The 72,089-nt window shown below is 35.1% G+C and overlaps 4 protein-coding genes across 4 annotated transcripts; all 4 read left to right on the forward strand.

Annotated features, from left to right (window-relative positions):
- The first annotated feature begins 8,055 nt into the window (after window positions 1-8,055).
- On the forward strand, window positions 8,056-10,016 carry LOC121248367 (transcription factor bHLH118-like). Its single transcript, XM_041146827.1, has 3 exons — window positions 8,056-8,497; window positions 8,678-9,019; window positions 9,149-10,016. Exons 1-3 carry the CDS (start codon window positions 8,303-8,305, stop codon window positions 9,230-9,232), a joined length of 621 nt encoding a protein of 206 aa, XP_041002761.1. The 5' UTR covers window positions 8,056-8,302; the 3' UTR covers window positions 9,233-10,016.
- Window positions 10,017-17,984: 7,968 nt separating this feature from the next.
- Window positions 17,985-19,047, forward strand: LOC121248362 (transcription factor bHLH36-like). The gene is made up of 2 exons (XM_041146820.1): window positions 17,985-18,323; window positions 18,458-19,047. Exons 1-2 carry the CDS (start codon window positions 18,111-18,113, stop codon window positions 18,956-18,958), a joined length of 714 nt encoding a protein of 237 aa, XP_041002754.1. The 5' UTR covers window positions 17,985-18,110; the 3' UTR covers window positions 18,959-19,047.
- A 5,386-nt stretch (window positions 19,048-24,433) lies between these two features.
- LOC121249216 (PTI1-like tyrosine-protein kinase At3g15890) lies at window positions 24,434-26,089 on the forward strand. Its single transcript, XM_041147936.1, has 4 exons — window positions 24,434-24,486; window positions 24,608-24,755; window positions 24,942-25,204; window positions 25,441-26,089. Exons 1-4 carry the CDS (start codon window positions 24,434-24,436, stop codon window positions 26,087-26,089), a joined length of 1,113 nt encoding a protein of 370 aa, XP_041003870.1.
- A 35,986-nt stretch (window positions 26,090-62,075) lies between these two features.
- LOC121248243 lies at window positions 62,076-65,982 on the forward strand. The gene is made up of 4 exons (XM_041146645.1): window positions 62,076-63,322; window positions 63,528-63,920; window positions 64,004-64,051; window positions 64,238-65,982. The coding sequence occupies exons 1-4, from the start codon at window positions 62,260-62,262 to the stop codon at window positions 65,662-65,664; spliced, it is 2,931 nt and encodes a 976-aa protein (XP_041002579.1). The 5' UTR covers window positions 62,076-62,259; the 3' UTR covers window positions 65,665-65,982.
- Window positions 65,983-72,089: the final 6,107 nt, after the last annotated feature.

The following is a 72,089-nucleotide window of genomic DNA, read 5'->3' on the forward strand; positions in this document are numbered from 1 at the left end:
GATCAGTAGGGATGTCACTTTTGATGAAAAATCCATGCTTAGTCCGAGAAAGGAGAATTCTGAGTCTACATGACAAGAACAGGATGTTAGAAAGCAGGTGGAGTTTCAGGTGGAAGCACCACAAGGGCTGCCCAGTGGCGCCTAAGATCATGCCATTGTAGATGAGCATGATTCTGATTCGAATAGCGGCGCACAAGGTGAGCAAGACTACAGTATAGCGACTGGTAGACAGAGGAGGCAGATTAGACCACCTCAGAGATATGCTCATGCAGATATGGTGATGTATGCTCTTACTACAGCAGAGAATATTGTTGGTCAGGAGCCCTCCAGTTATTCAGAAGCTGTCAAGAGCGCAGAATCTGCACAGTGGTGCGCAGCTATGACTGAAGAGATTGAGTCTCTTCACAAAAACCAAACATGGGATTTGGTTCTGTTGCCAAAGAAGGTGAAGACTGTTGGCTGCAAATGGGTTTTCAAAAGAAAAGAGGGAATCCAGGGTGATACAGATGCAAGATACAAGGCACGCTTAGTTACTAAGGGCTTCAGTCAGAGAGAAGGCATCGACTTCACTGAAGTCTTCTCTCCAGTGGTGAAACACAGTTCGATCAGATTACTACTTGCTTTAGTAGCATTGTATGACTTAGAGCTACAACAACTTGATGTTAAAACAGCGTTCCTACATGGTGAACTTGAAGAGACCATTTACATGCATCAGCCAGAGGGATTCATTGTTGAAAACAAGGAAGATCATGTGTGCAGATTGAAGAAGTCTTTATATGGTTTGAAGCAGTCGCCAAGGCAATGGTATAAGCGGTTTGATTCCTTCATCATTGATCATGGTTATTTGAGAAGTAACTATGATAGTTGTGTTTATCATAAGGAATTATTTGATAAGTCTTTCATTTATTTGCTATTATATGTTGATGATATGCTTATTGCTGCTAGAAGCATATCTGACATAGGTTTGTTAAAGACCCAACTCAGAAATGAGTTTGAAATGAAAGACTTAGGTACTGCAAAGAAGATTTTGGGAATGGAAATCTTCAGAGATAGGAAAGCTGGAAAGTTGTACTTGTCCCAGAGAAAGTACATTGAGAAAGTGCTTCAGAGATTTGGGATGTTTGATTCCAAACCAGTAGGTACACCACTTGCTACGCACTTTAAGCTTTCAGCTTGCCTATCTCCTCAGACAGATGAAGAGGAACAGTTCATGGCTAGTGTTCCTTATTCAAGTGCAGTTGGCAGCATCATGTATGCAATGATTTGCACCCGCCCAGACATTTGACAGGCCGTGAGCGTAGTTAGCAGGTATATAGTTAATCCGGGTAAGACTCATTGGCAGGCTGTGAAATGGATACTCAGGTATCTGAGAGGAACCCTGAACTTTGGGTTAATATTTGATAGAGATGTCGATCTCAGTTCCAAAGTTACTAGTTTTGTTGATTCTGATTATGCTGGAGACTTAGATAAGAGAAGATCATTAACAGGTTATGTTTTCACTCTGTGTGGGTCAGCTATTAGTTGGAAAGCAACACTGCAATCCACTGTTGCTTTATCAACTACCGAGGCAGAGTACATGGCAGCAGCAGAGGCTGTTAAGGAGGCCATTTGGTTGAAAGGCTTGGTCAATGATTTGGGTTCACAACAAGATGGGATCTCAGTATTCTGTGACAGTCAGAGTGCAATACATTTGACCAAAAATCAAATGTATCATGAGAGAACGAAGCACATTGATGTCAGGTACCATTTTCTAAGAGAGATTGTTATAGAGGGTGCTATACAGATTCTGAAGATTGCTACTACAAAAAATCCAGCAGATATGATGACTAAGCCAGTTGCAGTATACGAATTCAAACTTTGTTTAGACTTGATTGGTGTTCGCATTTTGTTATTCCCATAAGGGATTTGGTGGTGGGGATTGGTTTTGTGATCGGAAGTTTTTTTGTGTTTTGGCAGAGTTCAAGCCAAGGTGGAGATTTGTTAAGAGATGGCTTGAATTCAGATTGAACAGTACATGTGTTGTAGGTTCGCTCGAGCGGAGGTTTACTCAGCTTGAGCGAAGTCAGACAGAGAGCTTCGCTAGACATTCGCTCGACACTCAGCTCGAGCGAATTCAGACGGAGAGCTTCGCTCAAGTATCGCTCGACATTCAGCTCGAGCAATATCCAAGTCAGAGAGCTTCGCTCGACCCTCGCTCGACACCCAGCTCGAGCGAGTTCAGGCAGAGAGCTTCGCTTGACTCTCGCACAACTGTTGGCTTGAGCGAAGTGCAGAATATCTACGTTCGCTCGACGTTCGCTCGAGCCAATGTTCACAAAAGTGAATTCTCACTTTTCCTATAAATATCAAACGGCGCCTCTTCTTTGCCTTAAGACTTCATAATACATTTTGTCTTGTTTTAAGTGTTTTCTTGAGAGAGAAGTCTAGAGTGAGTTTGAGAAATAACTTCCTTATGAAGTTTGTTGTATTCATCTGTACTCTATCTCTGTTGATAGTGAAATCTTCGATACCGACCCCACCAGTGGACGTAGGCTCATTTTGAGTCGAACCACTTAATTCTTAGTGTTCTTTCTGTGTGATTGTCATCAATTTCTTTCGTTTAGTTCCGCTACTATACTTCGAGTTAGTCTTAGCTACAGTTATTCCCAACAATCATAAACCGATCCGTGAAAGTTTACACATTGACCAGGCCTTCCCTTTCCCAACCTTTACTTCAAAAAAAAAAAAAAAAAAAAAAAGCCACTCTCTGATTCCTTTTTCACCCAATTAAGACACCCTCTAGCTTCTCTAGCTCCCATTGTGTACAAATCATTTTTTCCTATGGTTTTTGTCTTATTTTTTCTTCACTAGGATGGAAAATATTTCTTGCTCTGTAACTTTCCGACCACCTACTCGCAGGACACAGGTGCATGCCAACCACTCCGCAAGCTTTCTATCTTCAAGTTTAGTGGAGCAGTGCCTCCATTCAATAGGAATGCGAGTCTTATGCGCCAAGCTGCGGGCAGGTTTGAGATGGGATGAGACATAAAATTCATCTCATCTCATTTTATCATTATATATTTTTTAAATTTATGTATAAAATATAATAAAAATTTCAATTTTTTTTAAATTTTAATTCAATTTTTTTAAATCTCAACACACTAATAATATTAAAATATAATATTTTAAATTTTCAAACAAAATACAAAATTCTAATCTCACTCTCCAAACCTGCCTGAATCTCAGATGTGTACTATTCTATTCTTATTCTTCAAAAAATCACTTGTGTTGTTCCAATAAAATCTTTGGTCCCCATTCTCCCAAATCAACCCCATCCAGCCCCTTTATTATTGGTGGGCTGTACTCTAGTGGTGCTCGGCAGGCACCCACAACCCACTCGCTCGGCCCCAACATCAAGAGGGCCGTCCATCCGCCCTCTATCGGGCTACCCTGCCCATCAGATGCAGGGGTGAGGGATGGGCTGGGGGGCCAGGCTCACCCCTCCGTACCTTGCACCCCGGCCCATCCCTATAGCCCAACCCAAAATATTTATAATTAGAGTGGTACTACTCTGCCGTTTGCAAGCGTTCACTCTATGTGCCGCTTAGTGTAAATTGCACTTTTTTTTTTTTTTTGCTTTTTATTTCAAATATTTTTTTAAACATGTTTAAACATTTTTAAAAAATAAAAAAATACAAATTTACTAAGAGTCACTTCCTTTATTATTAAGAAAAAAAATTAAATGCATGAGCGGTTAAAATGAGAGAGTAAACTGAGGAGGCATAGTAGCACTATTCTTATAATTATATATAAATATATATATAAATCGTTAATAAAATAACATCATTTTAGCTTAGCTTTTGTTTTTATTTTTTAAATTAAATGACGCAAACGAAGTCGTTTTGGGGTAAACCTAACCCCCCCTCCTCCTAAAGTCTTTCTTTCTTTCTCCTTTCTCTTTCTTTTCTGATTCTCTCATCTCCCCATCTCTCTCCCTCTCTCTCTCTCTCTCTCTCCACAGCGTCCTTTTTTCTCATCCTCCTCTACTTTTTCTTCTCCTCCTTTTTGAAGCACGAATGACATTTGTGGTCGTGGTTCTTTGTAGAGTTTAAACTCAAATCTGTTAAGTTTATTAGTTTAGGATTTTTTTTGTTGTTTTCCAATTTGTTGTGCATTTGTATTTTGTTGTAGATTTTCGGTTGTTTTGAAATTTTTTGGTGTTTTTCGATTGTCTATTCCTCTTGGGTAGGCAATGGACGAAGGCCTCGCCTAGTGGATGCGGGGCCAGATTCTGAGGGCAAACCCCCTCTCCATGTCAGGGGCGGGTAGCACCCCTACGGGCGGGGCCCGAGTGCGGATCCCTACCCGCCCACCCGCATATATATATATTATAATATATTCTATGTCATTTAAAAAAAATGAATATATATATACATATACATATATATATATATATCACGTCGTTTAGAAAGTTAAAAAAAACTCCTTAAATGATGTCGCTCTCGATATGTGTCTTTGTTCAGAGTCTCTTCTACCTTCAGCCACCGTTGTGTCGTTGGTGTCGCTCAGTTTCCACTCTTAGCTCTTATGGAAGAAACTCCATCATTCTAATCTCTCTAGTCTCTTCGATCTGCTAACTTCTCCGTCATTCTTTGTTGTTTTTGGCAGCTCACATCTCCGTTAGCACAATAAATCGCTCACGACACGAGTGGATGAACGATCCGTAGGCTAATCTACCCCTCAATATCCGAACGGGACCGAGGCCCGACAACCAAACTCACCCCCCATACGGGGGCTACCCACCTGCTAGGAATGGGTAGCACCCCAGTGCTCATGAGCCAATACAGTCGTGCATCTTGTCTGTGAAGCCCCGACTCCCACATATAAAAATAAGAGAATCGTGACGTTAAGATGATGACAACACGGGTCACGCATCCCAACAAAATGTGCTCAAGTGTGTGCAACATGCAAAAGCGCACAATAAAAATTACAGCGGATAATATAAATAAGTCATCTAAGTATCATAAATTTAAATACAAATATTCAAAACAAATTACCTTCAAAGAGTTATACAGTCATCCCAAATATATTACAAAGGCAACACATAAATTGATAAAAAAAAATGAAACTTGATAAACATGAGCAATTCCAGATCACTCCACTAGTGGAGCCAAGCTAAGGCTCGTCATCCTCATCTGCATCAAAATATGTGATACCATAAAATGGTACCACAGGTAAGTATAAACCAAACAACTCTCGGGATAAAAACATATTAATGCAACCAACAAGCATTCATACGACAAAATCCACCTAGCTATAAAATACCATTTTTTTCCAAAAATGATTATTTCCAACACACGCCAAAATCTCATTTTGGCCCAAAAACATAGTCTATCATTTTCTCAGAAAATGATTCACACAAAATAAACCATTTATAGGACACTGTAGGCGGGAATCGCAGGCGGGACTCTACCACCGTCTCTGCTTACCACCATCCCTACCGCGTGCACCGTAAGCCGGAATCACAGGGGGGACACAACCACCATCCCTGCTTACCACCATCCCTACCGTGTGCACCGTAGGCGGGAATCACAGGTGGGACTCTACCACCATCTCTACAGTTCTTTTCCACACAATGAATACTTATCACACAAAATGAATACATATCACACACCATGAATACTTATCAGAGCACTGTAGGCGGGAATCACAGGAGGGACTCTACCACCGTCCCTACTTACCACCATCCCTGCTTACCACCATCCCTACCGCGTGCACCGTAGGCGGGAATCACAGGCGGGACTTTACCACCATCCCTGCTTACCACCATCCCTATCGCGTGCACCGTAGGCGGGAATCACAGGCAGAACTCTACCACCATCCCTGCTTACCACCATCCCTACATTCTCTTATCCTTTTTCTCAAACCAGTCAATCTAGCTTTTCAAATACACTCAAATCATTTTACATGAAAATTCAATTTTCAAATAAACACATGAACATGTATGCAATCATATGAAAACCCAGTTTTCATTTACAAATATGAACATGCGTGCAAATATGCTATATACATGAAACAATACCACAACAACCAACAATTCACAATACCAACCAAACATACAACTCCATCCATAATCTATCCAACCCCTGAACTCCTCAGACTCAGTCCGGCATGTCCAACTAGATCACAATAATATGTGTTAGTGTAAAAATACATTTAAATCACGAAAGTTCTTTGAAAAAATACTTACAGTGCTATATAATAATTTCTGAAAGATCATGAAGCTGCAAGAAATGGCGGCTTAGCAGCGTAACAGTGTAAAATATACTGTGGCCGTGGGTCTCAAAAACTCACTCTTTAACGGAGACAAACTAAGACCCGAAATTGATAGGGTAGGGCCTAGAGAGGTCGGTGAAGCCAATGGTGGTGGTGGTTTGCCTTGGGTGGCGGCGCAAATGGTGGTTTTAGGCCAAAAATATCTAAATCGGAAATGGAGTTGGATGTGCTTCACCGGTGACGGATCGAAGCTCAGGTTGGGTCCATGGGTTGCTAGGAGGTCAAGGATGAAGTGGTGAAGAGATGGTGGCCGGAGGTTGCGCGGCGGCGGTGCGGGAGCTCAAAGGGTGCCGCGGCTTTGCATCGTGTGAGGGAGGTAATGGCGGCGAGGGAGGAGTTGGGAATGGAGGGGAATGGCCGCCGGTGGGTGGAGGAGGAGGAGGAAGGGGCGGTGAGGTGCATGGTGGTGCACGGCGGCGCAGAATGTCTACAACCCGTATGGGTTTGACACAGCCAGCGGGGAGAGAGAGAGAGCGTGGGTAAGGGAAACCAGGCTGGGGGAGATCGCCGGAGTGTGGGGAAGGAGGTGGGACGGGCGGTGTCGTCGGACGGAGGCGCACTGCGGCGGACTGGGCGAGCAACGGAAAGCACGGGGAGAGAGAGGGAAGACGTCGTGCGGGAAGGGGAAGAGCAGAAGAAGAAAAGAAAGAAAGGAAAGAAAAAGAGAAAGAGAAAAAGAAAAGTGGGGAAAAGAAATGAGGTCCAGTCCTCACATCTTGAGTCACAAAAATGATCCAACGAAAATGATTTCAAAACAGTAGCTCAATTAAAATAATTTAAACGTAATGATACAATGCAAATAAAATAATTAAATTCCACAATTAATTAATTTAAAATAAAGAATAATTTAAGTGCATCACAATAATAAATATTAAGAAAACATATCAAATTTAATTTTTGTAAATTTTAAAAATCATAAATTAAACCCACTAAAAATTCACCAATTTTAAAATAAAAAAATAAAATTTTAAATTATTAAAAATAATCTTTTAATAAAAATATATTAAAATACAGGGTGTTACATTGTCTATATGCCACCAAAGTTCCGATCAATCTGACCGAATTGATCTTTTATTATGTTTCCGCTTTTCTTAAGAACTTGTAGGATCAAGAATTGAATTTCTGAATCGAACACGCCATGGTAGTTGACTGCAGACACCGATGTGCCTTCCAACAATATATAGTTACTCAAAATCTGTTCTTGACATAGGCTATAGCCAAGCAATTAATTGGTCTAGAAATTAGGTTTCATTCCAAAATTTTTATTTCTTTTTCTTTACGTATATATTGACTGAAATGATCAGGTTTTTGTTGGAATCTTTGGTCCCTCCTCAAGTTCTAATGTCTATCCAAAATTGCATAGAAAGAAATTGATGAAAATTGAATGAGCACGGGTTCCGTGCAAGATACGTCTATATATTGTACTTCGACAGAGTCGTTGATCCACACTAACTAGGCGACAATAATGATCACCACATGATCGTTTGATGGTCTTAGGGACGACCCACAAAAAAGTAGCCACAATAGGTACAGTGTCCGCACGTGTGAATAAAATGCAGGGAATTGATTTTTTTAATTACTCTTATCCCTGTGGTATAGAAGCCTTAATTTAATACTATATTTATGCTAATTCCTATTAAAAAAGACATGGTAGGGTTGGTTACATTTGTATAAAGGTACAGTGCCCACAAGCGACTTTTGAAATAACATTATATGGCTAATTAGCAGGTCACTTCTAAATTCTATATGAATAGCTTTCAAAGAATCTTGGAATATTAGGGCCATGGAAAAGATCTTGAAGATCTTACACCTTAACTTGCATATCTACTTCTTTTGCCTCCATTGCCACCTCTGAGAGTTGAGAGCTTTGTATTTCTTTTTGTAAAATGTTTTCTTTACACGAAGTGATGAGCTGTTGTTTCAGATTTCCTCTAATGACCGCCAACAACTCGCAGTTCGACAAGATCTGATCCTACCTGACGCTTCAATGGACGACAGTAATATTGACAACGATAAAGAAAGGGGCCGGCGCTGGAAACCATCAGGTACTTCGGGTAACTGGGAGAAAACTGAAGACAGCGACAAGAAGACGATGCATCGGGAAATGGAACGGAAAAGAAGGAAAGACATGTCCGAACTTCAAGGGTCTCTGAGATCTTTTCTCCCTCTTGAATACATCAAGGTGAAGAACCTAGCTAATTATTCCCATTACTCATTACATTTTTATGGCTCTATATGCCTGTGTGCAGACTGCAGAGGTGGGTAGATGGATTAATTTAGGGTAAGGGTCAATGATCTTCCCGGCCGGATTTGAACTATACTGACTTTAATTTAGGGTTATACATAATTTGTGGCGTTTCAGGGAAAGCGTTCGATGTCCGATCACATGAACGAGGCTGTGAATTATATCAAACACCTTCAGAATAATATTAAAGAACTGGTTGACAAGAGGGATGAGCTAAAGAAGCCGTCCAATTCTATTGCCCTTGAACCTGAGAATGAAACCTTAACTTCCTATCAGAGAACTTGTGTTATGATCCGACCTTGTTTGGGTGGGGTTGAGATTATGGTCAGTAGTAGCTTGACAGATCAAGGATTGCCTTTATCAAGAGTGCTACAAGTACTGCTTGAGGAAGGGATTGCTGCTGATAGATGTATTTGTACCAAAGTTAATGAAAGGTTAATCTTCACTGTCCGAACTGAGGTACTATCACTTAATCCCCACATAACTAGGTTGGTCCTTTAGGGTTTTATTTTATAGTTTCGAAGTTTTATAATTTTAGTGAGAACATTAATAATGTTTAATTGTTTACCTCTATATCTTACCTCGCAGGGTGGTGATATGACACGTGTAGATCTACAAGGGCTGCAACATAAACTAACTGAGGCAATTCCTTTACCAAAGAAAATTCCCTAGTAATTATTTGTTGTTCATGTTAAATTTTTTATCATGTGATGTTCCCCATCATGGGCGTGAGAAAGTACTTCTTGGAATGTGAAAACGGTTGCTTTCCTTTATAACATCTTCGAAAACATTAGTGCCTTATGATCATATCTTCGATTGATGAGTAGTTATCTACAGAAAAAATAGCTATCTCTCATCACATGATGTGCAAGAGAAAATTCCCCTGGTTTACATTGGCTGCATGATATATAAGCTTGATATCTTGGCTAGCTCATAGCTAGGCTCCAAGAATAAGTTGATAATGGTTCCATTGGATGTAAAGAACAGCAAGATTATCCGTGTTTTGTTCAGTTACTTACTCGCCTGGCCTCTACAATCTTGTGCTGGAAGTTTTTACATGTAGTTTTTGGAACCAAAGTACACATAAAGTGAAGAACCTTATATTAATTGCTACTGCATCACCGTGGTGACAAAGAAATAATGAGGTAGCGCAGCATGCATAAGAGATCATCGACAATTGTTGATGTTGATCTAGGCAGCCTCTAGGATGTGGTCACAAACTTGGATCAACGTCCCTTATAATTCTTTTGTATACTGTTTGGAGACTAGTGTTTTCTTTTGGTGATACTTGGATATTTAACTGCGAGAGCCTAGGCTCCAGACTGATGGACTTAATCCTTGCCGCTGTAAGTAAAATTTGATCATGTGCTGTCCAGGAAGGCGAAAATATTCCATTGTACGGCCATGAACAATATATGTCTTGTAGATGCAAGGATTTGTCAACCATCTTGATGAGTTGATGATATTCGAGCCCCACACACACACTTATATATATATAGAGAGAGAGAGTTTTGATGCTCATCATTTCACACACTATAAATTATATTTATTTTTATTTTTTTAAATTATTTTTTGATTTTATTACTCCTAAACTAATTGATTTAATTTACTCATCATCCATACATCATGCATTTAGTAAGAAAAAAAATAAAAAATAAAAAATCATTTGTAGTGTGTACGTGGTATGGGTATGATGAGTATAAGTTTTCATATATATATATATATGGATGTATGTATATATCACCCATCATATACATACATTTTGTTTGTTTTCCCTTTGATTTTTTTTATTTTTTTAGAAAATGATCTGTATTCGAATAAGGTAAACAGATCTTGAACTGTGTCTTCTAGTTAGATTTTATCATCATTTATATTTGAAAACTGTTATATACTACATTAGAGAATGTATTAGTTCTATTATATATATAGAAATTGTATGACACTACCATAACCCTTGGATCAACTTGTAGAAAAAAACTCATCGATTAATGGACAGTTAATGTCATTAACATGAGTACAGTATGAGAGTGAGGTATATTAATTGTGATATATTATAGCATGATTCTTTGTATTTTAAAATTATACTACAAGAAAACTGCTTATTTGCGACCAGTTAATTCCAGCGAAATGACTATTTGTAATTAAAATTAGTTGCGAATAGTCTTTTGATTGCAATAAATTAGTCACAAAAACTCGTTTTTCTTGTAGTATATATATAATTAGGGACAAATACATCTAATAGCCCAAGTGAGTTAGTGCAGTTAGATCTATTAACATACCAACTTTTTAATTTTTCTTATTAACTGATCCTTTTATATATGTATATTGATATCAAAACTAATCAATGAGATGCATGCACGTGATCCCTCGCACTAATTGCGCATCCATAATTCTCTCTATTCATATTCTAGCTAATGGCGCGCCTTCCTGCAATATATATATATATATATATATATATATATATATATATATATATATATATGTATAGATGATATGTAGGCCGGGGGTATGAGTACATATGTCAAGACAACTAGGAGTGTAAGTGAATTTGAAAGGATTGAACAGTACTTGTTGATCGAATCAAGTGTTGATCTGCTGCATTTTGGTAGTTCTGTCATCGTTGCTCTTTATTTTGATGTAGGAGGCTAATATCTAATGATGTGCCTCCTAGTTGTTTCAGGAGATAGATTTGTTTACAACCCTGAGATTGTACCATCTAAAAGATGATCATCCTCCTGATCAGGCCGATGTTGTAAGGTTGAAGCGATGATATTTATATACTGAGGTTGAAATTTTTGGTTAACCGCATAGGCAAAATAACAGATGAAAAGCCTTAGGTGCAGCACAAACCAGCATAAATTAATTGTAGAGAACTTGAAAAACACAAGCATCAGTAGAGTAAACAAAAACTAAAGCATCGGGACACAAACCATTTTTAAGGCAAGAACACAAACCATCCAAGCTACAACAGCATGCAGCAGCAAATAGCTAGATAGGTAAAAGAAGCAATTAGCTGCATCCAGCTTGAAGAAACAGCATGACAACAGTGCTAGCCACAACAGCAGCAACAAAATCCAGGAAGCAAACAGAAGATCAGCAACAGCAAGCATCAAAGCAGCATGCAGCTTAAGAAATAGAACGATAGCAATGGCCCCATCTGCAGCAGTAAGCATATATCCAGGTTGCCACCAGAATAGCAACAGCAAGCATATCCATACGACATACAGTTAGTAGAACATGATAGCATAGCTAATTAAATTCCCAACTGCAACACCTATTGACGATATAGCTAGCTAAATGCACCCTTCGATATTGATGCTGTTCACAAGAAAAGAAATTTTTCCAAAGAAGAAAGCATTTTCAATATTAATTCTCTAGGCCATTTAAACTCGTGAGATACCAAATACACAAACTAGATCAAGCCTTCTGATCCCTTATCAAGCCAAACAAAAAGCCTTCTCTTATATTGTGGCTGAAACCAAAAGCCCTCACTCTCTCTCTCTCTCTCTAATTGCATTTTACAATTCTCTCTTGATTTTCTACTGAAGATCGAAATATCGCTTTTTATGGAGAGTTGCAATTGAAGCACTTCAAGTGATCGAATGGACTTCCAATATTGTTTTCTAATGAATAAAAATGATAAGAGGGAGCAAGTGGAGGTGGCCTCCCTATATATCTAGGTGTGACCATGCATATATAGTAGTTAGTTTACAATATTTGTAATGCATATACGTTATTGTACATACACTAATTTTCAAGGTTCATCCAAAAGTCAGCAAATGCCTGTCCTTGGCTTAAACATTATTTGAGGCCCTTGCGTTGTTAATATGTTTAAATCTGCGATTACAACACAATAGTCTTGGTCTTTCAAAGTTTTAAATGAACAACACTAAAAGGGAGTCAAGTAAGATAAGATCGATCTTACAAGAAAAATAGGTTTTTGTGACTAATTTATTGTAATTAAAAGATTATTTACAACTAATTTTAATTGTAAATAGTCATTTTGCTTAAAAAGTCATATGATCTCATGAATGCTTGCACTATGTTCTTTTGATTCATTAATACCGATCAAAGAATATGATCAAAGATAGTCCTATATTTCTACAATAATTCTGCGACGGTGTACGCTACATATGCGTGCATGTATCCCCGAGGATGAATGAATTTTCATTGAAATGCTAGGTCGATCACTTTGTCTATTTTTATATATGATTCATGGCATGCACTAAAAGACCTCACCTAACTAGTTAATTAGGAGTGTGAAGCTACTTGTAATATAGTACTACTGCATGTAGTGCATGCAGGATTAAAATGTTAGATATTCACTTTGATCTTGGCATCTAATTATAGAGCAATCGTTTATAATTAACTAAAAAACCTGACAGCATTATATATATATATATATATATATATAATAGTTTGCATATAGGCCGTCTTGAAGCAGCTGACCATTTGGCTTGAGGTCATTTATAATTTGCACCCATTAAGGCAGTACTGATCCATATATATATATATATATATATATATATATATATATATATATAAATTAAAACGAATGATGAATTCTCTAATATAAGGTTTGCATCTTGATCATAGCTCATTCTTTTTTGCGGTATCTGTGGGATTGGCTTTTAAGTGCTGGCGGTATCAATTTGCCAGTTTTGTGGAAGGTTTCAATGTACTAGACCTGAAACTAACCTCGCTTTGAGGTACAAATAAGATCGACTGAGATTGATCGAGCGCATCACTAAAATTATATATATATATATATATATATATAATATATATATATATATATATATATATATATATATATAGCTAATCAATTATCCATGCCCCACATGTCATTTGGAAACCCCCCTAAACAATAAATTTAAAAAATATATAATATTTGTACCTACATCATAATTAAACAAGATAACCTTAATTGTGTTCATTATCTGAAGATTTAATAAGTAGTAAGACAATCATAACCACCACGTACAAGATGATAAGTTTTATGGAGCTAGCTAGCAAAGATACGAAACAGCTAGGCTAATCTTGAGCTTTTATACAACTTTAAATTATTCTTAACAGCTACTTATTCTACTAAGCCAACCTATAATATAAAATAGAAGAGGCATTAGTGTACGTTTTCGATATGATATATATCTTTGCCTTGATACTGTTGCCGTTGCTGTTTTTAAACAAATTCCGGAGTATTTCGATCATGACTAGAACCCACATATATTAAAATATATAGAAGGAGCTAGTGTTTTTGATATCTTTGCCAGCAGCTTGATACTGTTGACTTAAACAAATTCCGGTGTATTTCGATCTCAAAATCCCACGAAGGCACTAGTGTTTTGGATATCTTTGCCTTGATCCTGTTGGGTGCTGTTTCATACTTCCGGAGTCTTTAGCATGGATTAAAAAAAAAAAGGACCAAAAAAGAGAAGATCGGAAAAAGGATTCTTTGTGAAGAGGAAACCCTCCAGGCCATTTTTATATTTTGAAGATGGGACAGACGCACAGTTATGATATATCTTATGATACAAAACGTTAAACGTAGTAACGTACCATACCTGCTTGCAAGATATATTCAGTTGCCCAAACCTAGCTTTAACTCGGCTAGCTAGCTTGCCTAGGAAGAATCTTCCGAAGAGATTAGGCACATCGGGAATCCCGCGCTATACCTAGGTAAAGGCTAAAGTGTGTGTTTCCCTACTCCATTGTCACAAGGCCGGAAAAAGCTTGAAGCTCGAACTAATTAGGTTCCTTGTTCAATGTTTCTACTTCTTCGAAGCGACAACTGGGTCTGTCCAGATTTTCCCTAGCACTCATCTGCGATATCTTATATATATAATTGGGGGGAGCTAGAGAAGTAATTAATTAATTAATTTTTTTTTCCCAAAAGACAGACTCTCAAGTAAATTAGGGAAAATAATTAATTACTATTGCCTATATAAAGGTTTGTACTTATGTCAAACGAGTCATTGTGATTAACAAAAAAAATAAAAAATAAAAAATTATTGGCAAGGGGTAATCTTAAATTGGTCCATTCATCTATTATATGTTATATTATTATAAATTAGTTAACTAAATTTTATATCTTTTCATGATCAGCTTGAGTGATGATTTAATATATATATATATATATATATATATATATATATATATATATATATTTGATTCTAGAATATGAAGAGAGAGAAAAGAACAGTCTCGAACTCCAAATTAACGTTTATAGTTTATAATGCAGTTTCTGTTAATGCTAAAAATTGCACAACAGAGCAGAAAGGAAGAATGAGTCATCTCCGACCCACGTTGTTGATTCGAGCTTCGATACGGTATTCTTTGCGCTCATCCATAAAATAAATAATAAATAAAAAAATAAAAAAAATAAAAGAGAGATATAAGAATTTACGTGATTCGACATAAAAGCCTACGTCCACAGGTTGTTGGGGGTAGAAACCTATCAGGTGATGATTTTATAATGTCTCATAGCCTGACATATCGCTCAATACAATTGAAAAATTTAGTCTCAGGAGAGTCTCTCTAGAGAATTGGTAGAGAGTCCCCTGAGAGAGTATCCTAAACTTTTGTAAATGATCCCATGAGTCAGAGAATATTCTTCTCTCAATTATGGTATAGAGAAAAAGTCGATCTCACAGACGACGCCAACTGTTAATATCAAAAATTGCACAACAGACCGGAAATGAAGAAAGAGTCATCCCCGACCCGTGTTGTTGATTCGGGCTTCAATACGGTGCTCTTCACGTTCATCCATGAAAGAAATAATAAATAAACAAATAAAAATAAATAAAAGAAAGAAACATAAATTTACATGGTTCGACATAAAAACCTATGTCCACGGGTTGTTGGGGGCACTCTCCACCAATTCTGTAGAGAGACTCTCCTGAGACTAAATTCTCTTATTGTATTGAGCGATATGTGAGAACATGAGACATTGTAAAATCATTACCTGATATACTGGATTTTACCCTAACAACTCATGGATGTAAGTTTTTGTGCCGAACCACGTAAATTCCTATCTCTTTTTTATTTATTTTTATTTTCTTATTTATTATTTATTTCATGGATGAACGCGAAGAGCACTATATCGAAACCCAATTAACAACGTGGGTCAGGAATGACTCTTTCTTCATTTCCGGTCTGTTGTGCAATTTTTGATGTTAACAGTTCCGGTTCTAAATTATTTTATCATGTGGTCAAATTATCACTATAAATGAATTTTCTTTAATTATTTATATGGTATAAATTAATATAAAGAAACTGAGGCGGCCAGGATGCAAAGAAATGTGTTGAATAATGAAGAAAATTGACTATAATTAAATAGAAGAAGTACATGATCAGTTTGGGTTATTAAAAGACAAAAAAGGTAAAAGCTAGCCTTCACAACGCTGAATCGCTGATCATATATATTGCATGCACCACTTAAGTCTTGAACAAATAAGTACATATATATATATATATATATATGTATATATATACACACATGAGTACCTTTAACCTTCCAAATATAAGAAAAATTTATTACTGAGGAGTACTAGTTATTCTCATCGCAAATGGTAATTAATTTCGTTCCTGGCTACAAATGATGAAACGTTTTTCTTCGTCATAGAATTATAATTCCATATATACTAATTCCTATATTATATATTGTAATAGATAGATTACGTATAGAGCGCTAGTGAAATAGATCGATGATCAATTATTGGCGCCCATGCATATATTCTACTTCGAGGTTTGGATTAACGGGCCCCCTCATGCATGGAATATTTCGAGGCCGGGTTTCTTAATTTTTCTACCAATTCGTGTGCGAGTATACAAGTTTACAATCTACATCTGTATTATATTAAACCGTATCAATTTATAGATTTAAACTTATAATTTATTTTTGTATAATTTCTTTATGGTTAAAATATTTTCTTAAATTAATTATTACTAATTTTTCTATATATGCTAGCTGATTCAATTAATTTACACTTACCCAACCAATTAAGTTACTCAACCCAAGCTAGAGTTTAGATGATCAGTACTTGGGTTAATTAATTAATATCCGAAGCAGCTTGGAAACATTATTCCTTTCACATGCTTTGCCAGTTCATTTCATTTCATTGCATGTATATATGATAATTTCATTTCCTTTCACGGCCCTTTCACATTCTTTGCCAGTTCATTTCATTTCATTTCAGTACTGTTAACAATTTTAATGTGCAAGTCAAGGGCGGACTTACAATTAAAACACTCTAAAGCGTCTCTTAAAGGTTGGGAAAGGTGAAGAAAAAGTTGATAGATGTGCTAATAATCTTATCTTTCTCGATCGTGCGTCAAAAGTCATTTGCATAATCAAAATAATATTATATTTTGATTTAACCATGTGGATGTGGTACATTGGACCGATTTGTATGAATTTTCCATGCAGCAGTACCGGACGATATTGATCCTCATGGCGCTGATTGCCGACAAATGTTGGTAAGCCAAATGTGAACGTAAATGGGCAGGAATTTGTTCTGTTAAAAAGTAAAAGTAAAGCCAGGCCAGCTAGCACCCACGACGAACTTTAATTCACATCGATCCGTTGTTGTGGCCACATTTTACCTTAAGTTTAGACGCGTTGCTTGTGCCAATGAAGAGATAATACAGAAAATTAAACTTAACTATTTGATAAGGATTCATTTTAAAAAAAAAATTTAAAGGAAAATTATTATCATTCATTTATCAAGAAACTTACATCTATGACTAGATAAATTCTGAAATTTCTTTATATCAAACATGACATCATAAATAAAAATAATACATTTGAAACTCCACCAGTACACTATTTCCTTTTGTGACTAGTCTGATTTTCACTAGTACTGCTGATACTCTTTATAGACAAACGTCTAAGAGACAGCACTCTCTGTCTAAACAGATACTCAACCTCACCCTTCATAGAATGAGATCGTGACTTAACCTCTACAGACAAAAGTTCGAGAGACGAACTCTTTTTTTATTTTAATTAATAATAAGAAAACCAAAAAGAAAATCAGTGAGATAGATGCGAAAATGACGAATTACAATTTGAACCAATTCAAGTAGACTTCAGAATTTGTAACGGCACGTGAAGAAAGATACGCTTGTCTCTTTTCAGCCACATATATATATAGATCAATAGGCATAAATATTAATTGCTATAGTTGATGATGCAATGATATTTATGAATAATATAAAGTTCATGACTTTATATATCTTTATTTTTCTATTTAAATTAATCTAAAATTTGTTGGATAGCGTTAAAAACATTGATTCGATTGATTTTATATGGCCCATACAGAAAATTATCACGGCCTCCAACTGAGGTATCTAATTCTTTTAGGTCAATATATAACAAAAAATTAAGAGGAAAAGGCTAGAAGAGGCCTGTCACAGAATTGATGATCAGCTGGGATGGCAAACATCCCCCAACCCCCACCTAGAAGATATTATTCCACTAGATCTGATACTGGATAATTAAGCTTCTTCAGTACTGCTACTAGGGGGAAGTAATCTCGCCAACAAGAAGATCATGCGTAGGGACACTGCAGAGCGACAAAGTAGATCGAGCTTCAATGAGGCAAAAAGCCTGCCGCATAAAATATCATCTACATCGGACAATGATGAAGCAAATACTGGTAATAATAAGAAGATTATTCGTAGGGACACTGAACGACAAAGAAGGCAGAAAATGGCCATTCTTAATGCATCACTTAGATCGTTGCTGCCTGTTGAAATGATTAAGGTCAGGAAGTACTTGTCTCTCTCTCCATTTTCTTCCTTTGAACGTTACATATTTAATTTCATGGCCTGGCCTTTATTGATCTTCACTCACGCAATTACAATTTTATGGTTTTGTTGGTGGGGGTTTTAATTTAGGGAAAGCGTTCGTTATCGGATCACATGAGCGAGGCCGTGAATTATATAAAATACCTAAAGAATAAGCTCGAAGAGCTGAGTGTCAGGAGTAATAAGCTTAAGGAATTATCTAATTTTAGTGTTCTCGGTCTAGGAAATCAAAGATCGGATAATAATCTTCCGAACCGTGTTATGGTCCACCCTTGTTGGGATGGAGTAGAGATTGTAATAACTAGCAATGTCAATGAGGACAGTTTGCTTCTGTCAGAGGTGCTCGAAATCTTGCTCGAAGAAGCGCTTAGTGTAGTCACCTGCGGTTCTACTAAAGCAAATGAAAGGTTAATTTACACTATTCAGGCGAAGGTATGTTGGGTTGATAATTCACTTATTTCTAGGTTTAGGGTTTACATGATGAAGATTATGAAATATCCAACAGAACTTTTTTTCTGCAATTGTCTTTTGAATCACAGGTCAATGATTTTGGTTGCGTCCTTGATCTGCATGGGTTGCAACGGAAATTGAATGCACTCGTCATGTCATCCACGCGCTGAGAAGCATTCACTTGATCTGAACCCTAAACGTGGTTAATTTTGTTTATATATATGTGTCACTGGAAGATCTGATTTTTCGGAGGAGATTTTGGACTTGGTTATAAGTCCCGTTGTTTGTTGGTTATCCATGATTTCGTCTCTCCCCCACGCATCCTAGGTTTTGATGCATTATCTGTGGTATATTTGTGTCTTTGTATAGTTTTTTCTTCTCAATATACATATATATATATATATATATATATATATATATATTCTCTGTTTTATGTTTGCGAGAAATTTCTATGGAATGCGAAAAGTTTAGATCTCTTTTACTACTCTTTCAAAAACTCTTTCTAAAAGAAAAACTTCAGTTCATGCGATCCATTAGATAGTTAGCAATTCTTAGCATCATTAACTAACATTTCGATCGACAGCTCGGCATAGAGCGTGAGCGCTGTTTTGTCTTGGTCATATATAGAAGATAGACTATACTGGAAACTCAAATCATACATTGATCATGTGGGTATTCAACTGATGGTAATTAAGTTGATATTGCTTGGAGTGGTCTTAATTTGGAACAAAGACCAGCTCCAAGTATGGAGTAGTACAAAAAGGGTTTTATTGGTTCAATATTGTACAAGTGAATATTGCATGAGTACTTATACATACTTACCTTTCTAAAACAAAAAGGTTAATTAATATTAATGCTGCATTTAGATTCTATTCATGAGATAATAATTTCAACGATTGAATGTTGAAAACTCTAATAGGATTTCATTTATTTTGCATTTAATTTGCAAGACAAGTTATTTCCATAAATATTAGACCAAGTCCCATTAGGCATATACAGAGATCCTGATCATCAAATCCAGTGGTTGATAATTATCTTAGTTTTATGATTATAGTATGTGGCCAAACTCTAATATATATATAGTTCTTGCTTTATGTTAATCTATATATATATGATGCATGTTTTCCGGTTCTTACGGCCAGTTTGATGTCGTGTATATATTCCTTTTTCCTAGTTTTTCATTCGAGGGAATATATATGAACTTGCAGATCTTAATTATTGAACTTTTGTGATCTTGTACTGATCATGATTTTGGCCTTAAAACTGGAAAGATATTAGTGGATTATGAATGTCGTGATATAAAACTACAGTCGCTGACTATTATGATCTGTAGTAGTATATTATATATGATTTATCATGCTATTCGTGAACTAGGAGCATGCAGAGGCTGAGATCTGGCTAATTTTATCCTTTTTGTTGAGGGTTGGAGTTTTTTTTTTTTTTTTTGGGTTATGATCTTACGATTTAATTATGAATCTATGATGGAATGTATATCATTTTTAATTCTAGAATTATTATAGCTGACAGATCAATGGATGTCGTTAATTTGTTTCCTTGCTTGCCTTGGAATTTTCTATAGAATTTTTAAAGGGGATAAATCTTTTAAATTTGTTAGTTATTCAATTTATTAAGAAAGCGCCATTAATTTTAAGTAAAGAATATTAGATGTCTATATGATTGATGATCCCATGCATGCAGTTCGACATCAAATCTCTTTAACTATTATATATGGACTATATATATATATATATATATATATATATATATACAGTCATTCTACGTACGTACTAATTATTGTCTACTTCCCAAATTATGAACTGCATGTCTGCTAGCTAGCTTCTGGTATTGGTCAGATTACACCTTTTAATGATATAGAACCTCACAGTACTAATCCTATCCGATCTACATAATTACTACAAATATTGCTTTTAGGATGATCTGTTAATGGTAAATTGCTTTTACGGCTTTTTCCTTGTCGACAAGTAGTGAAGTGACGTTCATTATTCTTGGCAATAGTACTTAATACATATCTTTCATCTTTGTGCTTTGCAAGCAGCAGCTTTCGATCTTATTAACTGATGGATGTTTGCACAGATCACGCATGCATGTTCTATCTCTTTCTTCGTTTCGAAAGCAACCTGAGAATTTAAATTACCACGCTACATATATATATATATATATATATATATATATATATATATATATATATATATTGATCTTTTACAGTACTCTTTTATGGCGTGCATGCACGATGCAGTCTGGGCAGTGGCTGTAGCAAATAAAGAAATTAAGTTGAGTAACCCCGTATTAAAGTGCGTCAATCAGTTTTTACTCTGCACCTTCGTTTTCTGTTTCTTTTCCTGTCTGTCTCAATTAGATAAAGTATCCACGTTTTGAACATGACAAACCATGCATATATGCAAATTCCCGGTCAAGGATGGTCAATTTGATATTCTAGTTATCGTGATAATTTAGATGGGATCAGGCTATCAGCGAAACAAAGGTTATAAGGTATGTGTGTTTTGGCAAAAGGTTTCTAATAATGATGCCCAGAAATCCCACTTAATTAGTTCCTACCCACAAGAACAAGTATCTTGGCTTGCTTCGGGCATGCTCCAACATGGGTAGTACTCTTGAGTGTGAGAGAGTACTCTTAATTTGAGCGTATATTAATTAATATGTAGAGAAATGCTACTATAACTCCTAATTTATATCACTCACTTGCAAGTCCGGCTCAATAGATTCCGCAGCCTAAGACTAAAATTTTGATTGAGGCTTTATTTATTTTAAAAAGCAAAATTAAATAAATTTATTTTTAATTTTACATTACATTTTTATTAAAAATACCTCCTATCATTTTGCAAAGTAAAATCACTCATTAAGATTTTATACCACCTTTTTAACTAATAACCAACTTAATCTTTATTAAAAAAAATTTATTAGAGAGGATTTTATCAAATCTAATTTTACAAAACACACTTTAGACTCTTAGCCTCTTAGGGCCCGTTAGGGAACATAACTGGGCTCAGGTATTCTCAACTATTCACAAATTCAAGTTTTTTCTCTCATTTTTTAAAATTCAATAAAACATATTAATTCAAATAATTTCACTATTATTTATAGATATTTTTATTCTTAGTATTCAAACGAGCCCTAAAAAAATTATAATAATTATTGTCAATAAAGTTCTATAAACAACCTATACATTGGGGAAAAAGTGGACCCTTGCCTCTTTAAATGATTATACAACAAAATTTTATGAACATTGAAAAATTAGATTTTGCTATTTATAATTTTTACAATATATATAAAATTACTAATGACAAAAAGATAAGTGTATTCTTAGAAGAAGAGTACCTAAAATAATTATTGTGTGAGATACTTTTAAAATTAATAATGACATAATATCTATTTAATACATTTGATGTTTTCTCATTGAGTTAATTAATTTTTAATTGGGTATTTTTTCTCTTTTTAAAAAATTCTACTTTTTTTTTTTTTTTTTTTTTTGCCTTCTTCCACTAGCTAGGGGCCTTAGGCAATTGCCTAATTGAAGAATCGGCCCTACCCACTTGACGTGGCACCACACGTGTATTGTTAAAAAAAATTGAAAACACAAACATAAAAAGTGGAGGGAATCTAAAGTTTTAGTTTTAATTTTTTTTTTATATTTTCAAGCTTCGTTTTATTTTGAATATATATATTTTTTAATTTTTTTTAATAAGTCACGTTTGTGGTGCCACATGGAGCAAAGTGAATAGTATAAAATAGGGGATATAGTAGTATTACTTTAATATGTTTGGTTTACCTCTCCATTTGGACTATAAGAGGTTAGTTAATTTTAATTATGACGTGTATTAATTCTCGTTTAGCTAGGGGTCATGAGGAGGATGGAACGTGCGTTTAGGACTTCTAATTAAGTTTTAGCTGGCTGATCTTTTGATTGTCTCGAGCATTAGTTCTTTTTTTCCTTTTTTCTTTTTTTTTTTTTTTTTTTTGGGGGGGGGGATTTACCTTAACAAATTCGATTCCTTTCGCCGAGGGGGCGGTGTGGAAAGTTTAATGAACGGAATTAATCAATCCAGTTTTTGGTACGTTGTCATGATATGTGTGAAAATAAATTAACCTGATTCTATCGTTAGTTTGGCACGAGGATCACACATCTAGCTGGGGTTTGGGATACCATAGAGTATCGCATTAAGTGGAAGTACGTACGTATGGGCCGTGAGTTGGGTTGGAACTATTGTTCTTCAATTGGTTTGGTTGATCATAGTAAGTGTTATTCTTGAGGGGAATATGGGCCTTCCTATCATTAATGCCATGGTACTGTTTTCGGCCGATTACATGGCTCTTTGACTTAACTGGGCCTGCGTATACGCTATATTGGTCCAAACGAAGATTAACTAATCAAGCCTTCCTTTGCATTACAGCTCGTGAAATCAGTTCAAAAGTTGTGTTTGGATATTGAGTTTAATTAAATTTTTTATAAATAGTAATGAGTTAAGATGGTGAAATAAGTTCTGTAGAGCCCACCTAAGATGAGTTTAGATGCATTTGTAAGAAGTTGAAAGAAGTTGTGGGTCCCACGTGTAAGGAGATGTTGAGTTGAAAAAAGTTGTAGATCCTACGTGTAAAGAAGTTTTGAGTTGAGATGAGTTTAGTAACTTGAGAATTGAGTATTTGGATATTAGAAGAGATCTAATCTGAACCGAACTCAGCTGAGCTAAGTGCAGTCAATAAACCAAACGAGCCCTTATCACCAATCAACAAGGGACTTTTTATTTTTAATTTTTTAATTTTTTGCTTTTCATTGGCAATGAAAAATGGTTTTCACAATACTTATAATACAAATCAGTACTACTGTTGAAATCCATCATGTGTTCTAAAATTCATATCAAACAATTTATAATGGTAAAGTATTCAACAAATCACTCCATTTTTTTAATCTCCAAATAGAAATACTCTTAGCTATTACGTCCCCCTTGATTCTCTCCCACGTGGTAATTCCCTTTGCCTTTGGAATGGTCTTCTCTTTTTTTCTTTTTTCTTTTTCTAGAAAAAAAAAATCATTAATGAATTGGGTAGAGCTAATATATAATTATCCATGCATGACATATTAGCTATAAATTTAAAAATCATAGCGTTGATTATATCCCAAACCAATCACCAAAACAAGAAGGTGTCACTGTCGTCTATTGAACAAGCACCAAAACATGATGTATATTTATTGTAAATATAATATTACTACTACCGAACGACTTATAATATAAGCCATTATAATAATCCTTAAGAATGTCTAATAAGATCATTGATGATTTCCAATGGAAAAAATATAGATTACAAGAAAAACAGAAAACAAGAACTAGAATACATAAACTTCAGGGACTGATCTTAGGGACAGCTTAAGTTTGTTAATAACAATAATATTAAATGACAAATTCCTTGACTTCCAAGGTTGCCTTTTGTCTCCACCATAAGTCACCTTCCTTTCTGCATTGAAGTGTCCGATATAATTGCTTTCTTTTTGCATAATCAGCCAGTTCTTTTCTTCAATAGTACCATTAATTGCAGTAGTACTACATCGATTCTATTTCTCATATATTCACGTGTACAAAGATGATCTGCAGATGCTTTTGTTGCATCTCCAAAGAAGAGCAATCGGAGATCAGGTATATCATGTTTTTACCAGATTATATATATATATATATATATATATATATATATATTCTTAAACTGTTTTTTTTTTTCAATATTAACTCTTTAAGTACTTTATTATCTTGTTATTTGTAGTGTAAGCAATAATATTAGGGATTATCCATGGGAAATGTACTCTCTCAACGAGCTTCTTCATGCAACAAAAAACTTCCATCAGGATAATAAGATTGGCGAAGGCGGGTTCGGAAGTGTTTATTGGGGTCGAACAAGTAAAGGCGTTGAGGTACTAATGATGTCTACTTTCATTGTATTTATTTATATTTACGTTTCTGAAGCGTTAAATTGTATCATGTAAGCAAGATTTGATGTGGTTGACCATGCAAAAGTAAAACAATATTTACAGGGTAGCCTTTTGGAATTTTCACGAAAATTAATAAAGTACTACTACCCAGATTAATTTATCTTACAGGTAGCTGTAAAACGATTAAAAACAATAAGTGCAAAGACAGAGATGGAGTTTTCTGTGGAAGTTGAAATTCTTGGACGGGTGAGGCATAAGAATCTCTTGAGTTTGAGGGGGTTTTATGCTGGTGGGGATGAGAGGCTGATTGTCTATGATTACATGCTTAATCATAGCTTGGTCACCCATCTGCATGGTCACCTCGCTGAAGATTGCCTGCTAGATTGGCCTCGGAGGATGAGCATAGCCATTGGATCAGCAGAAGGTTTAGCGTGAGTATTAGCATATATGAGTACTAATACTTCTCTTCTTTTGTACTTTATCTGATCATGAAAAATAATGTTTTTTTATTTTGAAAGAAGAAATTATCAAGACAACGTACGTATGTATGTGTAATTACAAGTACTAAAAACCAAACTTTATTGATGTATTAAATTAGCCAAAAATTAATTAACTGTTCAAAGTACTTATATTTTTAATATTTATGCGTCGTTTCAATATTGTTAAGGTACTTGCACCATGAGTCCAGTCCTCATATAATTCACCGAGACATAAAGGCAAGTAATGTCCTCTTAGACGCTGAATTTGAAGCAAAAGTTGCTGATTTTGGTTTTGCAAAGCTAATACCGGATGGTGTTACTCATCTGACTACTAGAGTGAAGGGAACTCTAGGATATCTAGCTCCTGAATATGCCATGTGGGGGAAGGTTTCCGAGAGGTGTGATGTCTATAGCTTTGGCATTTTATTGTTAGAGATTATCAGTGCGAAAAAGCCATTAGAAAAACTCCCAGGTGGTGTCAAGCGTGATATTGTGCAATGGGTGACGCCATATGTCCAAAAGGGTGCTCTAAATCATATTGCTGACCCAAGGATGAAGGGCAAGTTCGATAGAGAACAACTAAACTCGGCTGTCATGATTGCATTGAGATGCACAGATAGCAGCCCAGAAAACAGGCCTGGCATGATACAAGTGGTGGAGTTGCTCAAGGGTGTTGTTGGGAGGAGTAAGAAAGAGGCATATTATGAGGATGACATGGCTGACGAAGACGATAATATTGAAGAAAAGAACAAGACTGATACCTATATTTATGAAGACTTTGGAGTGGAACCATCTGATGATGTGGGAACCACATGGGTCAAGCCGAAAATTAAATGAGATGATCATATTCTAATTTTACTTTTGTGAAATTTGAAATGCATATTAATTTCAGCATCAGTATTTTTTATATATATAATATATGTAGCCAAGCAATGCGACAGACAGTATATATCATGACTTGGTCTTCCGATTTATAAGGTACACATTGAAGAACAAGAGGTAGGGTACATTTTCTTCCTTTTCTTTTCCTATTTGATTTATTATACTAAAGGCATTCATTGTCCCTACATTTGTGAAGAAACAAGCTGTATTATGTAAGTTACTCATGCATTTGCCATTATATTATAATATATATATTAGTTGTATAAGACAAGTGTCACATTGTGGTTTATTGAGAGAGTATAAATACATGTATCTGTACATGAAGACCAATTGAATAAAAATAACAGAGAAGTAGATTTTTCTATCGTGCTCTCTCTCATCCTCTTTCTTCTTACTCTTCTTTCTGAACTTTCTTTTCCTTCTCTTGATCTTAAGCATGGAGATTCATATTTTGTCATGGTATTAGACGGTATCTTTTCGTTTTTTACTCCACACTTTCCGCAATTTCTCATTTCCTTTCTCAAGATTTCGATTTCTTGAACAATCTTGATTTAGATTTTTCCAGACATAATGTCTAATTCCTCTCGTTCAAATCCTTGTGATGATTCCTCTAGTCCTTATTTTCTTCAACATGGAGAAAATCCAGGCTCTATGCTGGTTACGCAGCCGCTTAAGGAGAATAATTTTCATACATGGAAGAGATCCATGTCCATGGCTATTAGTGCGAAGAACAAGACAACTTTTGTGAATGGTGGTCTCCTCAGACCAGCTGCGATAGTCCTTGCTTGGATGCTTGGATACGCTGCAATGACATGGTAATTTCATGGCTTGTTAACTCTCTTTCTCCAGACATTGCTTCTACAATTTTATTCATGCATACTGCTGCTGATATATGGAAAGAGTTACATATGCGTTTTGCTCTAAGTAATCACCCTAGGATTTTTCAATTAAGGAAAGATCTTTCCGCTTTAACACAAGAAAATCACTCTGTCAGTGCCTATTATTCTCAATTGAAGGGGTTTTGGGATGAACTATCCATTCTTAAACCATTAGGGGCATGTAATTGCAAACCAGCGTGTGTTTGCACTACCACCAAGTCCTCACTCGAAAATCAACAAGAAGACTATGTTCTTCAGTTTTTAATGGGGCTGAAAGATAGCTACTCTCAGTTCAGAGGACAGATTTTACTAATGAAACCATTCCCTACCATTAGTAAAGTTTTTTCTCTGGCCTTACAAGAAGAGAAACAGAGAGGTGTTTCTATGAGTAACACACAACATCTCAGCACTTCTACTGCCTTATCCACTAAGGTCAGTACTCCAGTTTTTATGCCCAAGAATGGTGGTAAACCTTTTACTCGCAAAGATAAAGTGGTTTGTAGTCATTGCGGTTATAATGGTCATACTGTGGATAAATGTTACAAGATTCATGGTTATGCACCTAATTGGAAGCCTGCTAAAGCCAAGAATTTCTCTTCTGGAGTCGTGAATCAAGTTAGTGTTTCTGGTCTGGACACTAGCTCAGTTGATCGTGCACAACTTTCAACTATACAACAGCAATGTCAGCAGCTGCTTGCCTCACTTCAATGCACCTCAGACTCTAAATTTGTAGTGAATCAGTCCAATTTCCTGCAATCTGCAGTTAATCAAGCTGGTTTACTACCAACACCTATTTCAGATATCCAAAATTATGCTAATCTGTCAGGTAAAGCTTCTAATTCTTCTTCTTCTCATTTTTCTTCTCACGAATGGATCATTGATAGTGGAGCAACTGACGATATGGTATGTTCCACTTCCATGCTTACTTCTACTTTTTCACCCATCAATCACTCAGTTAAACTCCCTAATGGAGCTATTGCACATGTAACTCATATAGGTACTGTGCATCTTTCAGATTCCTTAGTACTAAAGAATGTGCTTTGTGTTCCTACCTTTTCCTTCAACCTCATTTCAGTTCATCATCTTACTGCTAATTCATCTTGTTCTTTCATATTTTTACCCAATTTCTGTCTTATGCAGGACCTACACTCTTGGAAGATGATTGGGAGGGGTGAGCAGAAATCTGGTCTATATTATTTGCTGCAGGATTTTTCAGCTTGCTCAAAGATTGACGTCATCTCTTCTGGTTTGACACCCAAAGTTGCTTCTGTCAACTTTTCTTCTTTTGATTTGTGGCATTATAGACTAGGTCATCTTTCTTTGCCTCTATTACTTCTTCTTAATAAAACTGTTCCTGCCATAAAGCTGTTCAATGTCAACAATTCTCCTTGTACAGTCTGTCCCTTAGCAAAACAGCACAGACTTCCATTTCCTTCAAGTCAAAGTGTATCTCATTTTCCCTTTGAAAAATACACTGTGATATATGGGGTCTTTTTTCCATATCTTCTATTGATGGCTCTAGATATTTTCTAACTATTGTGGATGATTATTCTAAGTGTACATGGGTCTATCTCATGAATCATAAAAGTCAAACAATGCATTTTTTGCTTTCTTTCTTTGCCTTAACAAAAAATCAGTTCAATAGAATAATTAAACACATTCGGTCTGACAATGGTCTTGAGTTCAATATGCCTGAGTTTTATGCTTCTAAGGGAGTTATACATCAAAAGACTTGTGTAGAAACACCACAACAAAATGGGGTCGTAAAGAGGAAACATCAACATTTATTAAATGTAGCTAGATCTTTAATGTTTCAAGCATCTCTACCTCTTAAAATTCTAGGGTGAATGCATCTTGACAGCTACATATTTGATAAATGGAACTCCTACACCTCTTCTTTCCAATAAATCTCCATACGAAATCTTATTTTCTAAAACACCTTCTTATTCTCATTTACGAGTCTTTGATTGTCTCTGCTTCGTTTCCACCTTGTCCAGCCACAGACATAAATTTGATCCTCGTGCTAAGAAATGTCTCTTTCTTGGATATCCTTTTGGTGTCAAAGGGTATAAAGTATTTGATCTAGATACTAATTCTTTGTTTATCTCAAGAGATGTAATCTTTCATGAGAATATCTTTCCCTTTCAGCTTGATTCCTTTTCCACTCCAATTCCTTCCTCTTCACATAGATCTCTTGTTTTACCACATCCTATCCTTGATATTTCTTCATCTGCTCCTACTCCTGCAGATATTCCTAATTCTAATTCTTCTGCAGATTCTATTCCTCCCATAGAAAATGTTTCCTTTTCTTCTTCTCAGCCTTCTCAAGTTCTCAGACAATCTTCTAGAGTTCGTAAGCAACCATCTTACCTGCAAGATTATCACTGCAGACTAGCTAATGCTCATGCCTTTTCCAATCCACCAAGTGCAGGACATGGTAAGACAACTTCACTTCCTTATACTCTTGATTCTGTTTTGTCATATCATAAACTTTCTCCTTCCTACAAGTCTCTAGTACTTTCAGTTTCCTCTCATCTTGAACCCAAAACTTTTCGACAAGCTGTTCAGCATGCTCATTGGCGTGATGCCATGGCTGCAGAAATTAGTGCCTTAGAAAATAATCATACTTGGTCTCTTACTTCTTTACCTAATGGAAAGCAAGCTATAGGCTATAAATGGGTGTATAAAATCAAATATAAGTCTGATGGCAGCATTGAGAGGTATAAGGCAAGGTTGGAAGCTAAAGGCTACACACAAATTGAAGGTCTTGATTTTCAAGAAACCTTTTCTCCCGTGGCCAAGCTAGTGAGTGTTCGTTGTCTCTTGGCTGTTGCAGCTTCAAAGAACTGGTTTCTTCATCAGTTAGATGTTAATAACGCATTTCTTCATGGCGATTTGGATGAAGAGGTTTACATGAAAATTCCTCATGGTTTTTCTAGACAGGGGGAGCATAGTGTATGTAAACTGAATAAATCCTTGTATGGTCTTCGATAGGCTTCTCGACAGTGGTTTGCCAAGTTGTCTTCGGCCTTACTTTCTTATGGATTTGTTCAATCCCAAGCTGACCATTCTCTTTTCACTCGTCAAACTTCAACAACTTTTACTGTTCTTCTAGTTTATGTCGATGACATAATAGTCGCTGGAGATCATTTGCAATCCATTTTGGATTTAAAACAGTTTCTTGATAAGAAATTCAAGATTAAAGATCTTGGAGATTTGAAGTTTATTCTTGGCTTGGAAGTGGCACGTTCAGCTAAAGGAATTGTTTTGAACCAAAGAAAATACACTCTTGATATTTTGGAAGAATCTGGTTTTCTTGGTTCTAAGCCCTTAAGTTTCCCAATGCAGCAAAATATCATATTAAGCAAGGATGATGGTCCTCTTTTGACAGATGCTTTTCTTTATCGGAGACTCATAAGTCGTTTGATTTATTTGACTATCACTCGACCTGATCTAGCATATTCTGTGCAAGTGCTTAGTCAGTTTATGGATAAACCGAGACAACCTCATTTAGATATTGTGCACCGAGTTCTCAGATACATTAAATCTTCTCCTGGTCAAGGTTTATTTTTTTCAGCACATACTTCACTTCATCTTAAGGCTTTTACTGATTCAGATTGGGCAGGATGTCCTGATTCTCATAGATCAGTAACTGGATATTGTGTTTTCTTGGGAGATGCTCTTATTTCCTGAAAATCCAAGAAGCAGCCAACTGTTTCACGCTCTTCTGCAGAAGCTGAATATAGGGCGATGGCATCAACTACATGTGAACTGACTTGGCTTCTTTCTTTACTTTCTGCTTTATGTATTTCTCATTCACAGCTTGCCCTTTTGTTTTGTGATAACCAGACAGCCCTCCACATTGCTTCTAATCCGGTCTTTCATGAAAGGACCAAGCACATAGAGATCGATTGCCACCTAGTTCGTGAGAAAATTCAAGCTGGCACCATTAAAACTTTACACGTTCCAAGTTCTCATCAGCTTAGTGATCTTCTTACTAAGCCTCTTTGGATCAGTGCAGTTTCATTTTTTACTTTCCAAGATGGGTGTTATTGATCTATACACTCCATCTTGAGGGGGAGTATTAGTTGTATAAGGCACGTGTCACATAGTGTTTTATTGAGAGAGTATAAATACATGTATCTGTACATGAAGACCAATTGAATAAAAATAACAGAGAAGTAGATTTTTCTATCGTGCTCTCTCTCATCCTCTTTCTTCTTCCTCTTCTTTCTGAACTTTCTTTTCCTTCTCTTGATCTTAAGCATGGAGATTCATATTTTGTCAATATATGTGTGTGTACACATGTGTGCGCGCTCATGCTGGAGATATAATATATCAAGTTACTTTGTTTTCGTCATGAAGAATATTTGAGACACTTTTTTCTTGGCAATTCATGCATAACATTTTATTAAAGAAACATAAAGCTGGTTAAACAAGCTGGTGGGATTAGATTCCACTGCAACAAACAACCAAAACGAATGGAAATTTTTTAGATTATCCAGCAGTGAGTATTTTCCCAAGGCTTGCGTGCGTGAATTAACATAGTGTAGATCAAGACGATTTGATGCAGAGATCATGAGTAGGAACCACTTGAGAATCAAATTTGCCAACAGATCACCATATATAGATCATCTTGACTAAGAGTACTAGAAGTGGACTCAACAAAACTATATTTTGGCCAAAGTTTAACTAAGTTGCATAAAAACTTATTGTAGTAGACTCAATAAAGCTACAATGTTTTTAACTTTCATCATTTTCACTAACCAAATCTGGTCAGCCCAAGTTGTTGGCCAAATATTATTTTTATATAAAAAATTCCAAGTTGATGGCCAAATCTTGCCTTGTTGCACCGATTGTAACATGCCATAGGCACAACTGTGGTTGCGAATGCCCCTAAATCCATCTTAGCCCCTGACTCAACCATTTGATTAAACACATCAATTGCCAAACCAGGTTTGCTTTCCAGGATGTACAATCTCGCTAGTACAATCCAAGAAACAATTTGGGAAAGAAGAAATATACATTACAAGAAATTTGAACGTTAGAAATAGTTAAACCAAAGAAGAAAATTGATTTGGTAAACTGCACCTTACAATATAAAGAAAAAATCATTATTTATCTGTTAGGAATAATATGAATGTTAGAAAATTAATATGTACTTTTTTAGTAAAGAATAAATATTCAAATTACAATTAAAATTAAAATAAATAAAAAGGTCAAAATTAATATTTTAATAGAATAGTAATAGATTTGGAGAGTGTAATTATTTAGTGTTGTTGAAAAGTAACTAGTTAAATTTATAAAAGTGAATTCTCCTCTAACCAAATTTTGGTCAAACTTTATTGAGTCAACTACTAATGCTTTAAGAGAGCAATACATGAGACTGATCAGGGGCGTCTACCAGTGACAGAAGTTGGCCATCAATATATATATATATATATATATATATATATATATATATATAGCCATGATCCATAGCGCTTTTGCGGGTAGAAAAGCTCAAATTATGTAAGAATCGACCGAATAGATGGGTGAGAAATGACAGAAAGATGCAAAACTCCAAGTAATAGATAAAAAACAATGTGAATAAATTGGTAAGGGAATGGCAGGAGGGGAGAGAAGAGGTTGCCCCTCCATTTCAACATTGCAACATGAAGAGCTGAAGGAAAGGAAGATTGAGTGCATGCACTGAATTGCGAGAGAGAACGAATCGGGAAATAACACTAGATCAGAATCACCAATGCATGGTTTCTTGTTCCACAAAGGGGCGGACACGAACTAGGAATGAAACTTCATAGCGAAAGATGAAATGTCAACTCATTTATGTGAGATTGAGTCCTTATTTATTTTCACAACCATTCTTGTTTCATTTCGTCTTATTTAATTTTTTAAAAATTTCAAAATAAAATTAATATTAAATTATCTTAACTCATTTCTTCTCCTGTATAAAACAAATGAGGTCAAGCTGGGCCATTCTCTCGATCTGCTTCCTGACTTAATAATGGAGTAGAGAAAAGTTTACTTGGAAGAACATCTCAAGCGACAAACAACTCATCAATAATCATCAAGCTAATAAATCATGGATTGTAAAAGATTAAAAATAAAAATTTAATAATTAATAACAACGTATTGCAATTTGCAGGTAATTTTAATAGCTAATTATTGGAGAAAAAATTCTATTTATTATTTCTTACGTCACATACTAAAATATAATTTATAAAATTTATCATTTTATTTAAATATATATTTATGTGTAAATATATATATATATATATTTAAATAAAATAATAATAACTTATTTATTGGTGTGGTGCACTAATAATAAATATATTTCTCTGCGAACAAGATGATGCCCATGAAGGTTACCTTTTTACCGACAAGGCGACAAGAAATTTTTTTGTTCTTAGGCATCCAGGAAATTTTGCCGCTAATAGCCTAGTGCACGTCCTTTCACCAACTTTGGCAATGCGTAATGGAATTGACGATAATTGAATTCAATAAATTGAATTGAATTGAAATGTAAAATATTTTTAAAATATTATATTTTAATATTATTATTTTAAAATTTAAAAAAGTTAAATTATTTATTATATTTAGTATTAAAATTTAAAAAAATTATAATGATGAATTGAGATAAATTTGGTAACCAAGCGTACCGATAAATGGTAAATTGAGTTTTATGAAACTTATTTAACATGAGTTTAAATATATTTTGATGTTAAGATAAATTTAAATCTATTTATGAGAAATTAAAAAAAATGATATTGAGTTGAGAAAGATTATGGGTCTAGGTATAAATAGGTTTTGAGTTAAGATAAGTTTAGTGATTTAAAAGTTGAATAAGAATGTTTGAATGGTAGACTCAATTTTAAAATTAGATTGAAGTTCCAAACGGGGTTTTAATTCTTGTAGGCTTGGGCTCTATTAATTAGTTGAGATCTGGGCTTGGGCCTAAATATTAAACAACTGGGTATGTACAGATCCTCCATGTGAACGGAGGGAGTCCATAATCAATCTCCAATTTTCTTTTTTGAGTGTTAAAGTGTGATGCTACATATTCTGGATGTTTGATTAGTAAGTTACTCTTCATCTTTTTATTTATACTTCTTTCATTATTTCATGACATGACATCAAATGAAAAACTGTTTGTTATATTTCTCTTGTTTACCAATTATTTGAGTTCACATAAAAATTTGTTAAAAAATAATTAAAATGATAATGAATAGCATTTTACTTGAATTATTTTAGTGCACATGATCTCTTCCCATTTGAAAGATGGGAAGGCTCCTATCCTATGCTCTGATGCCATGCATGGAGGATCATGAAGGTTCATATGTAGAATATATAAGCTTATAGATAGATTTCGAATTCAAGATCCGTGCTCCAATGCCATATTAAATTACCATTTATCTAAAAAAATTAATAAGATTAAAAAAAAGGGATAAATTTGATTATTTATAATCTTAGCAACGGCTCCTCAATAGTCAATCAGCATTCAGCACCATTACGTGAGTAGAACATATATATTTGCATAAAACTGCAAAATTTTCCGTTGTTACCCACGAATTCAATTCATGATCTTTAAACATGACTAGTGCATGTATTATTCAGGGCATGCAGCTTTTTAAAAAGGTTAAGAAAAGCCATTAAGGTCTGGCTAGTGCAGCAGCGTAGAGCTAAGAGTCGAACACTTATTTACGACAAAATAGAAATGTTTTGCTAAGCATCCAAAAGAGGAAAATGATCTATGCATAATATTTTATAAAACATATTGTATAATAATATTTTAAATGAAAGATATTTTTATAAATTATTTTATAAAAGTTACATAATTTTATAAAAATATCCTTTTTTTTTATAATATTGTTACAATATATTATATAATTTGTTATGTAATATCATTGCTTACAAAAAAATAAAAAAGGGTTCCGGCGACAGCCCTTTTAGCTTTACAAATCCCAACATGCATGCATGCTGCAGGTTCTTCGGGTAAAAGAGACGAAACCTAGTCATCCTAGCTACGACCTTCATTAGCCATAATTAGGAGCCCTACGAGATTGGGAAACAGGCTCTGGTTGTTAGAACTTGCAGGATATTAATAAATAGAGTAATATATATAAATAATATTATAAAATAATGATATTTTTATAAAATAATATTACTTTTATTTGATATTTTATAAAAATATTCTTCTTTTTAAATATTATTATGTAAAATATTATAAAAAATGTTGCGCAAAAATTTTTCCTAATAAATATAGGACTTGTGAATGCAGCATGTACTACATACACACCTTTCATTCATCCATTCATGCATAAAAGCTGTAGTACTGCACCTGTTAAATGCTTTATTTATAATGCCGGTGACAGCATTTTCTCACCTGTTCCCGTAGGGAGAAACATATTACATGGCAGATAAAAGGAGTTAACTGAGGAGTGAGCTGGAGAGGCTATGTGAAAAGGGAACTAGCCGGCCTAAAGGGCGCTTAGGGTCTTTGCAGTAAGGGCCTCAGAGAGAGCGAGAGGGGTTACCTTAGATGCCATTTACTTGTCATTCTGTGTCTCCATGTCTTTAACGGTTTGAGAAATTTAAGGGACCAGCTGCGAAGCAGTGAATGAGAGAAAGCAAATAACAAGTGAGGATCATTCATAGAATCGTAGGTACGTATGATGGTCCAGCTTCACAGTTGCAGCCTTGTAGCAGAGAGAGAGACAGATTCAGTGACAACCACAACGTACAGCATAATACTCCACGCTGCTGAAATTGATGTTACAGATCAGGGATATAATATTTACCATCCCAATTTTTTAATTTCACTTTTTAAGAGTCTTGTTTTGTTCAGGAGAGTAAGGTTCTTTCTTATCATATATCTATATGGAGCAGCCGAATTCTGGGAAAAATGGGCAGTCAAATATATATGTGTTTTGAATGACCAACTATATCTATAATATATGTACTTATTTTGTTAAGAATAATCCACAATTACAGACGCTTTGTGGAAACTGGAAAGCATGCGTGAACAGCAATTTTTTCAGACAAAGCATACCATTTTTTTCTGTCCATTACTATGATTTCACTTGTGGCCTGTTGGCTTTTTGAGTGTCACTTCTTGGGGGATAGTGTACGAGGCTATTGCTAGAAGTACTGAAAAATATAACTTAGATCGAACATGAACGCATTGAAATCTGAGAATTTGAGAAGATATGGTTTATCGACCGACCACAGGAGAAAAAAGATCGAGGTGTGAAAAGTCAAAGTGGCAACGTGTTTACATCATATATGGACTCGCCCATGTGCATGATCCAGTTAGGCGTTAGCCGGTGTGGCATTAAGCCTTTTCTGGTTTGGGGGAAAAAGAAGAGGAGGAGGAGGAGGAGGAGAAGGAGCTGGTGACGAGGTTTTTGGGCAAAGAAGAGGCTGCAGCCATTTTCCAAGTGGCATATGCCAGACAGATGCCCTAAGAATATTGGTTCGTGGCAGAACGTACGAAGTGAAATGGATCCAATAAGTCTCATATTTGTGTCCACGTACATTCCCATGCGCTGTATCATGATATGTAACCACCTTTATAATTTAAAATAAATTAGGCTAATTAGCTACAGATACAGCAATTAATGCTACTAACTAATTATTAATGTTGTAATAAATTTATCAAGCATATCCTGATGCCGTACATTTCTAGCTAGCTTTTTTAATTTAAAAATGGTTTCTTACCAATATTCAACTGATGGTTTCTTCCCAAAAATCCTCTCTGAAAAAAATACGTGGTAAAAGAAAAAATGATTACAGTAAAGATCAGCATCATGCGCGCACAAGAGAATTGACAACGAATCTGGTCCCTGGTCAAATTGCATAAGAATAAACAAAAGTCGTCTTGCGTGTTCAAGTAATTGGCATGGATGGCAACCTCAATTATGATAAGCATTGGGGGAGGTGGAATCATTTTCCTACATGATCAAACGTACAAATTGAGCTTGATCTCGTGCATGCATTAGGCCCCGACCCCATCCAAAATAGCCCAGCTTCTGGTTTCCGTCATCAACTCCACGCATGCATGGAATTATGACCAGGAATCCATGTATCTTCATTATTGATCACCGCCATCAATAATATCAGATTATCATAAGGAAATAGTCGTACCATTTACCAACCATGTTGCATACATTTGAACTTTAGGAGCAATAGATGATCATAGCTTAAGATCAATCTTCGACATTCGGCCAACAAATTCATGTCATTAATTCAAATGAATAACCATATGGTAGTAGATGTACCAATATATCAGCTTGCCATTAATTAATCAAATAATACAGGTTTATCATCAACGGATCCGAATTAATTAGCTAGATTCTAGTAGATGATTTTCTACCTACCATGCACGGCTCTGATTAATTAATTAATTAATTAATTAATGGGATATAAAAATCTGATGCTTTCAGCTAGTAAAATGCAATGATATTATCAATATATATATATATATATATATATTCTCGATATGATATATATAACTCTCCTTAATTCTAAATGGTAATTTATGAATTTATTGAAGCTCCACCAAGACTTAAAAGACTAATTTTGAACGTTGGTAGTCCTAGACTCACGTTAGGGCCGAGCAAAAATTTGAAAATTCAAAAATCTGACTTTGAATTCGTCTTCATTCTATCTTTGCTCCGACCCGACTTCGATTTCTACTTTGCCCTCTGACTCTGTCTCCGATATTATACATATGCTATAAAAATATGTATTTATCTATATATTTATCATATATACTAGTATAGTTATATAATTGGAACTTATGTATAAGTTAAATTCAATGAGAAATGATATTTACAATCATGAGTGTGCAAATATCGTGCAATCTTTTAGAAAAAAATGAGTAAATACGAGACCTACATGAAAAAAAAAATCTAATTTTTTAATAGTGAACCTTACTCTTTTTCAAAATGATTGTGTAGTGTTTGCGCATTTCACGACTGTATCTAGCATTACTCTATAATAAATTATAACACATATATTAATTTACTAAAGTATAATAACATGTAATTAGACACTATAGTATAAGTCTTGTATAGAAATAAATTAGACATTAGTATAGAAATAACTAATAAGTCTAGTATAATAAGTTAATAACACATAATACAAATTTACTAAAGTATTATAACATGTAATTAGACACTAAAAATAAGTCTAATATAAAAATAAGTTATGAATAAGCTAGACACTAATATAATATAATAACATGTAATATTATAGTATAATAACAAGTAATTAGACACTAAAAATAATATGTAATACTATAGTATGATAATATGTGATTAGACACTATAGTCTAAATCTAGTATAAAAATAAGTTAGATTTTATTATAGAAGTAACTTAGTAGTGAATGATTTAGGTGTTGTTTGGATAGTGAGTTGAAATGAGATAAGTTAATATGAAAGTTGAATAAAATATTATTATAATATTATTTTTTAATATTATTATTATTTTGAGATTTGAAAAAGTTGAATTGTTTATTATATTTTATATGAAAATTTGAAAAAATTGTAATGATTAGATAAAATCTAATGAGATGAGTGAAGATCAACTTTAATCCAAAGGGGCTTTATGTTTAGTTTTTAATTTTTTCAAAAAATTGATATTTGAAAGTCCACGAAAAATTCTTTTTTAAATGGACTAAATATGAAGCTAAAAAAAACCAAAACTGAAACTCCAAATCCGACTCCACTCTGATTTTGCTCTGACAAGTTGGAGTCGGAGTCGGATCGGAGCCTACACAAGTCGGAGTTAGAGTTAGAAATATGAACTTTGACTAAGGTCTCGTTTGTTTTCACAACCATTATCATCTCATCTTATTTAATTATTACAATTCTTTTAAATTTTCGCATAAAATAAAATAAACAATTCAACTTTTTCAAATATCAAAATAAAAATAATATTAAAAAAATATATTCTAATAATATTTTATTCAACTTTTAATTTTTATTTCAACTAACCACATCTTATTTGTAAAACTTAAGTCAATGCTCACCGCTAGTTCTATGCATGGTATTTATTGTTTTCTAGATAAGTAGGAATTACGGCTGCGAGATTGCAATAAGCAATAACAATAGAGATCATATATAAGAGCAAAGTAAATATAGAATAAATGTTTATTATTTTTTTTTTTTCCTTTTATTCTCTTTCTTTTAGAGGTTAGATGTTAGGATTCTATTTAGATATAGAAATAATTTCATCTTATCTTATCTCATTTTGTTATTATAATTTTTTCAAATTTTTATATAAAATATAATAAATAATTCAACTTTTTTAAATCTTATAATAATAATAATATTAAAAAATAATATTATAATAATATTTTATTTAATTTTTAATTTTTATTTAAAATTATCTCACGTGTTGTTGTCACCTATGCATGCAGTCTATCTCTGTATTCTCTACTCTAGATCCATCCCATATAATAATAGATAGATTTGTAGCATCCCAATGCATTGAAGATTAATCATCACAACATCAACCTCTGGCATTTCCTTCGCTGGACATGGAGTGATCAAGGTCCTCTGCAGAAATCTCACCTCGAACAAATGTCAATTTGAATATCCCTAGCTAGCTGTCTGTCAACCTTCGGTCTATTTAGCATTGCCCGGCCAGCTCTATGGGTCTGCAGCCTATGAATAATTGGGTAAGATCATTTATTTAATTGGTTCACCTCTTGGCTCCTACATCTATATTATTTCAAAACTGTATCAGGTACCCGGGGTAGGGACCTTTCGGAGAATCGGCTGCCACATAGCAAATGTATAAAAAAATAAAATAAAAATCAGACGAAAATCCAGCCGAATCTGTATTTAAAAAAAAAAAAATCTAGCATCCCTCAAAAAAATTCAGCCGAAGAAAAAAATCTTATGAGAGAGAGAGAGCGCCATCACTAGAGAAAATGGATTCAACATGCGATTTTTTAAGATTTGACGTGGGAGTCTCCAAATCAGTGAGAAGCTCCTAAATTATTATTAATTTAATTATTATTAATTTGTAATAGTAATTTTATTAATAAAATATCATTTTTTGAATTTAGTTTTTTTTTTCCACAAAATGAGTAAATGTTGATTCACTCTTTATAGGAGAGCGAATTGTTAATACTGAACAAGTGAGAGAATTTATAGTACATCAATTTACAGCTTGTGAATTAACCATCCCTTTGTACCAAAAAAGATTTTTAGAAAGGAAAATGTAGTCAAAGAAGGTATTAATAATTTTTTAAAATACATTTTACAGAGAAGAGCTTGACCTCAAATTTATGCAAACTAGACTTCCATTTCTTTCTTGATATATGTTTACATATCAATCTGCTACTTATGGGATCTTAAGAGATGTATCTTAGTGGTCAGTGTGTACTTTTCAGACAATGAGAAGACAATATTAGAAAGCAGAAGACCAACGTCTGACTTCACCATAGAACGAGAAAGGGGGGAGTGGTTGTGGGTTTATGGAGAAGACGAACGGGGAGTGGTTATGGCTCTGTGGCTTCGTTGGGTTCGTGGAGAAGACGAAGGGGGTAGGAGGCGTCTGTGGCTTCGTGGATAAGACAAAGAGTTCTGAGGAAGGTTGAAAATGAGACCACGAAGGGAGATGAAATCACAGATATAGAACACAAAGTGAAAAACACGAAGGAGAATACGAAGTGAAAAATCAGAGCTTGCTCAAATGGTAGAAGACGATGCGAAGACAGCACTACGAAGATGAAAGACTCTGTTTGGAAGATATGAAGAAGTTGCGAAGATGAAGGACACTGTTTGGGAGGGAGGTTTCAAAGGACTTCATATTACTTTGTGGGTAGAAGAGAAGGGAGGGAGAAAGTAAAGACACAATCGTTTGGTATATATGAAACGCACTGTTTCATTTATACACATGAAGGGACGGGTACGTGGTGGTTCCTCTGCCATATACGAGTAGAGTTTTTGTTGTTGTTGTTGTTGTAGTTATTATTATTATTATATAAACTAATTAGCATTACATTTTTTTGTATTAATATTTTTCTTGGTACATACCTCCACTTGGTATATATACCTTATTTATGTCTAAATGAAGAAGCTTCCCTAAAAAATGGTATTTCAATAATTTCACAACGGCCAAAGTCAGATTTGGGTCAAATTGTCGTGTCAGATCTAACAATGCATTGAATATTGGGAGTTCATGGTTGTGGATAGATCCTCACCAAATGTACATAGCGAACACAGAACGAGATGTAAACTGATCACGAGTTAGAAAAAATTAGCAATTCCATAAGGATGTCATGATCGATCTTCTTGTATTTAAACATGTGAAAGATACGTTTTTAATGAAATTAACGGTGTATACTTATTTAACATTTATGTTAATCTAACAAACAATATATATCTATATATATATATATATATTGTTTAATATGTGTAGTTCTAATTACATTGTTTTAAAAGATGTCTTTATATTTACATAATTTAAATATTAAGATTTGACATTTTTTCCTCTCTAGGCTCTCCTACATATAGGCGATTTTTCGCTGCCACTAGTGCAGTTTCTGGATTTCTTCATTTGTGCTTATTTTGGTTGAGAGAATGGAGGATTCTCTCAAGGATCTCTTCCAACGTCTATCGCTGACTGAAAAGCAAAGCAAGGAGATTGTGGTGGTGCCTGAATAGTTACAGGATTCTATTCTTGGTGGCGATAAGTGTTTGATTATGAAGTTATCTACTAAGAAAAATTATAATAAGGATGTCTTCAAGGATACTATGAGGAAAGCGTGGCGCTTAATGCTGGGGTTAAATTTCGTAATTTTAGTTCTCATCTTATACTTGTTGACTTTGAAGATAGGAGGGATAAGGAGAAGGTTCTCCAAGAGTGTCCCTGGTCATTTGATAAGCATTTGGTTTTGATGAAGGAGGTTGATGGTAGGGAACAAGTAAAGCAAATTCAATTCACGTCAACATCTTTTTAGGTGCAGTTCCACGATTGACCTTTGATGGCGCTAATTGCGTTTGTGGGTCGTTTGCTGGTGGAAAAGATTGGAGTTGTTGAGAAAGAGGATGTAGATGAGGGTGAAATCACATGGGGAGATTTTTTAAGCGTTCGTGTTAATCTGCAGATTTCTAAGCCATTGCTGAGGGGTTCCATGTTCTCAATTGGTGGTGGAGAATCTGTTTGGGTTCATTTTTCCTATGAACGTTTACCGAGTTTCTGTTATCTTTGTGGCTATTTGGGACATGGGGATAAGGGTGCATTGTTGTGTCACATTCATCAAAATTATCTATTAAGGAGAACTTGTCGTATGGAATGTGGCTTCGTGCATGGGGGTATAATGATCGTCTCTCGGTGGGTGAGAACAAAACTCATGATAATCTTAATTCAGGTCCTGCATCTTATTCTGGTCTGGGGAAAAGGAAGTGGGGGAGTTTCAAAAATAGCAGAGGTTTGCGAATGAGGGTGGCGATATGGAGGCAATGATGGCGAAGGACAGCGTTGCTTGTCAGACAACTGCTTCACTTGCAACTGCTTTGAATGTAACTGCTTCAACTACTCAGGATGAAACCGTCAAAATAGTTATGTAGATGACTGGTATTCAAACTGAAGTAACCGCTCGGAAGGTTAAGGGGGAAGGGAAGATTGATAAATGTAGTAATGGGCTTACTGGGCTGCTTTTAATGATGCCAATGTCCAAATGCCAAAGTGATGATGTTTTTGCTGTTACGAAGCCCGATGGACAATCTAGCCAAAAATAGAAACGAGTGTTGTTTCTCCATGAAACGACTTTAACCATTTCCTGAACTGCCAAAATATAGAGTGGTCTGCTAAAAGGGATTGGGAAGAAACGAAAGGGGTGCAACAGGGATGGATCTTTGCGAGGCAGGCCAGTAAAGCATGTTCTTGTCTTGGGCTATCCACATGATGGGGTTGAGTCTGAGGATTCTGAGATATCGATGGTAGCTGTTGTACAACACTGCTGGACGCCATGAAAATGCTCAGCTGGAATGCCCGTGGGCTTGGGAACCCACGGGGCATTCGAACTCTTTGTGATCTAGTTCAAAGGGAAGGTCCCGATGTGGTGTTCTTGCAAGAGACCAATCTTTCTTCTTGGGCATTTGAGTTCTATAAGTATAAACTAGGTTTTATTAATTGTTTGGCAGTTAGTTCTTGTGGTAGAAAGGGGGGAATTGCACTGTTATGGGTTCGAGATGTAGACTTGTCTATTATTTCGTATTCATCTAATAATTTTGATGATGTTGTTAAAGATGGAAATTTGGATATGTGGCAGTGGTTTCTAACTGTTGTATATGGTTTTTCTGAGACAATTCTACATTTTAAAATCTAGAATTTGCTCAGATCTTTATGTAGATTCAATGGGGATGCTTAGTTGGTTATGAGTGATTTTAATGAGTTATTATATCAACATGAGAAGAGAGGAGGGAAACCGAGGTCTAAGAGACAATTAATTGATTTTAGAACAATTGTTGAAGATTGTAGGTTGAGGTATTTGGGATATTCTGGGCATAAATTCACATGGTGCAATAAGAGAGCAGGGGAACATCGTGTTAATGAGAGACTTGATAGATTTCTTGTTAATTCTGCTTGGTGAAATTGCTTTCCTAATGCTACATTTTATCATGGAGTGGTAGCCTATTCAGATCATTCACCTATTAGTGTCATTCTGGAGGGTGAAAGGGGAGCATTTTAGGTCTTTAAAGCCATTTAAATTTCAAGCCATGTGGGTGGGAGAGCCAGTTTGTGCGAAGATTGTGAAATGGGTATGGGATAGGATTTCTAACCAAACCTGTATGGGAGAGGTTACAGATTTGATAAAAGAAAGTAATAGCTTGTTAAAGCCCATAGGAACTTGCAAAGATTGGTTGAAAAGGATCCATCTGGTGATGAAGTTGAGGCATTGAATTTGGCAAGGGATGAGGTTCAAATTTGGTTGGAAAGGAATAAGGTTATGTGGAGACGGCACTCTAAGGTTTATGGCTTAAAGAGGGTGATAATAAAACAAAGTATTTCCACACGAAAGCTTCACAAAGGAAAAGGAAGAACAAGATTTTTAAAATTCAAGATAAACATGGACAATGGCAAGAAGGAGATCAGAGGGATAGAGTTGTTCTATCTTATTTTCAACAGCTGTTTACTACTTCTAATTTATCTCTTACCAGTATTTCATTGGATTGTTTACAACCTTTAACTGGGAATGTAACATCTATGATGAATCAGGAGTTGATCAAGGAGTTTTCTGCAGATAAAGTGAAGATAGCTTTGTTTCAAATGGATCCCATGAAGGCACCTGGTCTTGATGGTATGTCTCCAATATTTTTTCAAAATTATTGGCATTTAGTTGGGGAATCTCTTATCTCAGTAGTTCTTCAAGCTCTGAATTCAGGTCCCTTCCCTTCTGATTTGAATCTTACTCATATTTCCTTTATTCCAAAACAAACAAGTGTCCCTCTAAGATGGGTGATTATAGACCCATAAGTTTATGTAATGTAGCTTACAAACTCATTGCAAAGGTCATTTCTAATTGGCTAAAAACTATTTTACCAAGTGTTATTCGTGAGAGCCAAAATGCTTTTGTTTCGGGACATCTTATTTCTGATAATGCTCTAATAGCATATGAGTTGGTTCACTATCTCAAACAAAAAAGGAAGAGGAAAAAAAGTTTTTTGTCTTTAAAATTAGATATGAGTAAGGCCTATGACCGTGTTGAATGAGGTTTTATAAAATTTGTTATGGATGTGATGGGATTTCATTAGAGATTTGTTGACTTGATCATGTGATGTGTAAGTTCTGTTTCCTTTTCATTTCTAATTAATGGGAAACCCAAGGGTCCATTATCACCAACTAGAGGTTTAAGACAAGAGGACCCATTGTCCCTTTATCTTTTTCTACTTTGCACTGAGGGCTTGATCTCTCTTCTGAATGTTACTGGGATGAGAAAAGAAATTTTTGGGCTGAGAATCTGTAGGGGTACCAAATATTAATCATTGGCTATTTGCAGATGATAGTATCCTCCCGTTCGGCATTGCAAAGCCATTATTTGGCAACGGCCTCCAGCGGGTTGGGTTAAATTGAACATAGATGGTAGTAGTTTGGGTAACCCGGGAGTCTCGGGCATAGGTGGGATTATTAGAAACGATCATGGTAAGTTAATTCATGCTTTTTCTGCATTTATTGGTACAGGTTCTAATAATCAGGCTGAGCTTTTAGCTCTCCTTCACGGGCTCCAGGTTTGTAAGTCTCTATCCCTCAATTATATGAAAATTGAACTTGATTCTATGACTGTTATTTCTTGATGGAGAAGTAAAAGATGTGGGATATGGTATCTGGAGGATTTTTTGGAAGAAGTTCTTGACATTATGAGTTCCATGACTTGTTCAATTCACCATATTTTTCGAGAGGGAAATAAAGTTACAGATTGGTTAGCCAAGCATGAGGCTTCTGGTAGTGATTTAGTTTTTTCTCACTTGATGGAGACTCCCCGAGTTTTGCGTGGCCTCATTTGCATGGACTACTCTGGGATGCCTTCGCTTCATATTATCTAGTTTTGTTTTGACTTATTCTTGTGGTTTTGTTTGTTTCTTGTTTTTATTTCTTTTGGTTTGGTTTTCTTTTGGCATGCTGGGTTGAGTTTGTACCCCATATGCTTGATTTGTAACCACAGTTTTCCTCCGCCATAAGTGAGGGTTATTAATAAAATTGGGCAAGGGCCACTATTTAACAGGTGACTCTAACTCTTTAATAATAAAAAAAAAATAAAAAAAATAAAAAAGATATTGATAGTATTATTTTTTGTAGAGCTGAGGTACTTGATGAAAATAGAAGAGTGCAAAATCTATTGGAGAGGTATGAAAATGTCTCTGGACAGAAAATAAATAAGTAGAAAACTGTTATTATTTTTAGTGGTAATGTGGAGGTATCTACTAGAACTGAGATTAAAAATTTATTGGCCAATTGTGAAATACAGCAGTATGAGAAGTATCTTAGTCTTCCACCTATCATTGGGAGGAGTAAAAAAACGTGCTTTTGAGTCAATCAAACAGAGTGGCAAAAATTACTATCTTGGAAAGAAAAATTGTTATCACAAGGTGATAAAGAAATTTTATTAAAGGCAGTAGCACTCTTTATTCCAACATACACTATGAGTTGTTTTCTTCTTCCCTCTGGTTTATGTAATGATTTGAAGGGAATGATGTCTCGGTTTTGGTGGGGTCAAAAGGGGAATGAGAGGAAGATTCATTGGTTGAGTTGGAATAAAATGTGTCAAAGGAAAACTAAATGAGGGATGAGGTTTAAAGACTTAAAAAGTTTTAATCTAGCCTTATTGGCTAAGCAAGGATGACATTTATTTCTGGATGAGCACTCTTTGATACATAGATTATTGAAGGTAAAATATTTCTCTCAAACCAATTTTCTGAATGCTGGATTAGGTAAGTGTCTATCCTACACATGGAGGGGTATTTAGGAAGCAAGGAAGTGGCTTATAACAGGTTGTAGGTGGAGAATTGGGGATGGAAGAAGTGTGAATATATGGCAAAATAGGTAGATACCAGGGCATAATTCTTTAGTGAATGAAAGGGTTGTGGTGAGGGATGATACTAGGTTACTTTCTGTTGATTATTTGTTTCCAGATACTGTCAAACAGTGGGATATTCCTAAACTTAGAGCTCTCTTCAATCCAAATGTGATGGTAGATATTCTTAAAGTTCAGTTATGTTCTGCTGTTGGTGGGGATAAGAGGGTGTGGTCTTATGAAAGAAATGGTAATTTCAGTGTAAAAAGTTGCTATCGGTTCATCTTTGATTAGATTGGTTTTCAAGCAGCAGAGTCCTCAAATGTACAAGTTCAGAATGTATTATGGAAGTACTTGTGGAAAATGAAGGCACCAAGTAAGATAAAAAAATTTGCATGCATGTAAAAATAGTCTTCCTACTAGGAAAAATTTAGTGCAAAAACATGTTCTAACAGAGGCTAAATGTAGATTCTGTTTTTCTGATATAGAAGATGTTACTCATGCAGTTATGACCTGTAACTCTCTGTAGGGATTGATGCAAGATTATTTTCCTGATTTGGTGATTGATAGAGGTAAATCAGTTTGTGAGCTTGCACTAGAGCTATGTGAAAGAAAAATGAATGATAAGCTACCAATCTTTTTTGCTTTGACTTGGATTTTCTGGTTTCGCAAAAATAAACATGTGTATAAAAATTTGTTGTTACAACCAAAACAGGTAGCAGATAATGCTTATCTATGTTAAGAAGCTTTGATCAAATAAAAAAGAAGACAAGGGTTCAGTTAATGCAACACTATAAGTGGCAACCTCCACAATCTAATTGGTTGATGTTAAATGTGACGCCCCGACTCCCACGTGCAAAAAAACAAGGGAATCGTGACGTCAGGATGGTGACAACACGGTCACACATCCCAACGAAGTGCCAGTGTGTGTACATGCAACAGTGTACAAATAAAATAACGCAGCGGATAGTCAAATAAGTACCAGAATTTAAATACAAATATTCAACACAATTTATCTTTAAAAAAAATATACAGTCACCCCAAATATAATACAAAAGGTAAATACATAAATTGATAAAAACATAACTCACTAAACAGGAGCAATCCCAGATCACTCCTCCAAGGGAGCCAAGCTAAGGCTCGCCATCATCATCTGCATCAAAATCTGCGATACCATAAAATGGTACTACAGGTAAGTATAAACCAAACAACTCTTGGGATAAAAATACATTAATGCAACCAACAATATAGCAAAATACATTTAGCCATATAATATCATTTTTTTTTCCCAGAAAAATGATTATTTCCAACACACGCCAAAAATCCCATTTTGGCCCAAAATAACCGTAAAACATTTTCTCATAAAATGATTCACACAAACAATCCATTTATCGGACACTGTAGGCGGGAATCGCAGGCGGGACTCTACCACCGTCCCTGCTTACCACCATCCCTACCGCTGCACCGTAGGCGGGAATCACAGGCGGGACACAACCACCATCCCTGCTTACCACCATCCCTATCGCGTGCACCGTAGGCGGGAATCACAGGCGGGACTCTACCACCATCCCTGCTTACCACCATCCCTACAGTTCCTTTACACACAATGAATACTTAACAGAGCACTGCAGGCGGGAATCACAGGCGGGACACAACCACCATCCCTGCTTACCACCATCCCTACAGTCTCTTTTCCTTTTACTCATATGAAAATCCAATTTCCAATAAACACATGAACATGTATGCAATCATGCGAAAACTCAGTTTTCTTTACAAACATGATCATGCATGCAATATGCGATGTACGTGAACAAGTCATAACCAACAACCAACAACCACAATTCATAATGCAAACAAACACACAACTCCGTCCACAATCCATCCGACCCCCGAAACTCCTCGGACTCAGTCCGGCAATACAAACCAATTCACAGATAATATGTGTTAGTGCAAAAATATATTTAAATCACGAAAGTTCTTTAAGGAAAATACTTACAGTGCAATATAATAATTTCCGGAGGATCTCGAAGTTGCAAGTGGTGATTTCTGAGCAACACCACAGTGTAAAATACACTGTGGCCGTGGGTCACAGATACCCACTTTTCAACGAGGACAAACGAAGACTCAAAAATGGTAGGGTAGGGCCAAGAGAGGTCGGTGAAGCCAATGGTGGCGGTGGTTTGCCGTGGGTGGCGGCGAAATGGGCGATAGAAGACCAAAATGCCCAAATCGGAAATGTAGATGGTGGAGCTTCACCGGTGACGGATCGGAGGTGGGGTTGGGTCCAATGGGTTGCCAAGAGGTCGGGGATGAAGTGGTAGGAAGATGGTGGCCAATGGCGGTGCGACGGCGGCGCAACGGCGGAAAGAGTGCCGCGGCTTCGAAGGGCTACTGGTGTTTAACGGCGGCACGGATGGAGGTGAGGTTGGTGGGGTGAGGTCGCCGGCGGTTGGGGAAGCTAGCGGCCTGGGCGGTGAGGGCCACCGCCGGCTCACGGCGGCGCTGGCGTGAAGGTGGCCCGCGGCTTCGTGGGGGGCGTGTGGGCTACCGGCGGCGAGGTAGGGGCTGAGATTTGGGAGGTGAGGTCGCCGGAGGGAGGGGGAGCTGGTCGGCTGGGCGGTGTCGCGCACGGCGGCGCGACGGCGGCGGGCTGGGGGAGAGGAAGAACGGACGGAGAGAGAGGGAGGGAGAGGGAGTTGCGCGGGAAGGAGAGAAAATAAAGAAGAAAAAGAAAAGAAAGAAAAGAAAAAGGAAGGAAAGAAAAATGGAGGGAAAAGAAATGAGGTCCAATCCTCATAACTTGGGTCACAAAAATGATCCAACGGAGATGATTTTAAAACCACAAGTCAAATAAAATAATTTAAACGTAATGGTAAAGTCAAATTGAAATAATTAAATCCCACGGTAATTAATTTAAATATTAAAAGTAATTTAAATGCATAACAATAAATAAATATTTGGAAAGCACATAAAAATGATTTTCACCAAATTAAAATCATAGAAATAAACTTACTAAAAATCCAACCAATTTTAAAATAAGAGGATAAATTTTTGAACAATCAAAAATAATCCTTCAGTAAAAATACACTGAAATACGGGGTGTTACATTAAATGTTGATGGTGCAGGTTTTTTTGAGTTGGGGAAGATGGGTATTGGGGCTATTTTGAGGGATGATTTTGAGAGAGTTGTAATGGTTGCCAGTAAAGTTGAATTAGACATAGATGTGATTGAAGTTTTAGAATTAATGGCAATTTCAGAGGATTGCAATTGTGCGCTACCATGGGAATTTAAAAACTTGTTATAGAAAGTGACAGTTTGCTTTGTGTTGCAGCTTTATAGAAGGATAGCATGTGTGACTATTTGCTTGGAGGGTTATATTATGAAGTTAAACAGCTTTCTTTACACTTTGAAAGTTGTAATTTTTCACGTGTATAGGAAATGAAATATGGTAGCTCATATGTTGGCTAGAAATGTTTGTCAGGTTGATAATATTGTGTTATGGTGGGATTATGTTACAGACTGTATTTCTCAAGCCTTATAACTTGATAATTGTCTGTAGCTATTTGTTTCCATTGATGAATGAAGTTGAGTTTTCATCAACAACAAAAAAGGCGTCATTGCTTATTCAAAAATAAAAATAAAAATAAAAATAAAAGTCCTCTTTGGATACCTAAAATTTAAGTGAAATGAATATATATATATATATGAAAAATACTACTCTCATTGCTCTATTCTACCGTTGTAATTTTTTATTTTTTTTATTTAATGATTAAGAAAGTATTTTTTAATAATATTTTGATTTTTTTATTTTTTTAAAAATATATTTAAAAGTGTTAAAAATTACATAAAAATACCGAAAAAAGAGATCAATTATGCTTGATGGTAGTTGGGAGCGGTAGACATAGCACCAATATATATATATATATATAAAAGACGTTTAAAAATTCAAATATATATTTAAAGAAAAGGAAAATCTTAGAAGTGACGGAATTCCACGTCAATTATTTATATTTGTATAATATAGGGAAGATATTCACAAAGCGTTAATGACCTACTGACCTAAGCGACTTTAAAGGAGGAGGGTGGCATTGATTGAAGCACGCAAATAAAATGGTGGAACTTGGGTTGCCTCTTTCTGCCATAGCCGAAAAATAAATTAAACTAAAAAAGATCTTTTTTTTAAAAAAAAAAAAAAAAAAAAAAAAAAACCCACCACTAAAGCATATTAGCTAAAAATTAAATTTATCACATATTTAGCTATTAAATTCTAAAATAATATCATCACAATGAATTAGTTAAAATTTAAATATTTAAACTTTAGCTATAGTGAATACCAAAATTATTTTCAAATTTGTTAGTTATTATAGATACATCAAATGTATATTTTATCATTTATTTTTCTCTTTACTTTCATTAATGCACGACTTATATATTGGAGGTCTCGCATGGTACCAGACTTTCTCTTTTTTATTTAAACTATGATTACGAATTAATATAATTTAATTAGAATATAATTATTAATCAATATATAATAAATAGAATGGTAAAATATGATAAAATAAAATACATTAATAATTAAGGAAATAAATATTTTTTTAATTATTATTTATTTATTACTATATAATGAATAAATAAATAATTTAATGTGAAGATTAATTGTGAATAACTAAAGTTAAATTAATTTTATATTATTTTATTATTATATAAAAAAATACTTTAATATAAAAAATTTATGTGAATAAAATAAATAAAAATCAAATTCATTTCACATTTATTAATAATATCCTTTAAGTTTTACTAAACCGATGCCCTTATTCTGTATTTCTCTTTCTCAGTCAAAGGAAAGGAAATAAAGGAGGGGCAGAGGCAAGAGAAGAAGGCCGGCGCAGAGTTGGCAGTCAGTCAGTAGACGACAGACTATACCAACCATAGAAAAAGAAAGTACTCGGAGTGCCCGCCAACCTTTTCGCTCATTTGTAGCTGCTTCCCATTCTCTCCACCCTGCATGTACTTCTCACCCTACTTCCCTCCATCCCCTTTTTAACTCTTTCTTCGTAGGATCTAACTTTCACACCATTCAGCCCTTGTCAATTTCTCCTTTTATTCGTTGATCATCTGTACGTTATTGTTATTTTCTTAAGGTTCCGTTTGGATTGAGTGTTTCGTCTCATTTCAGAATATTCATATTAGCTAAGGAGATTAAGTATCGTTTGGATTTAAAAATAAATTGAGATGAGTTAAAATAGATTGTAAATAATAGTAAAATAAATTATGAATAATAGTGAGATTTGTAAATTAAAATTACTGAATAGTAGTGAATAATAATAAGATGAGTTAAAATAAGTTGTTAATACAGTAAATTCATTCAGACTTGCAATGGCGAGAGCCAATGCTCTCATTTCATTATTATAATTTTTTTAAAATTTTTATACAAAATATAATAAAAGTATAATTTTTTCAAATTTTAAAATCATAATAATATTAAAAAATAATATTTTAACAATATTTTATCATCTCAATTCAATTCCTCTCATCTTATTTCATCATCCAAACTCAGCCTTAATATATCTTTCTGCATCGTCTCAATCAATATATATATAAAAGTTGTAGCATTGAATCTGAAAGATGTAGTACTCTGGTCTATCTTGATGCGTCTTATATTTTTAAAGAAAACGAGACAATTGTGGGTCACTGGATGCATGCTGTATTGATGATTTTGTTGTACATTGCATCTCGTGACAAGCACATCACATTTATTGATAAACAGTCTTATAAACACGTAATCCCAGCTCTGCTAGCTCAATGTGACCATGTCAGTGGTTTACCTAAACTCAATACTACTATTTTTCATCTTAAATGTTGTCCGCCTTTCAGTTATTGCCAACTAACATATCACATTTGAGTGATTTTATAGGATAATCACTCATATAAAAATAATTACTTAAAATGTGACACATTAATTGATATATATGATGGGAGATAATATAATGATCTAGGATAGATACCATATTTTTTCAACAGCAAAATCATTGAATATATATGGTATTATGAATGTGACGGGGAATATGAGTGTATATAATGGGCAGAGATATTGAGAGTTTTTTGCTCTCTTTAATTAGTAGATAAAAGAGATTGAAAAGGCAATAAGACTCGCTCGCTCGAACATGAAAAAATGAGGCAGGCCATCGCGCCAAGTCTTGCACTTTTATTGAGAATTCACATAGCGGAGAACTTTGGTTGGGTTCCAACATGGGCTGTTTCAACATATGGTCTAAGATCAGCGCTCGACCAATGACCATTTGGGAGTTCCGGGCTCCAAGAAAGGACTGCAACACAAATAAGTTTTTCTGGATCGCCATGTAATTTTGATCTTGTGGCTTCGTACATGTGGAATGGAGGAAGAGATACCAAACTAGTTTTCATTTGTTTTGGCTAAACACACAATTATCAATTTCCAAACTCTGATAATGAAATCATCTCACGAAGAAAACTTGTATTTGCAAGTCAATGTGAAGGAATATGATACATCTTCCATATTCTTAACGTGACATGATTTAATTCACAGGATAATCAAATTTTAAAATTATATTGTTAATTAAAACATTATCATATCAGCAATGGGTAAGATATGTTTTTGTATGGATAAACAATGTATAAGGCTTCTAACACATATCATCTCATCTCACTTAATCATTACAATTTTTTCAAATTTCTATACAAAATATAACAAATAAATAATTTCAACTTTTTTAAATTCTAAAAGAATAATAATATTAAAAATAATATTCTAATAATATTTTATTCAGCTTTCATCTCTTCTCAACTCAATATCTACACTTCACGTAAAACTAAATTGAATAGTAGCACCGTGATTGAATTTCAAATTCTAAGTTCGTCTAGTTTCTATTAACTATATATAAAAAGGATTACAAAAGAAAAACAATGGATGGTAAGGAAAACAGAAAATAAGAGCATAGAGAGAATTGAGAGAAAAGTTACTGCACTATTCTTATTGATTTGTTGTGATTACAATGTGGACTATGCCTGCACATATATACCAGAAATAGACAACTAATTAACCAAAGGAATAAAAAAATATACAATAGAGTTGTACAACTCAATAACTAAAATTACAAAAATAGGCACAACTAACATAGCTCAAGAGGAGTCTTCCTAGTAAATCAACGACAACAATATCAACAGCAGCTAGCTCATCATTTGGTGGCTGTAGTTGAGAATTAGTGCCATTGATTTCATCATGGTCAGTTGGTTGTAATCTATGTCTTCCTGTTGGGTGAAGCCCTTAGCAACTAATCTGGATTTCTTTCTTTCAACAGTCCCATTGGAATTGTACTTGGTCTTGTACACATATTTACAATCTATGGTGGTTTTACCAAGGGCAAGTCAGTAAGTACCCATGTGTTGTTGAGTTCTAATGCTGCAATTTCAGTTTCCATTGCCTAACACCAATTTGAGTCTTTAGCAGCTTGAGTATATGTGTGTGGATTATTGTGTGAGAAAATAGTGGCAGAGAAGGTAGAGAATTGAGGTGACAAATTAGTGTAAGAAAAGGAGTTAGACAAAGGGAATAAAATACCAGAATAGGGGGGTGCCTTGGACAAAGATTGAGTAGGTGAGATGAGAGAAGCTTGCTGAAAGTGAAAATCTTGCAGGTATTGAGGAGCTCTTCGAGTTCTAGTTGACCTTCTAGGGGCAACAGGAGGTGTAGGGAGTGAATGAAAAGTTTCAAAAAGATCATGTGTAGGAGACATAGTGTCTGTAGGAGGTGATGGTGAATGAGAGGAGGTTTGCGGGGTTTGCATGGGATTTGTGCTAATATGTGAAAGAGGCAAAGGAGAAAAGTTAGGTAATACAACATAAGAGGGAAAAGTAGAAAAATGAGTAATCTTAGGTGAATGTGAAGGAGGATTGGCAGGCATATGATAATGGAAAGGAAAAATGTTCTCATAAAAGGTCACATTCCTAGAAATAAAAACTATATGGGCGTCAAGGTCAACAAGTTTGTAACCTTTTACCCCAAATGGATAACCAAGAAAAGTACATTTCTTGCCACAGGAATCAAATTTCTTTCCAACTTGAGATAAGGTAGAAGCAAAGCATAAGCAAACCTAAAATCTTCATGTGAGAATAGGTGGGGGGAGTTTTGAACAAAAGCTCAAAATGTGTCTTGTTTGAGAGTAAGGGACTAGGGACACGATTGATGATATAGGCTACAGTCAAAGTACAATCATTCCAAGTGGGGAGGTTAGCTTGTATTTTTAGAGCTCGAGTTATATTCAAGAGGTGTTGATGTTTCTCTTTGCAAATTTATTTTGTTGTGGGGTTTCCACACATGTCCTATGGTGTATGATCCCTTTTTAATTAAAGAAAACCTTCATCTAGAACTCCACACCATTGTCACTTCTAAGGATCTGAATTTTGGTGTTAAATTGGATTTTCTACCAGATTATAGAATGTCTCAATGCATGCTCTTGTATCAGATTTAGCTTTAAGAAGATAGATCCAAGTACTTCTAGAAAAATCATCTACAATAGTTATGAAATACTTGGATCTATCATTAGTCTCAACAAGATTAGGTCCCATACGTCACAGTATATGAGTTCAAATATATGATTGATTTTATGAGTGCTAACAGGGAAGGGAAGTTTATGATGCTCGACAATAGGACAAACAAAGCATGGCTTTGTTTTAAAAGTAGTAGATAGATGATTCTTTATAGAAGGATCTAAAATTACACTCAATTTAAAAATGGGTCATACAATGCCAAAGATCTGAAATTAAATCAACATTGTTGGAAGTAGTGTAAACAAACATGTTTTGTGTAAAGAAAGTGAAAATGATCAAGAAGAGCTGTAGGTGACAATTCATCAATCAGCAAGGTGGTATAAACCAATATCTATCTCACCCATGCTAATCGTGGTCCATGACAAAAGGTCTTGAGTAAAATAGATTTCTGAAAAAAAAATAGAAAACAACAGGAAAGGGAGTTAGCCAATTGTTTAGCTGAAATTAAATTGAAATTGAAAAAGGAGAACACATAACACATTGTGTAAAATCAGTGTGTTGGTGATTTTGACAATTTCAATGTGAGTAACATGTGATGTTTGGTCATTAGAAAGTTTGACCATGAATGAAACTGTAGATGTAGTGTATGAAAAGGATGAAATGCTCCAGATCATATGATATGTAGCACCAATATCAATGATCCATGGTGAATGTGTTGGTGGTTTATGTGTTAGAGTAGATGAAGTGAGGCAAATATACCAGTTATGGGGAAAGATTGATTGAAATCTACTTGGATATTGTTGATCGAGTGATTGGCAATGGAGACTTCCTTTGACTGCAATAGAGATAGAAGTTGCTAGTATTGATCCTTTGTGAATGTCATTTTCTCATCTGTGGCCTCCTCTTGCTCAACTATGGTCAAATTAGCAAAAGAAGGAAATCCATTTGTCTTGCCCTTTGTGGACAGTTTGTGCCCAGGTGGGTAACCATGTAACCTATAATACTTATCTACCATGTCCCTGACATGTTACAATGATTGCAAATTGGAGCTTCAACATTTCTTGCATTGAAATCTCAATTCACCTTTTTCAAATTTCAAAACAATAATAATATTAAAACACAATATTTTAAACTCTCAAACAAAATACAAAATTCTCATCTTACCCCTCAAACCTGCCCTAAGAGATGGCCTTGAATTCTATAGTGTGTGCAGTATGGTCTTTCTCGTTTTTATAGATATGTTGGTTTGGTAGAGGCTTTGAAGAAAGAATATCCCTTCTTAACAGCAAAAGCTATTGAGTTAGGAGAATGGATACCAGAGAGCATAAGATACTGCATCTCTCATTGTTAGATCATTGAAAAAATTTTGTTCATTGGAGGTAAAGGACCAACAATATTATTTGGTCACGAGTGACATTATATGAATCATTCAAACCCATTATGAACTGTATCACATAGTCCATTTGATACTGATCAAGCAATACACTGAGTTTACCACATCTACAGTTAGGAATAGGGTCATAGATGATTAGTTCATCCCATAGAGTTTTGAGCTTGCCAAAATAAACACTTACAGAGTCTTGTTCTTGCTTTAGACCTATCAAAGCCTTCTTTAGTTGAAAAGTTCGTGGTCCATTTTGTTGAGTGAACCGATCTTTAAGTTCTCCCCAAATTTGGCTAGCATCATCTACTAATACAATGCTTGATTTCAAACTGTGGCTGCTTGAATTTTGAATCCAAAAAACAACTAAGTCATTGTAACGTTCCCATGCATCATACAATAGGTCAATGGTGTCTTTAGGTTTAATCAAGGTACCATTGATGAACCCGATTTTATTCTTAGCCCTTAGAGCCCTGCATATGGCTCTCGACTAAATGATATAGTTGTCGGTAGTGAGCAGGTCAGGGACCAAAGGAATGGAATAATTGTCCCCATGATCAACTCTGTATGGGTTGATAATGTTGGTAAAGTCAAGAAAAACAGATAAGGGAGGTGTGTGCGGTTCAACAACCATGAAAGCACAATTCTCACTCTATAGCTCTGGTACCATGTAAGGAAATAAAAAAAGAAGAACTTGGAGAGAATTGAGAGAAAAGTTACTACACTATTCTCATTGATTTGTTGTGATTACAATGTGGACTACTCTTGCACCTTTTTTTTTTTAAGAAGATGAGGGTACCTCAATTTTATTGAAAATCCCTCACTTTTGGAAGAGGAAAACCATAATTAAAACTAGACACCTGAAGGATACAAATAATCATAAAACCTAAAATCCAGGCATCAAGAAACCTAAAACAGCCAAACATAATAGAAAACTAAAAGACATACTGGGTAAAACAAACAAAAAAAGACAAAAATAGCCAACCCTAAACAATATAAAAACCTGCAAAAAAGACAAACAAATGAGAATATCAAAACAAAAAAATCACAAACAACTTACCAAGAACGATACTAAGAGATTCGCAAATAAAGAAGACCTCTTAAGCTAGTAGGTAACATGAAATTATCAGCAGACCAATCCGAGTTTAAGCCCCTAGCTCCCTATTTGGCAAGAAAATCTGCTATTGTATTACCTTTTCTGAAAACATGTCTTACTCTATGCTCCATGCAGTTAACATGTAATTCCTCCTAAAAATCCTCAAGGTACCGGATATTACAAATGCCCTTAATGATCTAGTTAACAAAAATTTGAGAATTAGTCTCAATCTCAACTCGAGAAAAACCAAGATGAGAACACCTACGAACCCCTTAACTAAATTTCTCATTTCAGTAAAATTATTGGAACTCAGACCCAAGAATATAGAATAAGCCGCCAGAAACCGACCACAATCATCGCCAATCACGTCCCCAGCTCCTGACAACCCAAGATTACCAAAACTATTACCATCAGTGTTAAGTTTCACCCAACCCTGTTGAGGTCGAATCCATCTCACCACACAAACCTTCTTAGGTTTAGGTAAAAGAACTGGGATATCCAATCCGTTTAAAATAGCCGCATCCTGAGTAGAAATCCTAGAAACTTTCATAATAAGATTCATAATTCTACGAATCTAGATTTTGATAATATGCCAGACCGACCCAACTAATTAAACTTTGTCTTCAAATTGAACCTTACAACGCCTATCCCAAAGTTTCCAGGAAACAATAAATGGGAGAAGTCCAAAAATAATCCGCACCTAGGAAGACTTACTTGCACCACGAAATCAAAAATTCGTTTGTTCTTGCCAAGTTTGAAAGATACCCATATGCACACCTAACTGTACCGTAGCCGAACGCCAAATTTGTCTAGCAAAATCTCAGTACAAAGCACATGATTCAAATCTTCAGTATTACCAACAGAACAACAATTACCAACAGAACAACAATTACATTAAGAAACCATAGGGACGCCAAGCCTTTTAATCTTATAATCTATGCTCAAGCAATTATTACAGGCCTTCTACATCATAATAGAAATTTTCTTAGGAAGATTAGAGTTCCAAATCCAATTAGCCCAAGGAAGAGAAGGCGCCTTGACCCTGATACATTCCCAATAACTTTTAGTAGTAAACTTTCTAGCCGTATCCTTTAGCCAAATTAAGCTATCTTGCCCCTCTTTCCGCCTAGCCAAGAAATGATATAATTCACTAGATTTCTGATGATCCACAAGCCTATCTAAAAAAGAGTTATCCCACCCATTTTCAATACGAACTTCTTTAATCTTCAACAGAGGTTGATCAATCACAGGATAATGGCCACTAAGAGGACCTCCATCCTCCCAATTATCATACCAAAAAGAAATATTACCCTCTTTCACAATCTATTTAGAACCATTTAATACATTCAGAATACACGGACAATTGGTTTCCAAAATCTAGTATCCTTATTAGGAACCAAAAGAGATAGATGATTCTCCCTAGCATACTTGCCTCTAAAAACCTCTGCCCATAAAGATTGACCCTGAATGAGATGCCAAGCAAGCTTCATATGTAAAACCCTCTAAATATCCCCAAAATCTAAAATACCCAAACCACATTCTTCAATAGGTCTGCAAATGTAGTTCCAAGCAACTCATTTTCTCTTACCCTTACCATTATAATAACACCAAAAGAAAGAGCTGAAAATCTTATTTAGAGCCATGAGCACAACTTTAGAAACATGAAGAATAACAAGAAGATGAGTAGCCAAACTAGATAAGACATGACGCAAAAGAATAGTATGCCCAATTGCTGAGAGCATTTTCATTTTCCAACCTGCAATTTTTTTCTTAACTTTCCCAAGCAACTCACCAAAATTAGAAACCTTAAGCCTACTAACCATGATAGGCATACCCAAATATTTAAAAGGAAAAGACCCTTCAGAAAAATCGGTAATTTGAAAAAGAGAAAGGTTTCTGGCAACAGGAATTTTCCTAGAGAAATAAATGGCACTTTTCTCTTTGTTAAGAACTTGCCTAGTCCAGTTTTCATAAAGCTTCAAAACCTTCATCAGACCTCTTACCACCATCAGTAAAAACAACAATATCATCAGCATACATAAGATGTGGAATAAGAAGGGTACCTCTTGCTTGGGAGAACTAACTAATTTTACTACTTTCAAAAGATTACTTGAGAAGACGAGAGAGCACCTCCTGTATAATAATGAACAAGTAAGAAGAAAGAAGGTCACTTTGTCTCAAACCACGCTCACCTTTAAAAATATACATCTGCACATATATACTAGAAATAGACAACTAACTGACTAAAGGAATCAAATAATACACAATGCAGTTGTACAACTAATAACTAACTCTAACATTACAAAAATAGACACAACTGGCTCAGCTCAAGAGGAGGACTTTTTAGTAAATCAACGATAGCAATATCAACAACATCAGCTAACTCACTATTTGGTGGCTGGAGTTGAGAATCAGTGCCATTTATTTCATCATGGTCAGTTGGTTTGTACATGATTTTGTATGAAATCATCAGTGTAAGGTTCATGTTGTACATTATTCTCTAATATGAATAATGATAGACTTATTACTTCTTACTACATTTTTACTACTTTCTTTATTTTTTTAATTTGTTTTAATTTTTTTACTTAATAATTAAGTGACTATTAATAAAATTATATATATTTTTATTTTTTTATTAATGATTAAGTATGTTAAAAAATATTTAAAATATAAAAATATAAATTTTAAACAAACTATAGAGTAGTAAAGGGTGAATGAAGTATACTAACCCTACCATTATAAAAAGTCATATATAAAGAAAAAATGTTGATGTGACACACATTCGTTATGGTAGAACCAATACCATGGCCACACGTCAAAATGAACTGTCAACATTTTAAAAACAAAAACCTATGCGAACAACATGCCAAATCATAAAAATTAAAAAAAATAAAACTCACTTGTCATGTCAAAAGGAGTTTCATTTCCACGCAATCAAAACACATCTCCAACTTTTGCAATTTGCAACATACTCAATCTACGTCTTTAAAATATTAAAATATGATAAAAAAAGCAAAATTAAAAGTTAAAAATGAAATAACGAACTAAAATTTAAAAAATTAGAACAAAAATCTCTGAATTAACAAGTGAAATATTTTCTACTTAAATTGCAGTAATTTTGAATTTTTTATTTTGTTGAGCTGTTTTTTTTTAATTTTTTTTATTGTGTTACATTTAATGTTAGTATTATTTATTAATATTATTTATTATATAAATGACGAGAACTTGATGGGAAGAGCAATTAGAGTGCTCGGTATATACCACGGTATTGTGTTTCCGAGGAATGTACATGAATAATCAGTTTAAAATAAATGAAGAAAAAAATTATTATGCCGTCTCATAGTTATCACTCCATTTGATTGCTCAGTAAAATTATTATTATTATTTATTTTTATTTAATAATGAATGAAGCGATTTTAAATATATTGATATATTTTTTTATTTCTTTTAAAAGTATTTAAATACATTAAAAAAATAAAAATAAAAAATAAAAATAAAAGTTACAAAAACAACTATCGATAACATTGAGCAGTGCCGCAGAGTAGCACCGCTCATAAATGAAATGAGGAGAGATAATAAATAAATAAATAAATAATTATATGCAAAGCCTTTATACCACATCCTTTCCCCATATCATACTTTAAGAGTAGGTTTGAATTTTACTATTATTTATAAATTTCAATTCACAAATCTTATTATTATTTATAAATGATTTCAACTCATCTCATCGACTTAAAGTAAAAAATAAATTTTAAATTTTAAATTTTAGAAATCAAATTATGTTATGTGTATAGTGTATGGTTAGAAAAATCTTACGTATTTAAAATTTAAATTAAAAGAAAAAAATAAAAAACAAAAAATTAATTTAGGTCCATTTAAATATAAGAATATAATTTTTTTATATTTTTATATAAAATATAATAAATTATTTAATTTTTATAAATTTTAAAATAATAATAATATAAAAAAATTATTCTAATAATAATTTATATGAATCCGAAGATGTGACGGAAGGATACATGTACCATTCTCTGGTAAACAGATAGATATGATACGGGTGAAGAGTGATGACTCATGAGCGAGTATTTGGAGCAGAGCCATCGATTCGAGCAGTCCCTATCGGCCTCTGAAACCAAAATACTATCCTCCTCACTCTCAGTTCCCACTCACTTCCTCCCTATCGGCCTCTTAACATTAAATAATCTCGAACGAAAAAATGTTAAATTCTCAGAGCCGCGTTTCTCAGTCCAAGTACAATCATGACCCTCTCCCTAATCATGCCATGCATTACTGATCTCACTCTCTCTCACACACTTTATCTCTCTCTTGTCAAAATTACACATCAACATTTCTGTGTGATTCAATTAATTAACTGGTTAATAAACTGAAGGGTCCTATTCGAGGCAGTTCCACAAACACGACTTTTTCTTCTGCTTCTTTTCTTTGTTTCGCTGTTAGCTTTAACTCGGCTATGATCCCTATAGTTTCATTGGTGACTTTCCCTTTAAGATGAGAGATAAGGGGCAGCAATCGAAGTACCACAAACGCATGCAAAACAAACAAAAACCCTTGTGAGTTTTAGCAAAGGAAACAATGAAAGATGCACCATAAGGCATAAAACCAAACCAACAACGAAACTAAATTCCGTCTGGTTCTTGTCTAAGGTTCCTTTCAATCTACCCCAAGTCTTTCCTGCTGGGCCCATTTGTCAAATATGGGTGACAAGGGAGACACAAGCAAGAAGCAGCCGCAACAACAACCACCGCCACCGCAACAAAAACAGCAGCAAATTTCGTCTTCTCCCAAAGACCCACTTGAGGAATCGACAGAAACAAGACCGCACCATCACCAACAGTCTCCTCCGGTTGTGGCCACCGGAGCTTCTCCGTTTATCTCTGCCCCTCTTTATCCTCCGACCGGAGCAACTTCTTCCCCGTTTGAGCAACAATTTGAGGTTGTGAATCCAAAGAGACCGAGATACACAGGCCAATGGAAGCTTCTACCGTCCCCAACTTCACAGCCAAAACAGACGCAGTTGGCTATACTAAGCACCGAGTCGAGCCCATCACCAACATGTCACGCAACCAACCCACAAACCCAACAACCCCACACCACGGCCGCTTCCTCGTCAGATACTGCTTCGTCTCCACCGCACTCTCCTTTGCCTTCTTTGTCGGCTGCCTCTGGCCAGGACACAAACAAGCTGTCCGAGGGAGATCAAGTTCACCATCAAATCAGAAAAGGGAAATATGTAAGCCCCGTCTGGAAACCAAATGAGATGCTTTGGTTAGCTAGAGGTTGGAGGATTCAGTACCAAGGTGGGTCTGACGTGTCTGGGTCATCGTCAAGACCGGAGCAATTAGAGAGTGGTCAGACTAGAGGTAAAACTAGAGCTGATAAGGATAGAGAAGTTGCTGATTTTCTTCAAAGACATGGGATCAATAGGGACGCTAAAACAGCTGGAACGAAGTGGGATAATATGTTGGGGGAATTCCGGAAGGTGTATGAGTGGGAGAGAGGGGGTGAGAGAGAGCAAGTTGGAAAGAGTTACTTTAGGCTTTCTCCTTATGAGAGGAAGCTCCATAGATTGCCGGCTTCATTTGATGAAGAAGTTTTTGAAGAGCTTTCGCAATTCATGGGGTCTAGAATGAGAACTTCTCAAGGTAGTAGAGGAAGTTCCGGAATTGTCGGCATGGATGATAGTCGGTCAGCTCTCTCTGGGGCAAGACCTCTGCCTCCACCACCTCCGTTCAAAGAAGACGAGCTTCCTTCCTCAGGTTTCCTTTTAAGATCAAGAATAAATTTCCATTTTCTAGCTTTCCATTTAATCTTGGGTATGTGTTTATCATTGAATTTGAAGTTTTATTCCTTCTCTTTTCTAGAGTACGCATTTAGCAGTGAAAACTTCAGCAACAAAATCTTATTCTATCCTCTTCTCTTCTTATCAGTTACGGAACAAAAATGATTTGTTGTCTTGTGCAGCTCGGGCAAAACAATTGGTTATAAGCGGTGGAAGCGAACCTTTATTCCATGGTACCAGGGGTACCTTGCTAGGGTTTGAGCCTTCTCTAGAAATTGTAAGCGCTTCGTCTTCGAAAGAGCTTCGTCGAATTGGAAAGATACGAATGACGTGGGAAGAATCAGTGAGCCTATGGGCCGAAGAAGGTGAGCACCTCAGGGGGAGAGTGAGGCTACAAGGCTCCAGTTTTTTGAAGGCAGATGAGCTCAGTTTCTTTGACGATGTCATGGTGCCCAGCACCATGGAAGCCTTTGAAGATGGCCTTCTCAGAGGCTTTTCTGTGGACAGATTCGTTTCTGGACAACAAATCAAAGTCTTCGGCAGAAGAAAGTCTTCACCTTCCACAGCTTCTTCTGGTACAACTAAAATCTGTTGTTCAATATTTTTGCTCTTCTAAACAATCTAGAAATCAGTCTAACTAGTCTCCAACTCATGCCAGGCCTGACCGAGAGACTCCCGCTTCCCTTCACCGAGCCCTCTATAAGATGTAAGCAGAATTTAATTTTTTGCTACCAATTATAAAGCCGTCAACTTCCAATCTTATAGTGATAACATGTAATTAATATCTCTGTTCAAATATTTCTGGGGCTGTTTTTTAGTAAATCTACATTCATTCACGGGTAGGTTCAATTTACGATACAGTATGCATGTGCTATGATCTATCTGGGTGCAGCTATTCAACCATGGGAATTTCAAGATCCATCTGAATACTACGTAGGATGCCTTCGAGTTCCACCACCGACATTACCAAACTTGTTTGAGCTGTCATGGCACTTACAAGAGCCACCACCTGAAGAACTGCGTTTTCCACTGCGAAGAGATGTTTATCGGGACTTACCTCAAGAGAAAGAGCTTTTCTTTACTACCTCTCCCGAATTGTTGGACTGTAGAGCCATCACATACGATATTCTAAGCCCAATAATGCGAACAAACCCTACTATCAGTGTTGCCAATGCAACATCTAGAGACACTTTTATTGGCCTCTGGGATGATTGCATTAACAGGATTGTGTCCAAATTCTGTCCGGTTGAAATGGTTATCATAAGAAAACCCTCTTCAGCATCTGAGGAGATGTTGCAGGATCAATGGCCAAATGTGACTGGTTTCGTGAGGAACTTATGCTTATGGAGAGGAGAGGAGGCTGATCAATTAAGGGATGGAGCTTTAGATCCCTCATCTTCAGTCGTGGAAAAGCTTCTGTGGACGTATATGGATCTTCCTTACATATTGGGCTACTACGCTGTTGGCTATTTGGTAACTTTTTGCGCATTAAGCCGCGGACAGGACCGGATTATCCGAACAGATTTGTTCTCATTAGACCTATCTTCGCCGGTTGAGAGACTCAAAGCCCTAGTCCCATGTTACAGAGTTGCTGGGTTATTGCCATTGCTGGCTGAGAGGTGCTTCAACAACATGAAGAATGGAGGCAACTACAAGCTATTTGCTTACAGTGATTTTGAGAGGGCTGATATGGGTAACGGAATTATCCTCGAAATGACACCAAACACTGTCACTAGATTTTTCTCAAGCAAAAGAAAATGGGCTGCAGTGAAGGAAATTTACGATTTTCTCGATCACCGAATCCCACATGCGGAATTCATCTTCCGATCATCGGAAAGGGATATGGCGCTGGCGTTTAAGCCAAGAGGGTGCAAATTTAAGCCTGCCAATTGTGATCAACTCGTAGAGGCTCTAAAGTACGTGACCAAGGCTTTGGTGGCACTACATGACCTATCTTTCATGCATAGAGACTTAGGTTGGGACAAAGTGATGCGGCGAAACGACAGGGAAAACGAGTGGTTCGTGTGCGGGTTCGACGAAGCAGTGGGTGCACCACAAATATATCCACATGGGGTCGCAGTAGAGGCGGCGCGTGTGAGGAACGCGCCAGAGATGGGAAGGGGACTGCATGGGGTGAAAGTGGACGTATGGGGTGTTGGTTATTTGATAAAAACGTGTGGCTTGACTGGGGTTCCAAAGATGCTCAGAGAGCTTCAAAACCGGTGCTTGGACCAGAACCCAGAGCAGAGGCCAACTGCAGCGGACTGCTATCACCACCTGCTTCAGCTGCAGTCATCTCTGTCTGCTGGAGGGTACTGATTTGATTGATACGGTGTTTAATGGGAGCAGGCTTTTATGTTTTTTTCTTTCTTTTTTTCTGGCTTCGGAGAGCGTTCTTTTAATTTTGATACCTTAAAAATGGACGTAGGGCTTTACAGGTTCTGGGATTTTTGGAGAAGAAATGGCGGCTGATGCCGGGTAAAGTGGCTTCTAGATTGTTTGATTTGTATTGATTTGTATGGTTTGTTCCATCAAATCAAATCAGAAGTTAATACCGATGTGCAAGTAGTGCAACAGTGGTTTCGGTTTTCTACTGTACATCTCGTTATTGGGATAAGATACGACATTGTTTGGATATATGGCTGACGATGCATGCATGTTTGTTAAAGTGGATTGCATATAACCTTGATTGCAAATGCTTCAATACGTCTACGTACAAACTTTACGTTAATATCTTGTTTTTGCATTTTCTTCGTGACATATTAATTGATTCCATTCTTGGGGATCACTACTGGCTAGGAGGCCTGCTAGTAATCATAACGTCGCAAATTAAGCCGAAGTAAAAGTGGTAGTTGGGAGAATGCGAGTACAACCAAGAAATCCAGAGTTAATTTGATGGATTTTGAAGAGATGATACATTTAATGATAAGCAGTACTAACAGATCCGTGTTATATGCTGATGATCTGCATGGTAATTAAAGCTATTTAATGAACAGACTTTAAAGATTGCTCATACTTCACTAGGGAAGTTTATTTTTTCTGGCTAATGATTATAAGAAAATTAGAGGTGGCAGCTGGTTTAGAGGAACTTTCAAATTTTCAAAATTTATTATTGAATTTCAAGGTTAGTGTGGTCAAAATATTAATAAAAGAGTAGCGTTATATATATTTATATTTTTATTTATAAGATTTATTTTGTTAATTTTTTTTTAAATTTAATTTTAAATTTTGAATTTCATGATTATTAATATATCAACAACAGAGGAGAAATAATTTTTTTAAAGTAAATCTAACATTTTTCTTAATAAAAACTAATTTGTGTATAATAGTTTGTAAAAGTAAAAAGTGTGGTGGGATAAAAAAAACCCTATATATTAATGAGTTTAAAAAGTTCTTAAAAGAGGACATCATGGTTTAATGATTTTATTTTTATTATCCTCACATTCATGCTTCTAAGAAAACAACGGATATGAATAGATATGTAGATCTTTAAGCTTTTAAAACTTGTGAGTTGAGAGGGAATGATTTAAACCAGTTAAAAAGATATATAAACAAGTAGAATTTGAGCTTCTAAATTTTTTTGGTTGGGAGACTAAGATTTAAGACAATTGCTAACGAACTAAAACAAACATGTAGACTTTAAACCTAAATTTGTGAGTTAGGGGAAAGTAATTAACTCCATAAGTGTAAAGCTTAATGCTTTTGAGGTTATATATTTTTGTAATAGAAGTTAGGCTAAGCATATACAATACATACATACATACATACATACATACATACATATATATGTATATATATATATATCAACTGTGGTTCTTGAGGATCATTAGGTTCAATTGAACTTGACTCAAGTTTAGTTAAATAAATGAAGCAAGCTTGAGCAATTTGTACATCATCAAATAAATTAAAAGCTTGTACAAACTTGATTGGGTTTCTATTTAGACTTTGTAAAATATTTGTATAATAACTCAACTTGATTGATGTAAACATATGTTTAAATTCGTTAAATTATAACTTCGTGATTATATGTTGTATTATATTTAGCATATATATTAATATATATATATATACACATTAATGTAATCTTCGTATAATCTGATTGTATATATATATATATATATATGGGATTATCCTTCCGCGTCATTGCTAATATATGCCGAATTTAGTGAAATGACGTCAGAAAAGAATATAGGTTTGAGATTTAAGATTATCCTTTTGCACTTGAGCTGCTAAGCACAAAGGAAAAAGGAAAGGAAAATGATATACCCACAACATTTTATATAATATATTATACAATAATGTATTAAATGAGGGGTATTTTTATAAAATATCTTATAAAAGTAACATAATTTTATAAAAATATCTCTCATTTAACACATTATTATATAATATATTGTACAAAATATTTAGGTATATCATTACTCAAAAGCACAAGGGAAAAAAGCGATAATTTGTCATCGATTATTAACTGATCAAGAAGAGAAGGAGCCTTAATGATTTCACACGTCATCTATGCACTGGACAGGAGAGTTACCTTTCTCGACACCTCTAATAACTTTGGGCCTCTTCACCATCGAAATACTTCTCGGAAAGGATTCCCCGAACCTGCAGGAATATTGGAAATAGGAGCCATGATATATATATTATTGCTTGCCAAAGTTAGGAGTTGGTTTCATCAATTCTTCAATCAATTTGTTGTATATTCTTGTTTGTTTTGGGGTAATTTATTCGAAACTTTTATACATACTTATGGTTAATATAATTGAGTCGAAAAGGATCAAAGCAAGAATATTGGTGCTCGAGAAGCCAAGGCCGGGGAAAAATGCTTATGGTTGTAGAGGACTCGTTGAATTGGAACTTCTGGTTAGTTTGGTTCTATCCCATGTTGTGTCTTCGGGCAGGAGGAACTGCAAGAGCCCATTATGCGGGCCATCACCAAGGAAACTAGACTAGAGGCCGGAGCTGTGCCTGCACTTCATGACATAAGCCAAGCTGATTGCAAATGATTTTTTGTTTCGCCTTTATAATTGGTGGCCAAGATTGAGAGGGATGAACCGTCTATACACACACATATATATATATAATTCTATAGGCAATTAGCTTTTACAATTATATATTGAGAAATGATAATTATAATCATGAGTGTGTAAGTGTTGTACAATCATTTTAAAAAAAATGAATATACATAAGATTCATATAAAAGAAAATTAATTTTTTAATTATATTTTCAAAGTGACTGCATGGTATTTATGTACTTCACGACTACATATAACATTACTCTTATATATTTACTTTTGCACTGCATTTATCGTCTAAAAGAACTATTGTAAGTTGCAAATAAAAGGGATCTCTTGAATGAGACTTGCACTTACACGCATGCATCTTCCTCATAATTCATCCATCTAGAACGTAAATCAACCAATATCAGGTGTAATATATATATATATATATATATATATATATATATATCTATATCTTCGGCCTCCCAAATCTGTGAGGTACTTATATATCATGGTCCTCCGATCCTGATCACACCGTAATATGCATATGATTAGATTAGTTGTGATTCCAGCTGCTTACTGCTAACCCTCATCGAGGTTAAATTGACTCTAAAGTGGCATAGATAGGGTTGGAAAAAAAGAGAATAAGCTAGCTACCTGTCATGTCACCCCGTAAAAAAGACGTAATGTGTTTGCGTAGTACGTACTGGCGCTTCTTCTCAAAAGTCATTGATCAACCCATCAAAAAATGTGTAGCGAGTCTAGTATAATAGCATCAGTGGTCAAAAGTCATAGAAACTTGCTTAATATATTTGCTTTCTTGAGAGCTGAGATCATCATCTACATTTTATTCATTCTTTAGGTAATCTCTCTCCTCACGAGCCTGTTAGCTATAGCTACTGCTCTGTTCATAATCATGGGCATTTCATATGATCTCTTTCTTTATTTTTTTAGCAAAGGCAGGCCTGCAGGGTCTGAACTAATGCTCCTGCTGGACTGTTAGGCAAATGCATCGTGGATTAAGACAAGTGAAGAACTTATTTCGACAAAAAAAAAAAAAAAAAAAAATCCTCTATATGATCTAAAGAGAGAGTTTGGAGAGGGAGAGTCGGGAAGATTTACCAAATTTGCATATCTGTAAAGCCAACCAGTTATTGTAAAAGTAATTACTGTTAGATAGATGTATGTATTATTGATAACAATCAGAATCGTGTCTCGAGAATGCCCCAAGCATTCATTGATCTCCTAGCCTAGCTAGGGTTTATATATGCAATATATTAATCCATGCTGCAGTAGTGGGGGAACCTCTATTCAGCTGTGTGGTATAATGCAAACCAAAGCCCCATTACACACTTGCTGCAATGTGGGGCCGACATGTCTCCACTATGGTCTCACAGCCCAAAAGATCCACAGCCATTTTCAAGCCTTTAAAGTGAGATTTTTATGCGGAGTTTGTGATCTCCTTCCCCAACTTTTATCAGCAATAATAAATCGTCTAGTACTACAGCTTCAGTATTGCTATTCTCTGCCCCCCATGTCAGACCACTTTTTAAAGTTTCACATATCATGAGATGAGAACTAACATTCGGGTTTTCTTTCTGGATTTGCGATTTTATAGGACACACCCCTCCTGATCTACTAATCCATTCGACATAAAGAAACAAAAGTGGTGGAGGACCAGTACTGATCAGTAATATTATTGGAAATAAATCTGAGATCGAGGGCCAAGATCGAAGAAGTAATTTAATTAATTAATTTATTTATTATTATGGGAGAAGATAATTAAGCATCAGAGAAGGAGTAGATCAGATCATCAGTACCTACTTCTGAATCAATATTTCCTGTTCTAGTTAGTATCATTATATTATAATATGAAACTAATTCTAATAAGATCGAAAAGATCAACAACTATATATATGATTTGGTTTTAAGAGTTTTTCAAAATTGTCCTAATAAAAAATAAAAGACTAAAATAGGTGCACTATTAATTGAAAATTACCATATTAGGGCACATATCAACGCTTGCATGCCATGATGACTGAGATTCTATATGTATTTTTGTTTCAGGCTTCGTTTGTATTCACAACTTATCTCAATTCATCTCAACTCTTCTCATTATTATTCATTACTATTCAACAATTTTAACTCACAAATTTCAGTACTATTCATAACCCATCTTATTACTATTCACAACTCATCTCAACTCATCTTCGAATCCAAACGACACCTTAATTTCAGACGTACTCCTGGATGGGTGGTTACATTATGTGGGGCCTCGAGAGGCATTGGGGTTCAGACTCCAAACCCCACAGCTACGTAATCCCTTCCATAGACAGATAGCAAGGAAATAATATTCTTTTTCCACATGGACTGTTATATAAAACAAGAGTTTGGAAAATTTGAGAAATATACCAAAATCTTATTCCACGTTCTTCCACCTAATTAATATGAAATTTATTATTTTTATCTTTCTATCTGTATGTTTAAATATGTGTGTATTTAAATAAAATGATAAATAATCACACGTTGGTTAAGTGACTTTGTGTGGTGTAAGACTTTTTTATCTAGTTCCTAGGATGGGGACCCACACACACGTCTTTTGAAAAAAAAATTGAAACTCATATAACAAAAATTATTAATTTAGGGTAGATTTTATTTTATTTTTAAAGATTTGCATCAAGTTTTTATATATTAGAACTGTATCTAACATTATTCACAATAATTATACTATATTTCTTTCTAAATTGACCGGTTGATGTGTAGCAGTATACCTAGTTTCTTCCCTTAAGAATCGAAGTAGAAAATCATTAATGCATTCGTTAGTATAATTGAGTAGTAAAATTTAAGTTGAAAGAGAGCATTTTTCCTCACGTTGTATCATTTTATACAACACTTTTCTTCACACTATATCACTCAAGAAGTATAAACGGTGCCGAGGAACCACTTGTTGGACCCAGAGGACTGAATGAGAGATGAGGTTCGTCCATTTGAACTGGACTTCCATTTAGTGGACTTTTTTGTTTGCGTAAAATTGGGTTCACTCGAAAGACCTCAGGGCTCAATAAGATTTTTTTGGTCTCGTTTATATATGGGCTTGGGTTCACCTTGGTTGTTTGGGCTTTTTCCTATTCTGATGTGGGAGAGCGTGTGGCTCGTACCCATAACGCTATAATGGGGGGATTACATGATGAAAAATGGTACAATTTTATTTGGAAAAAAAAATTAAATTGTGTCAGGATATTGTATGATATAGCACAATTACTGAAGTATGCTCTTGTTTGTTGCAAAGTAAAGTTTACTAAGAAAAATATTTTGATGTATTGACAAGTTTAATGACTATATATATATGTACTCAGACCATATTTAATTTTTATGTGCTAGTTGTGAAGCTGCTAAGGCTGCAATTAAACGGATACATTTTCTAGATACTAAATTATGTATTTTAGAAGTGTTACAATTACAAAAAGATTTCATAAAAATAAATTCACAAATTGACAATACTTCATATGATATGTTATATTTACTTTACAATAAAAAAAAATTTACAATTTAATGTACCATATCAAGTTTCTTTCTAGCTGAAGTATTTATTTTCTTTTTATATGGACAATGGTATTATTTGAGTTGTTTTGAATCATATATAATATGGTCATATATATGGACAAAGCTTAGAGGTGGCGCTAGTTCTTCTTGAAATTGAATACATCTCGTAACAGCAATATAATATATATATATATATATATA

Source organism: Juglans microcarpa x Juglans regia, chromosome 2D, assembly GCF_004785595.1.
Source record: "Juglans microcarpa x Juglans regia isolate MS1-56 chromosome 2D, Jm3101_v1.0, whole genome shotgun sequence".
Lineage (NCBI taxonomy): Eukaryota > Viridiplantae > Streptophyta > Magnoliopsida > Fagales > Juglandaceae > Juglans > Juglans microcarpa x Juglans regia.

Bases quoted from the DNA above. Each gene is read 5' to 3' on its own strand.
- LOC121248367 (XM_041146827.1), top strand. From the start codon at position 8,303: ATGGACGACAGTAATATTGACAACGATAAAGAAAGGGGCCGGCGCTGG. The intron at 8,498-8,677 runs GTGAAGAACCTA...GTGGCGTTTCAG, and splicing joins TCCCTCTTGAATACATCAAG to GGAAAGCGTTCGATGTCCGA. The intron at 9,020-9,148 runs GTACTATCACTT...CTTACCTCGCAG, and splicing joins TCTTCACTGTCCGAACTGAG to GGTGGTGATATGACACGTGT.
- LOC121248362 (XM_041146820.1), top strand. From the start codon at position 18,111: ATGCGTAGGGACACTGCAGAGCGACAAAGTAGATCGAGCTTCAATGAG. The intron at 18,324-18,457 runs GTCAGGAAGTAC...GTTTTAATTTAG, and splicing joins TGCCTGTTGAAATGATTAAG to GGAAAGCGTTCGTTATCGGA.
- LOC121249216 (XM_041147936.1), top strand. From the start codon at position 24,434: ATGATCTGCAGATGCTTTTGTTGCATCTCCAAAGAAGAGCAATCGGAG. The intron at 24,487-24,607 runs GTATATCATGTT...TGTTATTTGTAG, and splicing joins GAAGAGCAATCGGAGATCAG to TGTAAGCAATAATATTAGGG. The intron at 24,756-24,941 runs GTACTAATGATG...TTTATCTTACAG, and splicing joins GAACAAGTAAAGGCGTTGAG to GTAGCTGTAAAACGATTAAA.
- LOC121248243 (XM_041146645.1), top strand. From the start codon at position 62,260: ATGGGTGACAAGGGAGACACAAGCAAGAAGCAGCCGCAACAACAACCA. The intron at 63,323-63,527 runs GTTTCCTTTTAA...TGTCTTGTGCAG, and splicing joins AGACGAGCTTCCTTCCTCAG to CTCGGGCAAAACAATTGGTT. The intron at 64,052-64,237 runs GTAAGCAGAATT...ATCTGGGTGCAG, and splicing joins CACCGAGCCCTCTATAAGAT to CTATTCAACCATGGGAATTT.